Source organism: Elaeis guineensis, chromosome 1 (assembly GCF_000442705.2).
Source record: "Elaeis guineensis isolate ETL-2024a chromosome 1, EG11, whole genome shotgun sequence".
Taxonomy (NCBI): domain Eukaryota; kingdom Viridiplantae; phylum Streptophyta; class Magnoliopsida; order Arecales; family Arecaceae; genus Elaeis; species Elaeis guineensis.
In genome coordinates this window covers 28,334,286-28,406,374 of record NC_025993.2, presented here as the reverse complement: position 1 = coordinate 28,406,374, position 72,089 = coordinate 28,334,286, and the positions used below count along the sequence as shown (strand labels likewise).

The window sequence follows — 72,089 nt, the reverse complement described above, 5'->3', positions numbered from 1 at the left end:
CATCGTAAATAATTTCATCGTAAAAATCTTATTTTCTTGTAGTGGATCCTCATACCTGCGGTATATGACAGCCCAATCCTTGATACTGATAATGTCATATGGCCGCTGCCATGCTGCTTCCATTCTCTGATCCTGCACTACAGTGTACCAGTGATAATGAATGCGATATTGATAATCTTTGAAATACGAGCATAGATGATCATCCACAGCTCGCTGCATGTAATTATGCTCGAAATCAATAATATCAAATATAGTCTGCCAATAACAAATATTATAAGAATACAGTGCTAATTAAATATTTTATTAAATATTATTTTATTTATAAGTGGCTATAGAAGACCTTCCTTTGAGTTGGTGTAACGTGATGCCAAGCGAAGAGGATCATAGAAGAATAGCTGCGGCATATGTGCCCAGCTCCGTCTGTCATAGCTCGCACCATCCCTTAATGGGCATGATGAAGCCGGGCGAAATCTCAATACAGAGATGCTGTTCCTTGTGCTCACATCTCCAATGCTTCAGGGTGAGGTTCTTCGACGGACCTTACCCTTGCTAATAATTTCCATTAAAAAAAAATTTTTCTTTAAAAATTTTTTCGTCTAAAAAAATTTAACCAAAAAATTCCATAAAAAATTATTTTGCAATGAAAAAGAATTTTTTGTCGTTAATATGGATAACTGTGCATTGAAATTTTCAAAAAAGGATAACTCTACATTAAAATGTTCCATCGCTAATTTATCCAAAAAGGATAACTCTGCATTGAAATTTTTCTACAAAAATTTCGATAGAGTTTCCTCTAAAATATGGATGTTTCCCATATTAAATTGTAATAAGCAAAAGCATACAAAATAGCACATAAAATATTTAAATTATAACAAACAAAAGCAATGTGCATTAAACAATAAGGACTAAATAGTAACACAGAAAATTTTATGCAATAAATTCTACAACAAGGACTAAACTATAAATAATTGAGGACTGAGATCAAATATTACAATTTGCAGGGCCTAAAATACAAAAGTGCAACATAACCTAATTAAGCAAATCGGGTTCAAATTTTGGGTTGAAACCCAAAATCCAAAACCTGTTAAAGGATCTTCTTCCACACCCCACAGCACCCATTTGGCCCTAAAAATGGGCTAGGCCCCATGGGCCAAGCCAACCTAGCCTATTCAGCCTGTGGGCCAACCCCTCCTATCAATGCCCCCCCTCACATTTTTCAAAAATATTTTTTTTAAAATAATATTTTATCATTATTTTAAAAGCTTAATTATTTTTATTATAAAAAATAATTTATTTTAAATATTTTTAAATATTTTTAAATATTTTATTTTATTTTATTTATCATTATTATTTTTAATACTTATTATTATTTTTATTAATAAATTATTAATTTTTAAAAATAATTTTTTATTTTTTTCTTTTTTCTCCTTCCCTCGTACGCCACAACCACCCCCAAAACCTCGGTCGCTCCACCCCCGACCCCCCCACCATCTGCCCCTGGCCCGCCGGTCGTCAAATCTTTGGCACCATCTCTGGCCCCCTAGTCATCCATGCCACCCCCTGCACCAGCCCCTGGTCCTTCGGCTAGCCTCCGTGCGACCAGCCCCCCCTTCCTTCCCCCTCGGGCCCCGACGCCCATCCGTAGGAACACAAAACCCCCCTCGTCCGCCACCCCTCGGCCACCCTCATTGCTCCCCAACCCGTCACCACTACCCCCCACAATGCCCCTCTGCCCCACCCCGCTCGTGCGGGGTGTCGGGCCCGCTCCGCTTGCGTCAACCCCCCCCCCCAGCACCCCTCCACCCCACCTTGTGGGTCCACGCCCATCACCACCACCCCTCACCCCCACCCCACTCCTGCCAAACAACCCCCCTCCCTCTCCTTCCTCCCTGCACGAGCACCCCCCCCCCCACTCCTTCATTCCCCGCGGAGCCAACAAAAAATAGAGTTTACCTTTAAAAGTCAGCAACAGCAGTGACGACGGAGAGGAAGCTCGAGAGGGCGGGCTCACTCGCCGGCCAGTGGAAGCTCGGGAGGGGGGGAGAGAGAGGTAGAGAGGGGGTTTCGCAGGAACCAAGAGAGGCAGGTGATTTTTGAGAGAGGGTTTTACAGTCTAATCGAATCTTTATTGAACTTTTAGTGACGCAAGATGATTTCCATCGCTAAAAACTATTATTAGCGATGAATATTCCATTTCCATCACTAATAATTTACATCAAATTTTTTTCCTCTAAAAATTTTTCCTTCTAAAAAAATTTAACCAAAAAAATTTCATAAAAATTAATTTACAATGAAAAATAAAATTTTCGTCACTAATAAATGTTATTAGCGACGCAAAATATTTTCCATCGCTAATAATTTTTGCAAAAAAAATTCCTCTAAAAATTTTTTTGTTTAAAATTTTTTTTTGATTTTTCATTAATTATTTATGATGAAAATTTTCTTCAAAAATAATTTAATATTTGTGACAAAAGATACATTTTTGTCGTAAGTATGAAATTATTTACAACGAAAAATTTTCATCGCAAATAATCAGCCATTTTTTTTTAAAATTTTGATTTTTCATCAATTAGTTGTGATGAAAATTTTTCGTCAAAAATAAATATTTATAATGAAAAATATATTTCCATCATAAGTACGAAATTATTTGCGATAAAAAATTTTCATCATAAATAATCAACTATTTATTTTTTTAAAATTTTTAATTTTTCATCGATTATTTGCGATTGAAATTTTTCATCGTAAATAAACCGTATTTGCGATAAAAATATATTTTCATTAGAAATAATATATTATTTATAATGAAAATATATTTTCATCATAAATATAGTTTATTTGTGATAAAAATTTTTCATCATAAATAATTTTATCACAAAAATCTTATTTTCTTGTAGTGATCTTGACAATTTGATCATTCTCCCGTTGTTCCATACCAATGCCCAGCACTTTGGATTTGTCATGTGCAACCCAGACATCAATTCAAAGGAGTATAATATAAATTTGAGAGCACCAATATGATTTCTGCTTGCCCCACAAAAGATGAGGGTGTCGTCGGCAAATTGGAGGTTATGAAGGAGACGAGGATTTCTTGTTACCAATTCCTTCAATTAAATGATGGCTTGCAGCAGTTTTGATGACCCATTCCAAGGCATCTGCCACTAAAATGAAAAGCTCTGGAGATAGGGGATCGTCCTGCCTTAACCCTTTGCGACGACGGGAACAGTTTACCCAGGGATCTGTTAATTAGGATCGAAGATTTTGCAGTAGAGATAATATCTAAAATCCAATTGCACCACCTATTGCCAAAGCCTCTGGCTTTCAACAAGTCTAAGAGGAAAGACCATGAAACACTGTCAAAAGCTTTTTCGAAATCCAATTTGTAGACAGTGCCCTTCTGTTTTGCCTTGTGAGCTTGTGAGACCATCTCCTTGGCAACAGCAAAGCTTTCTGCAAGCGTTCTACCATGCATGAAAGCAGATTGTGTGGGAGCTATTAGCTTGTCGAGCTTTCCCGCCAGCCTCATTGAAAGAGTCTTGGAAATAATCTTGACTACACCATGCAAGAGACTAATGGGACGGTAATCTTTCACCATGCATGCCCGATCTTTCTTTGGTACAAGGGCAATGTATGAATAATTCATCCTGTCAAGAGTTATCTGATGGTTGTAAAGGCTGTGCATTATCTTCATATCAGATCAGGTTGGATGGTATCCCAGCATTCCTTGTAGAAGGCAAAAGAGAATCCGTTAGGTCCCGGAGATTTCTGGGAGGCCAGAGAGAAAACTGCTGTTTTAACTTCATCTACTGAGAAGGGAGATTCTAGATCTTGGAGATGGGGGGGTTCTTCAGGATATAGCGTCTTCCAGTCTGCTTGGATCCAGGGTTCTTGCGAACAACCGAAGAGTCCCATGAAATATTCACGGAAATGGTTGTGGATCTGTTTTTGGTCAGATACAATTATCCCCTGGCAATTCAATTCAGTAAGGAGGTTTTTTCGTCTTCTGTTGCAGGCCCAAGCATGAAAAAACTGTGTATTGCGATCCCCATTTCTAAGCCATTGAACACGCGCCCACTGCCTCCACAAAATTTCCTCTTGTTGTAGTAGCTGCTCAAGATCTTCCTTTTATGAGATTCTTCTTGAGATGTATGTTTCCAACTTCAGTAGAATTCCAGGTGCTAAGTTTTGATCTAAGATTTCGAAGCTTCTGAACCATAATAGTACTAGAGTTTTGAGAGCTTACTTCCTGTTCCCACCATGTTTGAATTTTTTCCTTAGCCCCTGCAATCGTCAGCCAGAAATTCTCGAAGCGGAATGGTTTGTAAAGAGAGTGTCTACCTTGGAAGGGAGGGTTTGATTGTAGGAGAAGAGGAGTATGATCTGATGTTGTCCGTGTTACAGTGGATAGAACCGCCTGTGGGAATTTCTGGAACCACTCTATGGAGATGAAGCAGCGATCAAGGTTAGCGAGTGACGGGTTATCTCTGTAGTTCGACCAGCTGAACCGTCTGTTGGTTAGTTTAAGCTCCATCAAGTGGCGAGAGTAAACAAAATTGTTGAAGAGCGAAGAGGGCTTCTGAGTGTTTACGGTTTCCTTGCGATCTGAGCAAAAACGGGCAGCGTTGAACCCACAGCAGTGGGCAATCGTCCCTCAGTTTATCCAGTTCAGCAAATAGCATTCGTCTGTCCTGTTGATTATATGGGCCATAAATGTTTGTGAGTATCCAGGTGAAGTTTGAATTTTTGTTGGTTAATTTGACAGACAGAGAGAAACATCCCGTGTGAATAAGACTGCCTTCAAGAAGGTCATGGTCCCAACTCGTCAGCAATCCCCTGCAGATCCACACGCATCCTTTGCTATCCACGCTTGCACACTAAGCCCACAAATGGAGGATTGTAATCGGTTGTTCATATGACTCTGCTTGGTCTCCTGAAGACAAACCACTTGATATTTAGACTGCTTGATGGTGGCTCTAATAGCACGTCTTTTATTCGGTCTACCTGTGCCTCTTGTGTTCCGGCTTAAAAGCATTTGAAAAGTTGGGTCAACGGAGTGGAGAAAATTTTTTCCTTGGAACAAGAGGTCAAGCACCTAGGTTGTTCATTACTGTCAATTACCAGTATTTTTTTGCTGAGGTTTCCTGGTTCTCTCTCATTCCAAGACAAATGTTGCCAATTATTAGATGATGGAAACCAGAAAACTTGCATTGCATCACAAGCAGCATACATCAAAGGATCAGACGACAGTAGCTTGGATAAATTAGAACAGGTTGCATTTTCTCATGGCTAACAAGTTGGGCATGCTAATTTTCAATTTGATTTGAATAGAACCCGATACAATGCAAACCCAACCCAAATCTAGGTTAGGGAGTAAAATGAAGTCTCAAGATTTTTCTTCTTTAGAAGGAGGGTTGCAAATGTTTTCTGACCAACCTTGACCTGACTTGATCCCGGCCTAATTAGACCCAACCCTGTTCATATTTTAAGATTAGTGGGTTCGTTGAGTTCAAAAATATGACCTAATTTAAAATCCATGTTGGGTCTGAATTTTGTATTCTCAACTTGTATTTTCAACTTGATACAAACTAAACCAACTAATATATTATTAGGGTTCTAAATTAAATCAATAAAAATTGCTTAGTTCCCCAAAACTTGAATCCAATCCAGCCTGACCTAAATATCCAAAGCATATATATAAACCTCTTTCTCCTTCTCTCTAAATGTCTTTCCTAATTTATTAAATGAACTTTCATGTAAAATGCTTCCTCTCATTTCATCTCAACAGCAACATCTTGTTTCATCTATTTTCATTTAATTATATTTAAACATTTATATTTTATTATTTATTTTGATAAATTTTTATTTATAATTCCATCAAGTATATCAATATATATTTAAAAGTCATAGTTTGTGAACTTAATAATGATCAATTACGTGGATGAAATTAAATTTTTTTAGTAATAATTCAAATTTAAATTGATTTTTTAGTTATAATTAATTTTTTTGGTGATTTATATTTAATTATCTGTTTTGAGATGATAATTATCAACTATTAAGCATATAAGGCAAAGTATGCATTTTCATGATACATTACATAGATACACACTTATCAATTGTAGTACTACATGATACATGAGGATGAAAATGTATGTATGCATACACATACATACATATATATATACACACACATACAAACATACATACATACATACATATATATATATGTGTGTGTAGGTATGAATGTGTGTATATATATATATATATATATATATATATATATATATATATATATACTAGCTTATAACCCGTGCTATGCACAGGATGTAATTTTTTTTAAAAAAATATTTTATTTTATTAATTTATTAATATCTAGTCTATATATATTTCAAAAATAATTAAAATAATAAAAAATATATTTTATGTATATTATGGATTATAAATTATTTTATTTTTTTTTTTAAATTTGGAGTTCTTTATGGTCCTCTTGCCGTCTAGCTTCTCCTAAAATCCTCATCTTTTTTCCGAATGAACATTCGTTCTTCTCTAGTTTGCTCTTCTTCTTCAAAGCTCACTCTTTCTTCTCCTTTGTTACTGCCATAATTGAGCTCAAGAGGCTCTTGAAAAATCGAAACCTCATCCAAATCGAGTATATTGACATCCACTCGCACATTCATAATCTAGACCTTGAGCCAGTTTGGCCTCGATAAAATCATGTCTCACCAAATTTTTTGGTTAAATTCTTTGATTAGGAGCCCGTGTGCTTTTATTTTTTTTTTTTAATAATTATTTTATGCAAATTTTCGAGAACTTCACCCCCTTTCTCTCTTCAATGTAGATGGTCGGCCCCCCCCCCCCCTTCTTCCCAGTCTTAGGTTCCTTTTATTTTTAATCCGACCATCATTCAAGAGGCATGTCAATTCTCGAGAACTTCACCCCTTTTCTTTCTTTGACGTGGATATGGTCACCTCCCACTGATTTCAAATGGGCTTCACGCGTGCTAGTGATATAGATTTTGGTGCAGCTTCGAGGGTAGGTTAGATAACTCGTAGTGCATCGAATGCGAGAATTAATGATGATTGGAGAAGCGAATATTTTATCAATAGAACTCTTCATAGTAGAGCACAAAGAATCACGTGCACATGTCTCAAACAAAGGCTGGCCAAAATCCTCATCGAGTGCGGAGGAGATGGCTTCATCGAGGTTGGGCATGTGGACAATATCGGCAACGATGGACTAGAAAAGGGACGGTCATACTCCGTCATAGCTGTGGGGGTGGAGATGCTGGGAAGAGAGAGAGTGGAGGCCATGAAGGCATTGAGAGATCACGACGGTCAAGAGGATTGAGTCAGACGCTGGGGGAGGGAGACAAAGCTCCAGTACATATACGATCGACCTGGGTGCATTTTTTTCACCCAACCCCTGCTGTTCTCCTCCGTCGTAGGCGGCTGTGCGAGGGGAGGCACCGGCTCTCATCATCGATTTTTTTTTTTTTTGAGAGTCCTTCTCGAGTGTCTCTTTCTTCCAAATGGAAGGCCACCCCACATCAGATTCCATGATGGAAGTCAGATTCCTCGTCTCAAGGCTCCATATCCACCAGCCAAGCAAAATCATCCGAAAGCCATCCCAACATTGGTCTTTCATTTCCTCCTTCCCCTCTCTGATTTCGAAATGATGGCTTCAGAATTTATGGGAGCAAAAGGAAAAAAAAAAGTGCTGTTGTTCCGCACAGCTCCCTCCCCTGTTTTGAAAACTCTCCATGGCACAAAACTTCCCATCCACGTGTCAAGCAAAGATGCTCCAACGCGAAAGCTCTATTTTAATATATATATATATATATATATATATATATATATATATATATATATATATATATAAAAGTTAGATCAATTTTGTAAGTATATTCTCAATATATAAATCGAAAGATTAAAAAAATTGAAAAATCAAAAAAGTTTGAAAAATAAAAAGTATGTCTTCACTCGAGCTGTCCTTTGAGGAAAAAAAAACGTGAGTGTTAACGTCAGTCTAAGAACTATTGAACATGGGTGCGATAGTCCTCTTTTCACACTGAATCTACTGTTTCTTTGTAACCCCCCACTCCTGACCGGAAAAATCTATTGATTTCAAAAATAAATGTTTAGCCGACCAAGTTTGGGCTGAGTGTTTGGGCAGGATGTATAAGAATAAAAGAAAAGACGGATATGTGTAACAAGGAAGTGAACGTACCGGATTAGATTGACCCCTTACCATTAAATTAAAGGGGTTTTCCTATTATTTGATCGGAGAGTTTCTGGGTATTGAATGATTCTTCTCCGCGGGGGACTTCTCCTCAATTTCTGCCTATCCCAAGTCTTGCCAAAGCCCAGGTTCGTAGACCTGCCATGCCAATCCCTTTTGGCATAGCAGGCCTCCCAATGGGAGGCCCATACGATGGGCTATTAGCTCAGTGGTAGAGCGCGCCCCCTCTTGGGATATTCAAATGAAAATCTTCCTTTCGCGAAGGTCTACTATGCTCCCTCACAATCTCTAGCATCCATTCCATTCCTGGATATCACGACTATTGATTCACTGGGCAACGCTAAACCACCCTCTTCTTCGTCAAGACCAGCCTTCGGCTCCCTACAGCTTGCCAGGAACTGGGTATGAATCCTATCTCTCGATATCATAGTGTCATCTACTGGTATTTATAATACCTCGGGAGCTAATGAAACTATTTTAGTAAAATTCAACTATCTCAATTCCTGAGCGATCGCACCAAAACTTCGAGTTCCTTTTGGATTTCCTTCTCGATTTGTTTCATCATTGTAAATCGATTTTGTGATAATTTTTTTATTGATTCAAGGAAAAGTTGTGCATTGATCCTAAAAATAGTAATCATACGTAGAAAGATATCTATGTATATTTTTTCAATGAATAATTCCATAAAATAATTTAATTTACGTATAAATTGGATTTTTTTTTTTGAAATATCTGCAAAATATGTTTCTGTGATTCCTACGATATATATATATATATAAAAGATGTATGTATACATACGTGCATGTGCATATGTATAGGCTTTATTACTTTGAACAACCAAATCTCAGCCATCGAGGTGGCAGCCTAGTGGAACGGGCCACTTGCTTCCAACCAAGTGACCCAGGTTCGAGTCACGGTGGATGCCGAGCTCCGATTAAATACTAGGGCACGAATGATCAGGAGAATCGTATCTTGGTGGCCTGGACACATGGACACAGGGTCTGAAAGTGACATCTGAATATTCTTGTGGAGGTCGGGGCCCGCCCAATGGAGGGTCGTCCCCCTCTAATCCCTTTTTTCTTACCAAAAAAAAAAACAACCAAACCCCGAAGGTCTCATCTCTTGAAATCTTAAATGAAAACCTTCAGCCTTGGCCCAAAGATAGAAGTAGCTCCGCTTCATAAATGGTCCTTGCCAAAGCCTCGGAGCCTATTCGGCTCCTCAAGTCCAGATAGCTTCTGTGCTGGGCCTACAAGTTTCAGTCTCACGTCCACCCAACCCAACGTTCCCCAACAGCCTGCCAAACGCATTGGTTGGCCCAAGTGGAGTCTGGGCTGCCCAGCTAAACTTCGAACCGTATATTTGGTTTATACATCCACATACTACATAGTCCATGTAGCAATTATTTGTAAAGCCATTGCACTCACGTGTTATTAAATTATTTGTAGCAATTATTTGTAATTATTCAGCAATTACTACGTACATAGACCGCTCTGATCCAAGATCGCCTTCTCCAGCCTGAGACTGCCAGGTCCCTCAACCAACAGCATCACCACCATTTGCACCCTTTACATCCAGATGAATCCATGATCTTCCTACCAAAAAAAGAAAAAAAAAAAAAAGATGAATCCATGAAGAGCTATACTTCAGTAACTTGGATAAATCGATCAAAAACGTCACTTATATGTCTTTCACCAAGCACTTCATTTCATTAATTCATAAGGCCAGTTCTAAGGGTGTGATGATGACACACTTTAAGTTTTTGAGCAACTTTTTTATTTTTTTAGTAAGCTTTGAGCAACCTTTTTTGCCACAAGCAAAATGAAGTTATTTAGATTTTAGCTACAAGACCAAGTTCATCCATATCCATGTTTTGGCTAAACGGACTAGAGATATTCTCAATCTTGTGAAGCTGGTGACCATTCTATTTTTTTTCTTATTTTTTTCATCATTTTTGACTTTCCCGGGTTAATTTTCTTATTTTATAGGACTCATATGAAATATATAATATTTGATCCAATAAAATGATAGAAATATGAAAGTGAAAGTGTCGTTCGTCTTTGATGAATTTTTTGGGGCAATTGCCCATCTAGGAATTTTTTGGCCCATTAAAATCATATATTGGGCCCTACCTTCCTTGTTCTGTACTTGGCTTACGGACAATATATTGATGTAACATGACATGGGACATGCTGAGCAGCTCAAGGCCGAGATAAAGGGGTGGCAAGCTTTATCTTTTAATCTATTTGTTTTAACCATTTGTGGATCAGATTACGTTACCTATTTTATAAAATGATCAAGTTCAGATCTAGATTCCTATCTGTTTAATATGTAAATCAGGCACTAACTATCAATTTTTGATCTATCTTGCGTCCGGCCCAACCTAGATCCAGTCCAACCTAATCCGATTGCCACTCCTATCAAGATAAGAAATAAAATTTAGGAGATTGAGGGGTCTGGTGCAACTGTATGGTGATGTCTTGGTAAGATGATAGTATCTTAGGCTCTAAGCAGTATACAGAAACGCAATCTTTTCTGTTATACATTCTTCTCACACAGTTGGGTGCATATATTTGTCATCAGTAAGAAAGGATCTTTGAATCTATGAACCCTTCTTTGGCAAGTAAGATGCACATGAAATCTATCATGCATGTATTGGTGGGTATGATTCCCATCCAAATAAAGTCTCATATTATTTACATGCGTCACTTGATCACACTCCATATTTGATTGGTACAGTAATCCATTTTATCCCTCGATAGAGCAAGGACAAACGCAAGGAGGATGTGGCAATATGGAAGGGGGTGGAAATTAGCGAGTCCATGGACCAATGGAACATGGAACATGATGAAAGCACGCAGCCAGTCATCCACGCCGAGGAGTCTCTGGCATAATTATTGCTACAGATGATCTTCCAAGAAGTAGTTATCACCTTTTTGCCTTTTGTTTTGTACTCCACAGTGGTGGTTTTACCATCAGTTTGCTAAGAAAAATATTATTATTATCATGATTAGGATCCTAGTGTATCTGATCTAGCTCTCACATTTATATAATGATCTTAATTACTGTCACACTCCCGACCCGAAATTTGAATCGAAGGTCATGGCAACCGCCGCATACTTATAGAATACTTTTTCCATAAGCATGCAAGGCATCTCATCATGATATCTTCACAAACAGTTAAATAAATTTTTTTTTTCTTCATTCAATAATCAAACCTTAATTCAAATAACAAATCAAAACTTAGTGTTCAAAAGAAAGTAACTGTCTGACAAAGTCAACACTAAAACAAAACTAAAAGTCTTGAATCAATTCTGAGAAAAATCCTAAATCAATGAGTTAACTCCATCTCTAATCGCTCTCCCAACCGAAATCCCACATCATGCTAATTTTCTGGATCTGTAAGAAAAACATAAAACTTATCATGAGCTAAATAGCCCAGTAAGCAGTGTATACCTTTAACTGAATAATCAAGCAAATAATACTGTGCATAACAATTCAATATGTAATTTCATGAAATCATATTCATACTGTCAATCATATTTAGAAGTCAATTCGTCATAATTTTCAATTATGCTTTTCTTCTTAATTTCATCAATTTCTTAAATTCTTCTTACCAACCATGACTATGACCACATTATCCCTGTGGCAGGGTCATAATACCGCGTATCTGCTTGCGGTGGGCTGCGAATCATCTGGCAGCCAAGTCCTTTGGAACCGCTGGTCTAACTGGCGGTTTTATCGCTGGTCTATCTGGCGACATGTCGCTGGTCTCACTGGCGACATAAATCCTCAGGACAGTCAATTGCCAACGTATATGCCCCCATTGGCGGGGTCCTCAACACAGTCAGGTTGTCAATTTCATATTATCTTCCAATTCATATATTATTTTCAAGAATAATAAAATTAATTGATATTCGAGTCAAATCAATTATAACATTCTTTGAGATCATATATCATCATAATAATTGCTCCACAAATAACTTCAATCATAAATAATTTTCTACAATTAATTTTCATCATAAATAATTTTCAACAATTATTTCAATAAATAATTACAATCGCAAGCATGCGTAAATTTATTTAATTCATAATTTATCAGATAAATTCAGTAAAAGTAAACACTACTTACCTCAAACGTATTCCAATAAATCCACATAATTCTATAAATTTTCTTTCAAAAATTCTGTTCGTAGATCATATCGCGATATCCCATGATCAAACATCCACAATCCTATACAGAATCAATTTCAATAATTAGAAAGAATACGAATACCATATTTCAACGGTTTAGATTGGGTCCGATCATCTAATTTTATCTAATCAAAATTTAATTAGGACCTAAATGATCCAAAGTTTGACTATCAGATCAAATCAGATTCGAAGTGATAGGATCGAGGTTTCTTCATCGATTTCATAAAATCAAGTGGAGAGAGAGAATCAGAGGAGAGAGAATTCATGAGGTATAATTCGAATTGATCAAGTGACACAATCCAACATTACGATTGGTCCAATATCTCAATTGGTAAAATCAATCATGATCAAATCAAATCACGGCTAGATCGAAATCATGGATGATCAAATCTAAAGATTCATGGTCTGATTAAGGTGGATGCCAATACGTTGTCTGACAATCATGGATCAAGGTTCTTCATTAGAATCAGATCAGACTTATTAAAAGAAATTTCTTGATTCACTAACCTTTTTTTAGAGAGAGAATCAATCAAGAGAGAAAATATTTTAGAGAGAAAAAATTCTAGAGAGAGAAAATTTTAGAGAGAGAAAATTCATCTTGAATTCTTCAGACAATATGATTCAACAAATTCTGATCGATCAGATCAAATCATGCTAAAATTATCATGTGGACAATTCAATAAGATCATGAGAAATAAAATCTAAAAATACTTGATCTGATCAAAGTGGATGTCGGTGTACCGTCCGACGATCACGGATCAAAAATCCATCACGAGGATTATTTAAATTCATCATCATTCTTCTTAAAATTCTAGAAATCTTAAGAGAGATAATCTAGAGAGAGAATTCTAGAGAGAGAAAGTAGAGAGAGAAAGTCCAATTCTAGAGAGAGAAAATACTAGTTCAGGCTGAAGAGAGAGAGGGAAGAGAGAGAAACTCTCTTTCTCATATTTTATTATTTATATCATTATTTATTAATTAATTTAATGATTTTTCTTTTCTTTTCTTTTCTCTCTCTCTTTTTTTTTTCTTTTTTTTTTTCTTCATGGAAGAGAGAGGAGAGAAAATCCTATTTATTATTATTATTTTATTTTTCTTTTTTTTTTCCTTTTCCTTTTTCTTTTCTTTTTCTTATTTTTCTTTTCTTTTTTTTCTTTTCTTTTCCTTCTTCTTCTTTTCTTTTTCTTTTTTTCTTTTCCTTCTTCTTCTTCTTCTTCTTCCTGCGCCGGAACAGAGGACTCTTGGTCCTCAGGCTTTGAACGGCCATTCGGGCCGCTACTGCCACGGCGGAGGCCGGCGGCCGACGGGCCATCTCCTCCGGTCACGGAGGAAACATGGCCGGCGATCAAATCCGATCGCCGGCGCCGGAGATTCACGAAAAAATAAGCCCAAAAAAAAACAGGGGTCTTTCCCGACCCAAAAATCGGCGACGTTCATCGCCGGCCACCGCGCACAACGCACGGGGGAAAGAGGAAGGAAGAGGGGAAAAAGAGAAGAACTTACCTCGACCTCTTGGAACTTCGTCAGCGGGCAATCACGACGGAATTCACAACGGTGTCCGTGGCTCTTCTTCGGGAAAAACGGAGAGAAAGAGAGAGGGAGGAGGCCGTTCTTCGGTCTCAAGGGGAAAGGGTCTACTTATAGAGGACCCTAGGACTCCGAGGGGTCCTAGGAGTCCTGATTCCGTCCGGATTTCATCGGAGAAGGAGACTCCCATCGGGAGTCTTCTTCCCGATTTTGAATTCCCCTGTTTTTCTTTTTTTTTTTTAGTTTGGGCTGGCGGGCTATCACATTCTTCACCCCTAAAAAGAAATTTCGTCCTCGAAATTTTCATACCTGTAGTCTCGAAGAGCTGGGGATATTTTTGCTTGAGTCTTCATAGTTTCTTACTTGAATCTCATCCTCAAATATTTCAAAATTCTAATTCTTAATACAAATTCATTCTTAAATCATTTCATAAGGAAAAAGTCAATACATTAATATCAATCTGATACGGAACCATTCATTTTCTTATTCATCAAGATCAACATCTCAAAGATTTTCAATATTTCAAAATTTCAAAATTATGATCTCATTTCCTGTAAAAATCATATTCAATATCTCATGACTCAAATTAAAATCAAATCTATCTCTTGTGAATAGAAGAGGATCAATGTCTCTATTCTTGCATAAGAACTTCATTCATCGTCATCATTCATTTTATTTCAAAATATTAATCACTCTTAATTTCAACCCATTATAAGATAGGAAATCATACTTCTATGAGTCATATGATGACATCCTAACCAATCAAAATTCAAAAATATTTTCTCTTATTCGTACTTTCATAGGTTAAATATTTATCATTTCAATCTCATTCTCGAACTTTTGATATTTTATTTCTCGATGCAACTTCATCATTAAGTCATTTCATAAAGATTGAATCAATATCACTATTTCTAGTCATCGAAATTTTCTTACTCAGACCCTCAAACTCTTAAATATTCTAATTTTTGAAGCAAATTTTATCATTAAGTCATTTCATAATAAAAATCAATAACTCAAAAATTGATCTAAATCAAAACTATATTTTTCTTATAATCAAAATCAATATCTCTATTCTAAGTAAGTATATCAATTTTCTTTATCTAAACATTAACAACTCTTAATTAATCGATTCATTATCAAATTATGAATAACTCCAATCTATCTTTTGTAGAACAATCGTCAATATCAATAGATAACCTCAATCTTTTTCATTCAGTCTGAGAAATAATAATGATCAAAAGAGTTCTAACTTCAAATTTCATTATACTCTAGAGATAATTATTTGAGTATACTAATCTAAGATCAAAATCATCATTCGATAAATGATCTCAAATTCTTCCTAATAAATAAAGAATTATAAAATTTAATTCTAGGATAGAAAAAATTTATCTCTAAATATTCTAAATCTAAAATCAAAAATCAAAGGTCCACTCATCCTAGAATTAGGATGCTAATTATTTTTGTAGCATAGTAGGTGGAAGCTCTACTTTTAAAAATCACATTAGGATATCCAAAAATAATTTAAAATTTTAAAATATTATTCTTTCTAATATCAATAAATTTCTTGTATCAAACCATATCATCTATCATAATTCTTTAACTCAAAGGGTCAACATTCCTGACTTACTCAAAGTAGTCCAGATTACCATGCTTCCGCTGCGCACTCTGATCTAACAATCAAAATTTCTTAGTTTCACCAAAAAAAATTTTGATCAAATTATTTCTTTATCTTATCAATAGAAAAGATCTAAAATTTTAAATTTCAATTAAAGTCAAAAATTAACTTTCGATTCTCATTCATACTTTTACTGGTGTACAATAATCTTGATTAACCCTTGAGTCCAATATCATATTTAAACCATCATATAGATTTACTATAATCAATATGAATCAAATCTTAATTCTCATATCACTTCAATTCGATAATTTTCAAACCAAAAATCTTTATAAGTCAAATCAACGAGAAAAATCCTTCGATGCTCCACCAAATTTGGACATAATCTGAATATATATGAATTTTAAATCATTAATATTTTTTTTTTCTAAAATTTCTATCATCAGGATCTTCAATATCTATTAAATATCCTTTCATAACAATCATACAAGCTTCAAAAAAATTAAATCTCCATTTAATAGTAGATTCAAATAGGGACCTCATTAACAAAAGCAAAGGAACTCCATATCAATTCCTAAATCCAAAATTTTTCTAAATTGTAAATTCACATGGATCTCTTAATCTGAGATAAATATAAATCAGATCTTTTATCTTAATCTAAAGATATCAATTTTTCATTAACAACCTCAACAATAATATCAAAAAATCTCTTGATCAACTTAGATACGAAATCTTTAAATTGAAATTTCATACATATCAGGTAGTCTCCAAGAGATATAATAAGATCTATTTTCTAGATCTAAGGATGATGATTCAAAGATTCCGGTACGATGAATATTCTACAACCTCATAATCGATTTCATCAATAAAAAATAGGCTTCTTTGCAATATCTCCAAATATACATTCATCATAATATGCCACTTTATATATATGATCCACATACCAAGTTCAATTTCAATAAATATTCCAATCAAGCATCATAAAAAAAAAACTTTCTTAGCCCATTCTGGAACAACATTTTATTATCAAATCTTTATCTTGCCAATAATAGTCAACTTCTCAACTAAAAGTAATATCATAGTATTATTCTCACATCGAATTTGAACTTACGATTCACTTGAATAACCAATGATCAAATTAATAACCATAATACACAATACAATTTTATATCAATCCTTTTGTGATTACTTTCGATCAAGATCTAACTAATCATATCATGATCAATAGATCATCCATCATATTTCAAATTCTATATGTTATAATCTATTGTGATCCTTTCATACATAATCTCAATGTTTAATCAAAATTTATAAATATTTCTCCTACTATAATCATCAAAGATCTACACTATAATGTCCCTGGTGTCTATCCACTTACACCCATTCTATATCTGATTCTATGTTTCATAATTCATCCACTTATGCTCTGATACCATATTAATTGTCACGCCCCCGACCCGAGATTTGAATCGAGGGTCATGGCAACCGCCGCATACTTATAGAATACTTTTTCCATAAGCATGCAAGGCATCTCATCATGATATCTTCACAAACAGTTAAATAAATTTTTTTTTTCTTCATTCAATAATCAAACCTTAATTCAAATAACAAATCAAAACTTAGTGTTCAAAAGAAAGTAACTGTCTGACAAAGTCAACACTAAAACAAAACTAAAAGTCTTGAATCAATTCTAAGAAAAATCCTAAATCAATGAGTTAACTCCATCTCTAATCGCTCTCCCAACCGAAATCCCACATCATGCTAATTTTCTGGATCTGTAAGAAAAACATAAAACTTATCATGAGCTAAATAGCCCAGTAAGCAGTGTATACCTTTAACTGAATAATCAAGCAAATAATACTGTGCATAACAATTCAATATGTAATTTCATGAAATCATATTCATACTGTCAATCATATTTAAAAGTCAATTCGTCATAATTTTCAATTATGCTTTTCTTCTTAATTTCATCAATTTCTTAAATTCTTCTTACCAACCATGACTATGACCACATTATCCCTGTGGCAGGGTCATAATACCGCGTATCTGCTTGCGGTGGGCTGCGAATCATCTGGCAGCCAAGTCCTTTGGAACCGCTGGTCTAACTGGCGGTTTTATCGCTGGTCTATCTGGCGACATGTCGCTGGTCTCACTGGCGACATAAATCCTCAGGACAGTCAATTGCCAACGTATATGCCCCCATTGGCGGGGTCCTCAACACAGTCAGGTTGTCAATTTTATATTATCTTCCAATTCATATATTATTTTCAAGAATAATAAAATTAATTGATATTCGAGTCAAATCAATTATAACATTCTTTGAGATCATATATCATCATAATAATTGCTCCACAAATAACTTCAATCATAAATAATTTTCTACAATTAATTTTCATCATAAATAATTTTCAACAATTATTTCAATAAATAATTACAATCGCAAGCATGCGTAAATTTATTTAATTCATAATTTACCAGATAAATTCAGTAAAAGTAAACACTACTTACCTCAAACGTATTCCAATAAATCCACATAATTCTATAAATTTTCTTTCAAAAATTCTGTTCGTAGATCATATCGCGATATCCCATGATCAAACATCCACAATCCTATACAGAATCAATTTCAATAATTAGAAAGAATACGAATACCATATTTCAACGGTTTAGATTGGGTCCGATCATCTAATTTTATCTAATCAAAATCTAATTAGGACCTAAATGATCCAAAGTTTGACTATCAGATCAAATCAGATTCGAAGTGATAGGATCGAGGTTTCTTCATCGATTTCATAAAATCAAGTAGAGAGAGAGAATCAGAGGAGAGAGAATTCATGAGGTATAATTCGAATTGATCAAGTGACACAATCCAACATTACGATTGGTCCAATATCTCAATTGGTAAAATCAATCATGATCAAATCAAATCATGGCTAGATCGAAATCATGGATGATCAAATCTAAAGATTCATGATCTGATTAAGGTGGATGCCAATACGTTGTCTGACAATCATGGATCAGGGTTCTTCATTAGAATCAGATCAGACTTATTAAAAGAAATTTCTTCATTCACTAACTTTTTTTTAGAGAGAGAATCAATCAAGAGAAAAAATATTTTAGAGAGAGAAAATTTTAGAGAGAGAAAATTTTAGAGAGAGAAAACTCATCTTGAATTCTTCAGACAATATGATTCAACAAATTCTGATCGATCAGATCAAATCATGCTAAAATTATCATGTGGACAATTCAATAAGATCATGAGAAATAAAATCTAAAAATACTTGATTTGATCAAAGTGGATGTCGGTGTACCGTCCGACGATCACGGATCAAAAATCCATCACGAGGATTATTTAAATTCATCATCATTCTTCTCAAAATTCTAGAAATCTTAGGAGAGATAATCTAGAGAGAGAATTCTAGAGAGAGAAAGTAGAGAGAGAAAGTCCAATTCTAGAGAGAGAAAATACTAGTTCAGGCTGAAGAGAGAGAGGGAAGAGAGAGAAACTCTCTTTCTCATATTTTATTATTTATATCATTATTTATTAATTAATTTAATGTTTTTTCTTTTCTTTTCTTTTCTCTCTCTTTTTTTTTCTTTTTTTTTTTTCTTCATGGAAGAGAGAGGAGAGAAAATCCTATTTATTATTATTATTTTATTTTTCTTTTTTTTTTCCTTTTCCTTTTTCTTTTCTTTTTCTTCTTTTTCTTTTCTTTTTTTTTCTTTTCTTTTCCTTCTTCTTCTTTTCTTTTTCTTTTTTTCTTTTCCTTCTTCTTCTTCTTCTTCTTCCTGCGCCGGAACAGAGGACTCTTGGTCCTCAGGCTTTGAACGGCCATTCGGGCCGCTACTGCCACGGCGGAGGCCGGCGGCCGACGGGCCATCTCCTCCGGTCACGGAGGAAACATGGCCGGCGATCAAATCCGATCGCCGGCGCCGGAGATTCACGAAAAAATAAGCCCAAAAAAAAACAGGGGTCTTTCCCGACCCAAAAATCGGCGACGTTCATCGTCGGCCACCGCGCACAACGCACGGGGGAAAGAGGAAGGAAGAGGGGAAAAAGAGAAGAACTTACCTCTTGGGACTTCGTCGGCGGGCAATCACGACGGAATTCACAACGGTGTCCGTGGCTCTTCTTCGGGAAAAACGGAGAGAAAGAGAGAGGGAGGAGGCCGTTCTTCGGTCTCAAGGGGAAGGGGTCTACTTATAGAGGACCCTAGGACTCCGAGGGGTCCTAGGAGTCCTGATTCCGTCCGAATTTCGTCGGAGAAGGAGACTCCCATCGGGAGTCTTCTTCCCGATTTTGAATTCCCCTGTTTTTCTTTTTTTTTTTTTTTCGTTTGGGCTGGCGGGCTATCACAATTACAGTCTGGATCATAAAAGCAAATTGAGTTAATCTTGTATAACTTTATATTCAAGTGATTTGCTATCCAACCCCACCAAAGAAGCTAGAAGATTCAACACATGACTTCATGTCGACAGCAAATGTCAAGAACACCCGGCTTTCAAACTAAGTAAAGGAAGTCCTGAAGCCTAATTTCAAATATTGTTGATTTTTTGGTTTGAAGGCTCATGAATGCAACAATATCCAGCCAAAATTTTAAATATGGTAGCGTCCAAACAAGGGCGCAACCTGAATAAAAATAAAGGCTACCAACTTTGCGGTGTTTTTCACAAACCAACAACATCCTTCACCCGTCTTACTCAACCAGCCTATAGACCTCGGTCAGTCCAATCATATATTTTTGCCCATCTATTTATTGATAAATCAAAAATATGAAATCAAATCAGAATAAATATATCTATAAAAATTAAAAAATTAAAATTATCGATAATTCATAAAAAAAATATCTACCACGGCTGCCCACAAACTCGTCCTAATATGATTAGCTATATACGCCTTTATCCAATCTACAGTATTATTAATTTTTCATAGATAAATATTATTTTATAAGAATGTAGAATCGCATCTACTTGGGAACAGTCTCAGTCGGCAACAATCACTAAAGTAGGTGAGCCAGTTTCCACCCGACCTTTGGATACTAACAATATTTAATATAAAAACACGCACAGTTGCCTGCCATGACGCGCTAAATCTTCTTTCCAGCTAATAAAACAAAAAGATAAAAAAATTAACAGCCATTTTCACGAATCTTTACATATAAAAAAGGACAGCGAAGAAAAGAACAAAAAAAGCAAAAGAAAAATTCCCATCTAAAGATACGTGGAAGGATCAGATACTAGGCATTGCAGCACTCGCCACGTACCCATATGATGACATTACACGTGAACTCGCCCGGGTGCAAGGGAGCGCGTCTAGCACGTGTAGTGCATCGCATCAGCTTCATCGCTTTGGTGAGGTATAAAGCAAACGCAGCCATGGGACCGTCGCTCCTCGCTTCACGAGAGCATCCTCTGGTGGGTCCCACGATCGCTACACGATCAATACCGCGGGCCCCACACGGGGAACCGCGGCTGTCGAGGTTTCCGCGTCCAGCGATCCGCGTCGCTTTCGCTTCCGTTTCTTCCACCCCGCCAGCCCTCTGCCCTCGAAAGCTTCCAGCTTGCTGAAAGAGTTCCAACTTCCAACCCCCACCAGCTCAACCCTTCAACCTAAAAAAAAAAAATGCTATTCCCAATAATACCCTTTATCATATTGACTATAATACCCTTATGAGGGTTCTAGGTACTGCCTGCGCTTACAAATTTTATGACATAAATAACCTTAATTTTGGAGTCGATGTTTTACGGTAGGTATAGTTTTTTTGCTTTTTAAGCCTCACATGATTAATGTGTGAAAACAAAAGACAAAATATATCAAAAAAATCATCATGATTTCTCATAGGCTCCTCTCCCTCCCTCTCTCCCCTTTTCCTTTTTTTTTTTTTTCTTCTTTAAATTTTTGTTGGAATTGGAATGGGAGGTGGTCTGGCCAAATCAGACCAGAGAAAGACAACTTAGGTCGCTAATATAAACTTTAAATAATGTACCAAACGATTTGGCACCTCCTTAAAAGCCTAATCTTTCACCGGATGCCTTGCACGTGCCAAGATCTCTTAGATGTCCATCTAATTTCTTCTTTAATAATTAATATATACTAAAATAATAGTTGTTACCTGTAAATTTTATAACTCTTTTAAATATAGATTTCAAATCACTAGACACATCCCACTTTTTTATGTAAATATTAGCCTAAAAAATAATTATATCTTTTTAATTATTATTAACTATTACACTCGTCCATATTGTTGTCATGACTACTCTATCATGAAATAAAAACCACGTATAGTTGAGCTAGATAAAAATAATTATTATTTTTATTTTTTTATGAAAAAAAACTAGGGAGCATCATCCTACTTCATTAAAGGTAAATTTTATTTGTTATTGTAGGAAATAATTATTTTGTATGGACTGATTTTTTGAGGATGTAAGTGTTAAACATTGACTTAGAGAATTTTGTGGCTATCGCAGCTGATGGCATGGCTGTTTGATGATCATAGCTTAGGATATATTAAATTGGCAACATCTCTTTCTAGGGGTCAAATAATGTGAAAATGAAGTCTTGTGGAAAATATGATCGCGGAGATTTTCGGTTGGCTAAATCTCAATGACAGTTGAGCTAGAGCTTTCAAGGGTCACTTATTTGAAAGATGGGAAAATAATAATAAGTCAATTTTGATTTCTCAGCACTTGTCCTTATTTGAAGGTGGTGCCACCCACTTAGGGCTGTCGATTATTTGAGCATCTTCCCACATTTGGATGATGCTGAAACAGTGGAAAGCACTTTTTGTTAGTGTTCTAATGAGCTATCCATGTCCCTCCTCATCTCTATGACGGCTTGTATGCAGCCCCTTTTTGTTTAGTGGTCTGATGAGCTATCTATGGTCCCTCTTCATCTTTATGATGCCTTGTGTACAGCCCTTTCCTTTGGTGGTCTTTTGAGTTATCTATGGTCATTCTTCATCTTGATGATGGCTTGTATGGTTTTAAATCAAATCAGCCTACACTCACAATCTGGGAAAACTTTTTCCAAACACTTACATTCCCATTCATAAGTTTTAACCTCCCAGAAGAAAAAGGGTTTGTAAACCTCTTCATCTTGACGGATTTTTAGGTGGGTTTAGGGAGGAAATACACTTTGTCAGTCAGTAGAAGCCCAAGGTTTACAAACCCTGAGCTCTTGTATATTTCAATTGATTATTAATAACTAACATTCTACTTCATCTTAGATAACATGGAAGGGTGAAATTTTTTTAACTATATTTATTGATTCTTAATAGGACATGAAACCATCTTTCTAATAAGTCCGCTAGTAAGCCTTACACTTGTCTACCAATAGAAACCCAAGTTTAGAAGCACCGAGCTGATGGCTATTATTTCAATGGGCTGCCAATGGCCAAGATTCTAGTTCATCTCGGATGATGCCGAAGGATTTAAAATTTTCTTAAATATACTTATTGGTCCTTAACAATTAAAATAAAAAATAATTGTTCACACTGCCCTATCTAAAAAAATTCAAAAAATTCAACTAAATTAGAGGATTGCAATTCGTAACTATCCATATCATGCTCCCGTATACATTGTACATGTTAAATAAAGCATGAAAGCGTTGGTATGTAAACTCTCTCTTTCTCTCTCCCTTTTTTTTTTTTTTTTTGATAAAATTAGATTTATTAAACCAATCTGGAATAAAAACATTTGTGAGAATCGACAAGTAAAATATTAATAAATTCAGTAGGAGCATTTAGCAATGTAGAACCGGTACAGGTACCTACATATGTCACCATTCAATCTCCAACACTGTTTACCCCTCTATAAACATATACAACTTCAAAAAATAATAGAGCTGTCATCATTTTTCCAACAATTCTACCGAAATGGGTGAAAATCAATCCTAAATGGTACAAACCCAGATAACTATCTTACAATTGTCAATAAATCATCTTCATGAATAAATTGACTTGCCTTAAGAATTATAGAAGTATACGACACAGCTTCTCATGCAACAGGAAGTTGTGCCATAAGAGCATACTATCAAACAATTTAACTGCACCTGCTGCAACTAAAGCTTTATTAATCTTCTTATAGTAAAATTAACTCCATCCCATTCACCTCTATCTAGAATAATAACATCAAAGTTAATCTTAAAAAATTTAGGAGGTAGTGGCTTCGAAATAAAATAAATTTTTTGAGAGGATGTAGAACTTGCAAACAAAGAGCGATAATTTTCCTCAACCATCTAGATATTCTTCGAGATGGTAATATTAATATATTCATGAGCCTGGATTGAAGTTCTCACTAAAATCGTTCTAGGTACCGAACAATATTTTGGCAAATTTGACCATTCCTAGCCATCCAAATTTGATATGCTACATGAGTCAGTAAAATAGCCTCAGATTGCTGGCAATCTTTATTTGATCTTTCTCCGATTATATGAAGTGTTGACGCATATTTTCATTTCGAGATCAGATCAGCTGGAGTTGGACGGCAACGGCGGCAGGACCTGCAAAAAAAATTTCTAATCAGAGATAACTTTGGCGGAGATCCTCCAACGCTCAAGTCAGAAATCTGACAACAGAAGGAAAGGAGTGAGCGTGTTTGGAGAGAGGAGATCGCATACCTAGAGGATCCCTCTTAGTCTTTTATTTATGGGCGGTGGTTGAAGAGCTATGAGAAAGAGGATTAGGTGGTTAGGTTTGCTTTGCTAGGCGAGATATGTCAGTTATCCTTTCCTTAGCTGAAAAAAATTATTATCTTTTATTCTTATTCATTTTTCTATGATCCTCATTGAGTATCCTCGAAGATCGTGTCTATCTTTCTAACCTTCTCAAGTTGGGTGAGTAACATTTCCTCATAATATATAGGGGCCACATTCATTAATGACATGAGTTGACAACCAGTTATTTTGAGAATGCACGGTCCTTCTTTAACTCTTGATTATTTTCATATTTTAATGGGATAATGTGACAGAACCAGATCTCAAGCCAAGCCTGATATGGCTTTACGTCCTCATATGCCTTACATCTTCGGTTCGTACAAAATTATCCCCAACACTAGCCCTCCTAATCCCGAGTCCGAATTATAATTAGGTCAGACAAAGGGAGTATTTCTAGTTGGCCGAAGACGTGCCAAGATCATCTTTTTAGCCAAGGCGATGTGTTTGCAACTCCCAATAAGGTGAAGAGTCATATCATCCTGGTGATTTGTAACATTTTAGTTCATCGAAATCTTCATCGACTCCACTTATTGAAAAGCAGGGGATCTTCTATACAGTGGGGTTGATTTTTGAGGATCCTCATAGGTTAGCCTTGTTTCTTGTATGATTGTCTTCGCTAGCTACTCTCGCTAAAGAATGAGGGGCCTCGGCTCTACTTGCTAAAGAGCAAAGGATCTTGAATCTTCGTCAGCTCTGCTCGCTTAAGAATGAGGGGTCTTGAATTTTCATTGGCTTTACTCACTTAAAAATGAGGGGACTTGGCTCTGCCTTCATCGGCTCTACTCGGTTAAGAGCGAGGAGCCATGGATCTTCATCGGCTCTGAGCTCATTAGCGATGTTCGCTAAAAATCGAAGGGTCATTCTTCATAGGCACTGTTCGTTGAAGAGCGAAGGATCATTCTTCGTTGGCGCTGTTCACTGAAGAGTGAAAGGCCATTAGTACTGGTTGCTAAAAAGTGAAGGGCCATTCTTTATTGGCGTTGTCCACTAAGAAGTGAAGGACCATTAGTGCTGTTCACTGAAAAGCGAAGGGCCATTGGTGCTGTTCACTGAAAAGCGAAGGGCCATTCTTCGTGGGTGCTGTTCGCTGAAGAGCGAAGGGCCATTGGCACTGTTTGTTGAAAAAGCGAAGGGTCATTGGTGCTGTTCGCTGAAAAGCGAAGGGCCATTCTTTGTGGGTGCTGTTCGCTAAAGAGCGAAGAGCTGTTGGTGCTGTTTACTGAAAAGCGAAGGACCATTAGAGGTCCTCATGGGTTAGCCCTCATCATGGTCTGACTTTTGCCTTGGTTCAGTTTTGGCTTAGAGACCTATGGTTCTATAAGAAAAAAAGAAGAAAACAGAATAATGGATGAGGATTTGAGGACCTTTTACCGTGAGGGACTTTGTTTGAGAATCCTTTGGTTTTACTTAGGTTTTTATTTCCCTTGATTCGATGCACTCTTCACCTCGACTTGACCTTGATTTTGACCTCAGCTTGGTCTTAATTTTGACCTCGATTTGGCCTTAATTTTGACCTCGATTTGGCCTTGATTCTGACCTCGACTTCGGTCTTGATTCTAGCCTCACCTTCGGCCTTGATTCTGACCTCAGCTTCGGCCTTCATTTTAACTTCGATTTGGATTTGGGCTTGATAGCTTGGCCTCGATTTTGGTGTCCTATGGTTCTACAAGAAGGAAGAAGAAGAAGAGTGGATGAGAGCTTAAGAGCCTCTTACCATGAGTTTTCTGTTTGAAAACCTCTGGGTTCTGTTTGACCCCTTATTATTTGCCTCTATTTGAGCTTGATCTTTGCCTTAGATTGGCCTTGTTTTTGCTTCAGTTTGGTCTTAATTTGCAACTTGGATTACTTTGATTTCGACTTCAGATGAGACTCTCTCTTCTTCTTCTTCTTTCTCTCTCTCTTCTTTCTTCTTCTTCTTCTTTTGTCAACTTGGCCTCGACGAGCGAAAATCACATAGCTATCGATCTGGCCTCTGTGTCGTTGGAAGAGTGCGTGGTCATACGGAGCTGCTCGCAGGGTTGCCGATCTGGCCTCGACGTCAGTAGGAGTGCACGTGTGCGGAGGGGGCATGGAGCCACTCATAGGCAACTTCGGCCATACAAGGTGTGTGCGTAGGCATGCAAGACTTCGAGACCACCGCAGGCAGCTTCAGCCCTGCTGGAAGCTCAGGCCCTACTGGAAGCTCAGGGAGCACACGGGGAAGCTTCAAATTTGCGGCTCTGGTGAGGATCGGCATAGGCAGATATGCGCATGGGAGCTTTTGGTGGCATCGCAAGCGGCTTCGGCCATGTTGGAGGTGTGCGTGGGCTTCGGCGCCACGGATGACTTCGATCGCACTGGGAGCGACCACACGGGAGGCTTCGATGCTGGTAAGAACGGCATGCATGCAGAAGCATAGGGTTGGACCCGCTTCGGCAATGCTCGTGGGGGACCTCGAAGAAGGTAAAGGATAGATGCGCGCGTCGGAGACTTCGGCTGCGTTAGGAGTGCACATACTTCGTTGCATGGGGGACGTCGGTCGTGCTGGGAGCGCATGAAGCTTGGTGGGGCAGGTGACATCGGTCGCATTGGGAGTGCACAGAGTGGCTTGGTGGCGCCACGGGCTGCTTCAGCCATGCGAGAGGCTCCGATGTTGCTCGATGGAGGCGAGGCACGCGAGAAGCTTCGGCACTAGCAAAGCACGTCATGCACACAAGGAGTGTGGGGTCCGCCTGTGATCTACGTCGGGAGTACATGGGGAGGCTTCGGAGCCTCCGATCCTGGCCCCAATGTCGACAGGAGTTCACATGCTACGGATGCGCACATGGAGGGCTCCAAGGGCCTCCAATCTTACCGGATACATGTGTGATGGTGTGGGGGGCTTCGTGGCCCCCACTTTGGTGGCTTTGGGGGCGTCGATCTGGTGGGTATGCATGTGGAAAAGGTGTCGAGCTCCATCGAAAAGGCCTTGGGGGCACCGATCCGATAGGGCTTGGTGTCGAAGATGCGTGCATGCATAGAAGGGAGGCCGATGACCATCGATGCCCTTTTTTCCTTTTTCCTCGTACTCTCTCTCTCTCTTTCCTCTTTCTTTTCTTCTTTCTTTCTCTCCCTTTTTTTTCTCTTTTTTTTTTTGTGGCCATGGGCCTTATATGGACGGTCTCAGTGCCCCATCTAAGGTCAGGCGTATACGGCTTCGGCACTGGGAGGCCTCTGCACACAAGACAATGTGGATGAAGAGCTTTCACTAGGTATTGGGTTTGCTCTTGTTCATGAGGCTCTCAAACTGGCTCTTGTACAGCACATTGAAGGTATTGTTAATGAGCTTGTAGAGGAAGATCTTCCTCCTAATTTTTGACCCTACCCAGAATTCAAAAATACGGACGAGAAAATAAAAATCTAACATGACTAAGAAATTTTCATAGTTTTATTCCTTATCTAGATCCTGCGTCCTGATTTGGATCATTCTTTTGGGATATTGTGATCCCTTTCCTCATCTAGATCTTCCTTTTCGATTGAGATTTTTTCCTCATTCGAAGCCCCCCAGTTTGAGCCTGGCTAGAATGGCTCGAAGGACGTTAGCCGATGTCAGCCAGTTCATGGATGGTTAAACCATCTAGCTGATTTGGAGATAGATGATCGGATCTCATTAGCCTTAGAGTAATACGATGCAGCTCCTCTTGTTGAATGCTCACATCTTTCCATAAATAGGTCTGAGGATCTTTTTTTTAGTGCCAATCTGTTGATGCAGATTTTCGTCTCGAGATCGGATGAGCTGAAGTTGAGTGGCGACGGTGGCAGGACCTGTAAGAAAAATTTCTAACTAAAGATAGCTTCAGTGGGGGCCCTCCAACACTCAAGTCAGAAATTCAGCAACAGAAGAGAAGGAGCGAGTATGTTCAGAAAGAGGAGATCACATATCTGGAAGGTCTCTCTTAGCCATTTATTTATGGGCGGTGGTTGAAGAGCCATAAAAGAAAGGAGGATTAGGTGGTTAGGCTTGCCTTGTTGGGCAAAATACATCTGTTATCCTTTCCTTAGCTGAAAAAATTTATTATTTTTTATTTCTTATCCATTTCTTATGATCCTCGTTGAGTATCCTCGAAGATCATGCCTAACATGAGTTGACAACCAGCTGTTTTGAGAATGGACAGCCTTTCTTTTACTTCTGATTATTCCTATATTTTAATGAGAAGATGTGATGGAACCAGATCTTAGGCCAAGTCTGATATGGCTTCATATCGTCGTATACTTTATGTCTTCGGCTAGTATAAAATTACCCCCAACACGAAAGAAATGTCCATTTTCTCTGATTACATTGTTGCTGTGGAAGACAAGAATTTTGGTTGAACAATTTGACTGTGCTGTTCTACGTACGATCAGATGTAGAACAGACATGTAATGCAAGCACATGTGACAGTGATTGCTGGAGTGCATAGATGCAAGTATTGCAGCAAGTATTGATCGGAAAATATGGCCGCTAGACATTCACTAGAAATAATCACATATTCAACGGAATCTGGATGTAGCGACAAAAGAGTCAACGTTGAAGGGAGTGTTGAAGTCTTAATCGACTCTGACACGCATTGGAGGGGATGGGTTGATAAGGAGCTGGTCGGTGAGGGAGTTCCTCACATGGAGTTGTCATCAACTTCACAACCTGGGGAGTGTTGATGGTTCGTAATTTGTGCAAAATGGAAGCCACTCTGTTTTGAGTTGGAGCAAAAGTGGGTTTAGAATTTTGGTAGGCTGAGAAGAATTTTATTTTGCATAAGCAACCGTGTCCTTGTTTGAGTTTGAAGAATGAGTCCTTGTGACTTGTTGAGAGGTGGAGTGCTGTAGCTCTTGGTGTGTGAGCTGCTGGATTCTATGAGGCGTTCTTGGAGGAAAAGCCAAGAACTTTGGTCCAACTTTCGATCATGCCATTCTATATATTATCAGATTGTTTGTAGATTTTCTACAAATACAACTAGGACATGCTACATATCATAGGCAACTTAATGGCCGGGTTAGATCTTAGTGATTCAAGATCTATGCAGCCTGAGTAATTATATGGTTGATTGGTTTCGATGAGCAAAGTCTCGTCACTAAGAAAAAGAATGTTCACGAAAGATGATCCTATTTTGGGATAAATCAGAATAGGTTGCATTTTTTCATTGCCAACAAGTTGGACATGCTAATTTTCAATTTGATTTGGATAGCACCCGACACAATGCAAACCTAACTCAAATCTAGCTTAGGAAGTAAACTATAAAATTTTCTTATTTCTCATTATAAAATGAGGTCTCAAGATTTTTCTTCGGTAGAAGGAGTGTTGCAAATGGTTTTTTGACCAACCTTGACCTGGCTCAATCCTGACCTGATTAGACCCAACCCTATTCATATTTTAAGATTTATGGGTTGGTCAAGTCAAAAATATGACATAATATAAAATCCATATCGGGTTTGAATCCTGTATTTTCAAGTTGATGCAATCTAAACTGACAGATATATTATTAGGGTTCTAAATTAAATTAATAAAAACTGCTTAGCTCCCCAAACCTTGAATCCAATCTAGTCTGACCTAAAAATTCAAAGCATATAAACCTCTTTCTCCTTCTCTCTAAATGTCTTTCCTAATCTATTAAATGAACTTTCATTTAAAATACTTCCTCTCTTTTCATCGCAATAGCAACATCTCCTTTCATCTGTTTTCATTTAATTATATTTAAATATTCATATTTTATCATTTATTTTGGTAATTTTTATTTACAATTCTATCAAATATATATTTTAAAAGTCATGGTTTGTAAACTTAATAATGATCAATTACGTGGAGGAAATTAAAAGTTTTTTAGTAAAAATTTCAAATTTAAGCCGGCTTTTTGTTATAATTAAATTTTTTTGATGATTTATATTTAATTACCTTTTTTGAGATAATAATTATCAATTATTATGTTTTAGTTATAAAACAACAATTAGATGCCTGATTGAAATAACAAATTTGACTTACTTGGTAAAGATCATAACCCAAACATTTGGATTGGATCCAAATAATACTTGACATCAACCCAACCCTAATGACCTATTAAATCTAAAATCTTTCCATTGACCTGACTCAACATGACTTGATCAATAACAAGTTGGATTTGAGTCCAAAACCACAATTAGAACATGAAATTAGAAGTCCCAAGAGGTATCCCAAGAGAACATATAGTACGAGGCATACACAAGTAGAACCTTTTGAGATTTAAATAACGAGATTATAATATTACAATAACCATTATAATAATGTTGGTCTCACTCTTTTACATCTAATATATATATATATATATATATATATATATATATATATATATATTAAAATGGAGGTTTTCCCTTGACAAAGCTTCTATTTGCCATATGTACACACCAGCATTTACTCTCATCCACCACGTGTAAGCAAATCCTTTGTAAAAATCACTTTTTTTTTGTACAAATATAGAGGGATAGCCGACTACGAGAGCTTCCATGGTAGCGAGGAGATGAAGAGTAGGCCAGAGAAGGGAACCCATTAGAAAAATAGGGAGAAGAGGGTTGGGTGCGAGGAGGTGAGGTGAAGGATGAAGGAGAAAAGGTTGGGGACGACAGCAAGGGTGAGGGAGGTAAGAGAAGGAAAGAAGACAGTGAGAGAGTGAGGAGAGAGCCAGGAGGAGAAGGGAAGATCGGAGGTGTGGAAGGAGTGGCGGGATCTAGGGTTAGGGTTTTGGTGAGGGACCTTAGGGTATTGAAGATGGCCATTGAGGAACATCACAGAGAGGACAAAGAGGTGTCGCAGGGTTTTTCTACATGCAGGTTATTGACATGTGTTGGCTTCGTAAGCTCTTCCTCTTCATCCATAAAGTGGTCGAGGGATACCTTCTGTGAGTTATACGGCAAAAGAGGGCGTAGGCACCATGAAAGTTGTCAGTATGGCAGAGGGCAAAGAGCAAGACGGCCAGCAAAGGTGGCAAAGAGGGTGCGATGGCGGGAAGGCGACAAGAAGGTGGAGGGCAGTAAGGAGGCCATCAGTGAGAGGGAGAGAGAGGAGGAGGCAGAGGAGGGTGAGGAAGGAGAGGAGCCAAGAGATAGAGGGCAGGGGCGCCAAGGAGGGTCTCGCAGTGACCAACAAAGGTGGCAAAGAGGTAGAGGGTGGTAGGGAGGCCGTTGGTGGGGTAGAGAGAGAGGAGGAGGCGAAGGAGGGTGAGGAGGGAGAGCAGCCACGATGGGCAGGGGGAGGGCAGTGGTAGGGGAGGGGGTCGGAGATGATACAAGGGGAAGAGGGGTGCCTATTCTCTCTCTTTTACTTGGAAAAATTTTAAACTGTGCATTGATTTGGTATATGAACATTTCAGATTAGATGTTCCTTGGGACTCACCATAGACAAAGATGTACTAGAAGAGCTTCTTTTTCATTATATTCATATCCTTAGAACAGAAAGGGTATTCAATACAGAGATCGCAGGGAGGTAATCTCATATTTCCCACAACATACACCTTATAGATTTTTCCAATGCCTTATATACTAGATTGTATATTTCAAGATCTTAAATAGTGGTCAACAACAGAGATGAAGATATGTTAGAGCTAAAGTGATGCACCAATACCATATAGAGGAGACTAAAGAATATTGTACTGGGTCAAGATGATATGAACTCTTCAGAAACTTGTTTCATGCTTGTCAGTAGAGTGTAAAAATCGATATACTGAAACCAAAATGATGAAAGAAATTATAAAATATTCATTGAAAAGAAAAATAAATATCCAAAACATTATAAGAAAAAGAACAGAGTTGAGGCCCCGACCATGGATGTGTGAGTGAATGTCGAAACGTTTGATCTAAATGAGATCCTGGCTCTATAGGAGCCTCTTGAGCTCCATCATAGTAGCAGATAGGGAGAAGAGAGAGCAAGCTTGGAGGCGAAAAGCCTGGGTGAGGGTCTCACTCTTGGACATCTCGAAGAAGAAGAGTTGGGAGTCAGAGATGATGGTGAAGGGGATCTCTTCTGGTTAAAGGACTTAGCAAGGCCCATGGCAATGGCAGTCTTATCGGTATTGAGCTGGCTAGTAAGGAGGATGGCACATTAAGATTCTAATCAAATCGATAATCATATATTAATTTGAGCTAGCATGTATTATGCACGTATCTTAAAATGAGTGTGGAATGAAAAACAAAAAATAAAGATGGGACTTAAGAGCCTCAATTTTTTTTTGGGCATATTTTCAAGAAATAGAAATCAAATTATATTTGTTTGCTTCAAAAGGATTTCTATTTTTTCTTTTTTGGGTTGCATTTGATCTTTTGTTTTCATAATTATCTTTAAAGTTATTATATTTATTTATCAAAAAAGAAGCCATCTTAAATACTAAGAAATAATTTTAATCAATATCAACTTAAATATTATTCTATTAATATTTATTTTATTAATGTCACCTTTAAAAAATTATCAAATATCATTATTTTTTTCTTTTAAAACCAATATTAATAGATTAGGAATTAGAACTAGAAAATGTTAATATTGAATTAGAAAATATTTTAAACTTATCAGATTTGGTCAGGCTATGGATAAACATATTATGATATTTTATAACAATAATTAAGATTAATGCATTAATATGATGAAAATTATGTTGCATTACCAATTTCATTTCGTATTCATAAAATATCAATAATATTTTTTAAAAAAATTTAGACTTATTTTACATGAAAAAATTATGCACATGCTGTGAGTAAGTAAATAAATCAACCATCATGGATATATATATATTTTTTAAAAAAAATAGATAAAAAAAAGGCAAACATAGACAGGTGTGAATCTGAATGAGTCCAACACCGATCATTTGAATTCAAATATTTTTTTAATTTTTTAATAATAATATATAAAAATATTAAAAAAATTTTAAATTAGAAATAATATCTATTGTCCGAAAAAAATAAAAGTTCGGAAAAGAATCATAGTTGGGAAATTCAAATTTAAAAAAAAAATATCTTATAATTCACACCATGCACTCAACATATTTTTTATTTTTTAATTATTTTTCAAAAATATATAAAATAGATATTAATAAATTAATAAAATAAAATATTTTTTTAAAAAAAATCATGTTCCATGGATGGTACGAACGGGGTTATAAGCTAATTATATATAATATCAAAGCAAAATATTACATAAAAGAATAAAAAAATATAATGGATCATTGGTGTTATAATTGCAACTTGTTCTTTGCATCTATATTATTTTTTTAAATAAAATAATATTTTTATAAAAACTAATTTATCCGGCTGCCACCACGCGGTTTTCATTGATAATGTTCTATTTATAAATCTTGTTGTTGTTCCTTTCCACTTGCGACATACTTAGTGTGGGGTTTGCATCAATAAAGTAATTTTTTTTTTCAATTTTATATTATTTTCTCTCTAAAAGTATTTTATGTCACTTTCAAAATAACTTCTATCAAATAAAACAGTGATTAAGAAAATAGTACTATTATCTTAAATATTATTATTTTAATTTGTCATGGCAGCTATTATAACAACACAAATTTCAAATCCTATGGTCAAAGTCACTTTTCCTAAAGCAGTCAGTACCTTCAGACAAGTGTCAAGGGCACTACCAAAAAAAAAAAAAAGAGGGCAATTGTCAAGGGTGGTTGAGTCATTCCATGAAAGGGTATTATTGTCATCAAATTAAAGACCGCGTTAAAAAAGACCCAAAATAAAATTATTAACGTTCTTTACATGTATTTAAGGCCACTCTGGATTTAGTGGGGTGGAAGGCCGGGGGTCCTCTCTTTCCCTTTTGCTATTTCGGGCATTATCCTTTCATCCTCCGCTGCCAAGGAAGCATCCCATCTCCTCCCTTCCCTCCTCAAAAACCCAACCCAATGTCCGACAAGAGTCTAATCTGAACCCATAATATTAAAAAAAAAGAAAAGAAAAGGAGAGGCCCTCCAGTCCTCCATTGGGTGTCTCTTCTTCTGGGATTCCATAGGGGTCTGTGCTTTTATTGGGACAACCCGGAGAGCGAGCGAGAGAACCCGGAGAGCGAGCGAGAGAGAGAGAGGGGCAGTGAGTTCGGAGAGGCATGGCATTCTCTCGATCACCTTTTCTCCTCCTACCAGCTCTTCTCGTCCTCTTCCTTTCCTTCTCCATCTCCTGCGCTTCTTCCCGGCTTCACAGCACACGGATACCAGGTATTCTTTCTTTCTTTTGCCAGTTTATTTCTTGTGTTCTTTCCTGGTTTTAGGTTCAGTTTTGTTATTGTTCGCAGAAAAACTTTTTTTTTTTTAGAAAAGATTCGATTTTTATGCGTCTTTTGAGAATATTTGGGTTGGCGTATGTTATCTATGTGGAAGTTATCATATTTTTATGAAAAATATGGGAACCATTTTCTGGTGGATTCTCGTGCATTACTTTAGGCGTTTGTGCTTGTTTTTGGAAGGCCAAGAGCGAGGCATGGCATTCTGGGGAGATCCCCTGTTCCTCTTTTCTTTCTCTATCTCCTAGTCTTCTTCTTAGCTCCAGAACACACCCATACCGATGGGTCTTTCTCTCTTTGTTACCTCATCTCGCCTTCTTTCCCGGTTAGGAATTAGGTATCACTTTCATGCGCAAACCTCCTATGTTTTCTTCTTCCGTAGAAAAAGACGCGTTTTTAACGCTTTTTTAGACCTTTAAGATTGCCATTTCTTTATCTTCTTCCTGGTTATGTTCTTACCTGTTTTATGATTTTGGGCATTTTTCTTGTGGGCAGAAACCTTGTTTTGGGGAAAAAAATACTATCTTTATTCGCTACTGATTTTATTTTTTCTTCTTTCTTTTTCTTTCGGGTGGGGGTTTTTTTCACTTTTTTTTTTTCTTGGGGTGTCTGGAAGAAATTCTTTTTGTTTGGAAAAAGAATTTTTGGGAATTTCAAAGGGCTCTTCGCTATGTTGGACGGAGTCACGGGACAGAGAGTGTGTGTGTTTGGAGAAACATGACATTCTCTCGATCACCGGCTTCTTTCCTACCATCCACCCACCCTTCTCATTTCCCTGTCCTTGTCGATCTCTCACTCTTATTTTGAGCTCCATAAGTCAGCTCTATCAGGTGCTCTTGCTTTTTTCTACCCATCTCCTTTTTTTCTGTCTTCTTACCTGATTGTAAGGTTCGTGGTATTGTTCTTGTGTGCAGAGACTCCGTTTCTCTTTTATCTTTTTAATGTTCTCCTGTATGTGCTTACTGAGATTTCCTTTTTGTAGGCTATGTTAATGCGATAGATAAATTCATATTTTTATGTAAACAAAAAAGGGAGTTTTGTATGAAGTTTGATTGCTTGTAGGTGGAAGAGGGGAAGATGGCTTGGTTATATGGAGAAGGTTTCTTGCTGAGAATTCATCATCTGTTGAGCTTTCCAACAGCTCTTTCATTTTGGCTGCGGAGAGGACGGATAGGAAGGATCCTTTGGACGGATACAAACATTACACTGGTGGTTGGAATATCAGTAATAAACACTACTGGGCTGTAAGCTCTTCCACCTCTTCTTTCTGGATTTTCTTGTTTTTATCTAAACAATTTATAAATCTCTTTCTCTCTCTCTCTTTTTTTTTTTTTTAATTTTTTTCTTGGCAGTCAGTCGGTTTTACAGCAGTTCCTTTGTTTGCTCTTGCCTTGGTCTGGTTCGTGGGATTTGGTTTTGTTTTATTGCTCATTTGTTGCTGCTATTGCTGCTGCCGACGCCGGAGTTATTCCTATTCTCGCACGGCATATGCTCTCTCGCTTATTTTGCTCATACTATTTACCTGTGCTGCAATGTAAGTTACGTCCCACTATATTTATTTTCAGATTGTTTTTGTGGCCCAATTGGTTCTTTCCTTTTTGATGGTGTTTATAAATGATGCCCAGTATTGGATGCATTGTCCTGTACACTGGTCAGGGGAAGTTCCACTCCAGCACTTCAAATACTCTGGATTATGTTGTGGGTCAGGCCAACATAACGGTTGACAATCTTAGGAATTTCTCAGAGAGTTTGGCAGCAGCTAAGAAGATTTCGGTGGATCAAGTACTCCTGCCTGCTGATATGCGGGGTAAAATTGATGCCATCCAAACTAAGCTCAACTCATCAGCTAATGATCTGGCTTCTAAGACAAAGGACAATTCTAGGAAGATTCAGCGTGTGTTGGATATAGTGTATGATTAAGGACTCCATATATCCTTTATTCAAATTATGTAAAGCGTTATAATTGCGAACATTTCATGATGGTCAGTTTTGACAATACTTGCTGTGTACTGCAGGAGATTGGATTTGATTATAGTTGCTGCAGTGATGCTCCTTTTGGCATTTCTTGGATTCTGTGAGCATATATATATATATATAGCTTCTAAATCTTGAGAAACTTACTAGTAGTTTATTTGTTATTGCACTTGATAAATTGCTCATATTATTTTATATTATGTCTGCAGTATTCTCTATACTTGGATTGCAATTCCTTGTCTCCATGTAAGAAAGATGTTTTCACCACCATCCATTTCTCTCTTCTTCATGCATGTGCACTTTATCTTCTTCTAATTTATTTTGCGACTGATAAATTTTACAGCTTAGTGATTGCTGGATGGATTCTTGTAGCGGGCACATTTATCTTGTGTGGAGTTTTTCTTCTTCTGCATAAGTAAGTTCTTCTAGTACTATATTATTATTATGTTCTGCTGCTTTACTTAATCTCACAATTTAGATACAACTTGATCATATGTAATTATGTTAGTAAATATGAAATATTAGAATTTGTCAATTTCTTCTAGCTTATTGCTAGAAAAATTGGAAGCTTAGTCAATATATAATAAATTGCTTTAAGCTGGAGAATGTTGTTTGGTTTACAGGAAGAAAGATAGTTAATATTGTGTGCCCTTGATGAATTGTGGCTATGCTGTTTCATAGGCTCTTTTTTGGTTTTTTTTTATAAGTTTACTAAGCAATATTAGATCCATATCCTTACAACTAAAACTATTATTGCACCCATAGTTGTGTTATTTAACTAATGATATCATGTAGGCTGAGAGTTCCCAGGCCCCCATTTGTACATTATTTTACATGTCTAGATTTTTCATCTAGCAAGGGCCTTAAGGTAACAGATGCCATGTTTTACATACCTTTCTCCTGTTATTGGTCTCCAAGAGAGCAATTACCCAACAAAGAATTAGTGTTTAAGAAGTTAATGTAAGGAGCTCTTCTTTTCAAGATTTTGTTTACTCTCTTCCAAACATTCCAGAAGATTTTGGTGCTAATAATGTTGTTAGATTGTTTGACAGCATTAGTGCCCTCTTCTGTTCAAATTATGGCGAGATGGATTTCGACCCAATTGCCCTCCCTTGTATCATAGATTAGATGCATTGAGAGAAGGGAGACTTTAAGAAATGTTGAGCAGTGAGCCATGGTCTTATAACCCTTTTTTATGAATATGCAGCTTTGTAGGCTTGTCTATTCTTCTACCTTAGTAGTAGGGATCTTTCATTTTGGTGGGGGGGGGGGGGGGGGGCGGCGGGCGCACCTGCTTTAAGAGGTTCTTATTAAATTTTTTTTAGAGACTCACTTCCCCATACTTGCACCTGACTTGCTTCCATCAACTAAGAACTATACAATTATTGCTCAGAAATTATGCAAGGTTTTGACCTAAAATTCCCAGGCTGTCCAATCTCTTTTTTTTTTTTCAATCTTCTCTTTTAAACAAATTTAGTAGGTTCAGTAGCTGAAACAATTTCTTCTTTAACATATGAAGCATGGACCTGGATATGGGATATGGACACGAGACAATATGGATACAATCTTACAAAAAATTTTGAAAAAAGTAAGATACAATATAGAGCAATTTTAAATCTTGAAAATGGGGATATCTCGAAATGTACCCGAGAGGCATTTGACTAATATCAGTATCCGAGACGTATTTGATGTAGGCATGACATGCGATCTTAAGTTTTTGTGCTTCCTAGCCTTCTCTTCAACATTTCTCTATGAATGAGCTATATAAGTATGAGCTATATAAACATATTAGTAATTCTCTCAAGTCTTAACACATGAGCCCGTGTACCAAGCAGTTTATCTAATTTTGGAAAGTGAACCTATAAAGGTGTCTCCAAGTGTGCTAATTTTTTCAAAAATGTGATTGATTTACCCATCGGATGAGGCTTGTTACAAATGGCACTTGTGCTAGTGAAATGCCAACATGGTAAAATTTTACATAACCCTGATATGATACATGCCCCTCTGTGCTTGTGCCAGTGAATGTTGAACCAGCCCACCAGCACAAACTGATATGAGCCGACAAGCCTCCACAGCTTTGCATGTGGTTGTGTATGTGGCTAACATGGCTTAACATGATATGTGTTGCGGTTAAGGGCTTGTGGCTTGGGTGGGTCGGTCTCCACTCTTGCACAAAGTTATTAAAGGTGCAAGGCACATCGAGGCGTAAAGGGTGCCAGGAGCCTAGGAGCAAGGCGCAAGCGAGCGTCTGGGCAAGGCGATGCGTACATTTATAAAAAATAAGATGAAATATGCATAATATGTAAAATTATATATTTTCAAACTATAATCAAAATATCATTAATATTAAAATGCAAACTCATTCAAGTTTCAATATAAAACACAGCATACGAACATTCAAGCAAAATATTGTTCACAATAAGCACACAATAACAAAATAAAAATCACGCCAACGTAAGTATATAACTAAGTGATCTAAAATCCTAGTTAAAAGTTCTAGTTAATCTTGCAATAAACAAGTAGCAGATGTAATCTCCTAATAGTCCTCATCATCATCATCAATAATAAGATCATCTTCTTCTTCTTCATCAGACTTATGATCTTCAATATCTTGCTCTTCTTCCGAGTCCTCTAACTCCTCATTTGCAAGTTCTAATCTTGATGCTCTAGGCCTTGAGAATAAATCTCTCCCTCTTGATGAAGAAGTATTTGCACTAATTCTTGTGTGATAGGCAGGCTCATCAACTCCAGCAATCCTAGGAATAGCATTCCAAGTCAAATCATCATCATCATACATCAACTCAACATCATCATCAGAACCTCCATCTATTCTTCCCACCAACCGCTCTTTACAATTATCAATGTTCTTCAAAGAAATAGGGTCAACGGTATCACGCTTATTATATCGGTGCCTCAAGGCTTTATTGTATTTCACAAATACCAAATCATTCAAGCGTTGTTGAGCAAGCCTATTCCTCTTTTGACTATAAAGCTGCAAGAATAAAAATATAAAATAATAAATAAAATTATTTGATAATATAACTACATCCAATCTAGAACCTCTTAAAGCTATCGCACAATAATAGAGTTACTTAGTACTTATATGTGAAAACACACTTCAATTTTTTTCAAACTGCTAGCACTACAAGTGAGGCTAAAAACTCATTGCAAATTTTTGCAAGTTTGGAGTTGAAGATCCATATGCAACCCACCACTCAGCTATTGATTAAACAAGTATCAAAGTGCTTTTAGATTACGAATATAAACAAGCATACAACTAAATCTATAAAAAAAAATAAACTAATTTATTTATCCGGTGATTTTGTCTTCCTTTGCCTAACAGCCATGGGTATTTCAAAAAGGTCTTGAGCATTTCTATACTTGTTCAACTCATCTGTAATTTTATCTTGCACTTCAACACTTGGAACTAGCCTTTGTATACACTTGTATAGGTCATCCATCATCTCTTCATCTTGCTCAATATTGGAGTTTTTATAAAAGAACTCAGGGTTCAAATAATGGATAGCTGCGTGCAAAGGACGATGTAGTTGACATTCCCACCAAGCATCAATAATTTTAAAGATCTCTTTGTACCTCTTTTCTCTATCACGAAAAGATTTGGTGATAGTTTCTTTTGTCCAATCCACAGCCTCATAGATATATCCCATGGGAGGTTTCTTCTCTCCATCCACTAATTGAAGGACACGAATAAGAAGGCTAGACAACTTAAGGATATAAACAATGTTAGTCCAAAATATAGGCATTAAAATAGTACTAACTACTCTCTTGGCAGTTGACTCTTTTGCCCAAAGTTTAGAGTTTCACTCTTCAGAATTGAACATCTTCCTTAAGTTGTTCTTCTGATTATGTATTGATTGAAGAGTGATGAAGGCAGTTGTAAATCTAGTTTTAGCTGGTCTAAGCAGCTCTCTTTGCTGTGTGAAACTCCTCATCAAGTTCACAATGCCCGTTTTGCTTTAGATGTACCCATTCAAAAAATTGCCCTCTTCAATATTTTTTAATTGCTGGAATTTCAGCAATATCCTCCAACATCAAGTCAATACAATGGGCAGCACACGGTGACCAATATAAATTTGGCCTCTTTGCCTCCAACAATTTTATTGTTCAAAATTCACAAATTTGAATATTAAATTATAATTGTACTAAATAATTTCTTAAAACTTAAAGATGGAAAAGTTTATTCAAATTGAATTCTACCTGCAGCTATATAATTAGAGGCATTGTCGGTCACCACTTGAATGACATTTGCTTCTCCAATTTGCTCCACCATGTCATCAAGCAATTTGAATAAGGGATTTCCACTCTTCATAGTATGGGAATCATCAACAGATTTGATGAATACCGATCCTTTAGGAGAGTTCACTAAAAAGTTGATTATGTCCTTCTTTGCAATCTCATCCTTCTAATCGTCTGACATAATCGAGCATCCATACCTTGCCCCCTCTTCTTGGTAGCCCTTCATCAAATCTTTAGTATGCTCAATGATCGTTGTTGTAGGTGGTCAAAAATAAACCTAACTCACTACATGTAGATAGGATGAGTCGGTATCATATCCACGGAGATCAGAGGGCTGAGATGCAATTAACTAAACAAAAGAGAGATTGATTCTTAAAAGTTGATAATATTTCAATTAAAACTAACTAATTTAAATCAAAGATGAAATTTAGAGAAATAGATAACGAAAAAGATGTCTTTAGGTTTTCAGATGATCACAAACATAGATTTTGATATTTGTTCTAATCTAAGCAATTAAATTCATAATCAATTAGGAGTTTTGCAAATAAATCCCAAGCATAGGTGATCTTGTCGAGCACGAACCATATCCTGTCAAGATCATGGTTCGTCCCACAAGTATAGGCTATCAAACGATTAGATTTGCACAGATCCTAACAGGTTATGTAAATATCAAATCCTAAAATAAATTATCTTTGCTGAGCATGGACTATATCCTGTCACGATCATATTCCATCCCACCTATAGGTAACTTATTCAGGAATCAGGCATAAAAGAAATTAAATAGAACTCGAAAACATTCTATTAATTGCATAAAATAGAAAACAAATACAAAATTATGTAAGGACATCTGTACTCTCCTCAGACTGCACCTTAGCCAGACATGGCTTCTGGATACATCTTCTGAAAATTTAGTACTTTGTCACAGCACTTTCTCTTCCTGAAGCAATCTTCTTCTTCTCCACTCTCCCTCTTTTTTAAATCCTAAAACAAAAATCTAATTAAAAAAATAAGAAAAAGGGCTTCTGTGCTGCTACTGCCTGCCGCTGCTTGCTGTTGTCTCCTCACTATTTAGTTCCCCGTAGTCTATTGTTTTTATAACCAAAAATTGGATTGAAATCAGATAGAAATCGGATTCTTATTGGTGTTCAAAGTCCTCAACCCATGCCAGCCATCATATGGAGATCAAACGGTCAAAATCCAGCCTCAAAACAACCCAGATCAAGTCGGCAGCCTTCCCAATTGTTGGATCGATCCCCAGATTAAATTATAACCATTGGATCGTGCACAGGATCGTCCCAAACTCCTTTCAATCGACAACTACTATGGACCGTCCGATCAAGCCCTTGATGGATGTCAGTCGTTCGATAGCGCACAAGAGAGAGCCATCCACCCGTCCGTCGCGATTAAGACCATGGGACACTGTTGCCCTGGACCGCTTGTAGACCCGGTGCGGTGGGGCTTATGCACCGGTTGCTGACCAGCCCTTTTTCGGTAGACCGCTGTGGACCGCTTTGTTGGTTTTGGGCATGGACCGTGCGATTCAGTTGGGTCGGTCGGTTGGTTTTTATATTTTTAATTTTTTTTCTTTTCTTTTGGCTTCAGGTCTTCATTTGGGGTTCGAATTGAGTCCGATTTGCTTCAAATTTTTTCTTTTGAATCTACAAATTGAGCTCTTTATATTGGCGACCATCTTTTTTGCAAAACACAAGTAAAAGTATCAATTTTTAAGAAATAAAAATCAATTAATATATGTTTTGATTCTTTTATTAGGATATTTATTGTACTTATCACACCCTCCAACTTGAGTTTTGCTCGTCCTCGAGTAAAGAAAGGAATTAGTGTTAGATACCATTTAGCTTAGAGTTTTGAGTTTCACCTGGCAATTTAAAAAAAAAAGACCATTGATATTTAGTATAGCATGAGTGAGGTATGTCATTGGGGTATTAATACTAATTAATATAAAAAAGTCAAGAACATTAAATTTTTTCTAATTTTTTTTAAATTATTTTTGCTTTTATCTCTAAATCATCTACTTTCATATGGACAGGTGTAGTATTACTTTTGTCTTTCATTTATTGATTTTTTTTAATATTTTTTTAATGTTGTACTGCTATTAAGTGTCTTAATCCCTTAAGCTTTCTGTTTGATCGATGTAGTGAGTTTTTAGCTAATGACTGCCAAATCAGTTGGCTTTAGAGTACTAGGTATAAAATATTTCTCGAGTTTATTTGCTCGAATCAAACAGGTTACGAGTTAAGACTAGTTTTACAATAAAACTTCTTTGTCCTTCACACTTTTTGATGTGAAACTCAATGCTTGTTTAGACAAAGAGGTCCGGTTACTCAGTGTAAAGTTCTTGAATTTTTTTTTTTATGAAAAAACGTATAGTTATCCTATATGAGTCTATAGGAAGTAAACTCTTCTTTGATGCTAGTAAGAGGAATTAGAAGTGTTCAAAAAAAAAATATTTCTGTTCTAAACTTAACTATTCATTGAATTTTTTTAATACTTAATTCCTCAGTGTCTCACAAACTCTCTAATCTGTGCATCAAGTTTCTTCAAAAAAAAAAAAAAAAAAAAAGCTTGATTTCACTCGAATCGTAACCTAATCAGAGATCTAAACGCAAAATACTAATTTATTCGAGAATTTTATTATTTTTTTAATTACCCTTACCCTCTACTTGATTTTTATTATCCTCAATGGAGTAAGAAAAAATAAAATAGAGACAGATAAATAAAACAAAGAGAGATACCATCTGGACTAAGTAAACTCATTTATTGGCAGGTGCTTCTATACAGAGTGGTTTATTATTCTTAAATAAATGAAAATCACTAAAGCAAAGGTTAGAGAAAATAAAAAGTTTGGGTTGTCTTCTAAAAAGCGCTAAATTTAACGTCTTCAGCTAGATTTTTATTAAGATTAATCCTAAGAAATTGGGTGCCTCTCAACAAGTGCTAAGTTAACCGTCTTCAGCCGGACACTAATAGAGTGCTCATCCTATTCTTGTCCGAATGTTATGTGATTTGGGATCTACCTCAAAATACTTCCTACATGGGACCATTGCATGACTAATTCCCTTGACAGCTAACAACCCTTTCTCTATAATTAGATCTAAGTACAACTTAAGTTCTAGTCGGGATTCTAAAGGATCTAGATCTATGTACTCAATGTGTTGAGGGAGTGTTTCTGGATCTCCTTTTGTTAGCTCTTCCTTTTCAGGCAAAGGTTCGATTAGTGTCATGAGGGGTTCAACTAGTAGTTCTGGTCTTGGCTGAGTGTAACGGTCATTAAGGGTGGATATCTCATTATTATTTTTAGCTTTGGGTATCTCCTCCAGTTCCTTAGATCTGGATGTTCTCAAATGATCAAATTGGTCTTCTTGTTTGGGCTCTGGATCATATTGGGCTCTAGGGTCAAACTCAAGTTGGCTTGGTATTTTATCCTCTTCTTGTTCACTGGCTGCTGTAGCTGATTGGTCTAATTGTTTTAATAACTGGCCAGTGGTTTGCATGAAATTACTAAGAGTATTTGTTATGTCTAAGGTTGATTGTGCGAAGAGCTCTAAACTCTTTTCTAATGTGTTGACTCTTTCCTCAAGATCTAAATCTAGTTGATTGTTCAATGCTTGATTAGGCCTTAGATAGGGCTGATCAAAAAGGTGGACTCCTAATGTTGCATCTTGTGATCATGTAAAATTGGAATGATTTCTCTATCCTGGGTTATAGGTTGGTGCATAGGGTTCATTCTTATATCTTTTATTGAATGCACTCTCTTGTGTGAACCTATTTTGGATTGGTCTCATAAAAAAAGGATACTCCAACATAACATGATCTGATGCATCGCATGCAATACACATGGGTGCAGGCACATAGTTTAATTGAGTATGTCTTTTGAATTCTAGGGCTTCAACTCTATGGGTCAAAGTTGCAATTAAATCTTCTTTAGACTCCCTTGTATAACTGTATGCATTTTCAATTCTAGTGATGTAGGATACATGTTAATCGTTTGAAGGCCAATTGTAAAATTGTTAGCTAAAGATCTAATTCTAGACAGTTGGATAGAGCTAATCGGGTAACACATGTCATGCAGGATTTTAGGTTGTTTGATGGAATCTATTTCTCCCTCAGTGACGTTATAGGCTTGTAGGCTTTAGATTGTGTCTGGCCAATTGTTGTTTTGTCCTAGTACGATTTTTTTTTAAATTTAATTTTTTTTATTATTTTTTTATATATGTGAGAGAAAGAGAGAAGAAAGAGAAGAGTTCTAGAGATGAGAGTCCTAAGGAGCCATAGAGCTACAGACGATAGATGAGAGTGTTTTAGTTAGATTTAACTTTTAAAAGCAAGTAAGTTATCAAATAAATTAAAACTCTACTTAGGGTTATCCTAATTCTAGACAGCTCCTAACTGTCAAGGTTACCTTCGAGTCCTCCAAGTCAGAAGCTAACCAACCAACTGGTCAGGTAAGTGTAAGGTTGGTGGGGGTCTCTCCGTTGCTTTTCTTAGATGTCAATTAAAATTGGCCAGGTAAGTGAACGGAACCAATTAAATAATCACCTTCCTTCAGAATGTAGTTCCTAAATCACTTTCCTAGATACTAGTTAACTTGACTAACCCTAATCTGGTCCAACTCTTAGGGTTTCTTGTCCTAGTGAGCTCGAGAGTCTTTAGGGGCCAACGTCCAATTGATTTTTGGTTAAGGTTCAGTTCAATGTAAAATGCAGGATTGTGGTTTGTGGATGAAGAAGGGTGATGAAATTCCCTCCTCATCTTGTTTAGGGTTTGTGCCTTTAAGATGTTTTATGAGAATGCAGATGCAAATAAACAAGATGTCCACACATGTTAAGTTCTTTTATTGTGTTTTAAGTTTCTCTATATTAGTTAAGTATTAAGATGTGTATATTTTATTTCTTTTTTCTATTAAGTTATTTAAAGTAAGAAAAATAAAAGGTAAGTTTTAATTTAGTTAATTAAATTTAAGAAAATTTAAAGAAACTAACTAGAAAGTAATTTATGCTACGATTAAAAGGCAACTACGTAACCTACAAATAAAGCAAAAAATCAAATCTACTTTCAGGACAGTAAATTATTCTAAGCTATAAAAAGTAGTAAATCTCTAGGAATAATAAGTAGAAAATTTTTTATGCATGCAAATAAAATAATCTAGCTAGAAAGCAGTAAAGCAATATAAGATGAAAATAAACACTAAATTATGATTATTATTATTATTATTTGGTGTACTTTTTTTGCTTAGTCAACACAATCGTGTCAATGATCTCGACAACGGTGCCAAAATTTGATTGCTGTCGTAGGCGGTCAAAAATAAACCTAACTCACTATATGTAGATAGGATGAGTCGGGATCGTATCCATAGGGATCAGAGGGTTGAGATGCAATTAACTAAATAAAAGAGAAAAGTTGGTAATATTTTAATTAAAATTAATTTAAATCAAAAATAAAATCGAGAGAAATAGATAACGAAAAAGATGTCTTTAAGTTTTCAAAGGATCACAAATATAGATTTTGATATTTGTTCTAATCTAAGCAATTAAATTCATAATCAATTAGAAGTCTTGCAAACAAATCCCAAGCATAGGCTATCTTGCCGACCACGAACCATATCCTATCAATATCATGGCCCGTCCCACAAGTATAGGCTATCAAACGATTAGATTTGCACAGATCCTAACAGATTATGTAAATATCAAATTCTAAAATAAATTATTTTTACTGAGCATGGACTATATCCTGTCATGATCATACTCCATCCCACCTATAGGTAACTTATTTAGGAATCAAGCATAAAAGAAATTAAATAGAACTCGAAAGCATTCTATTAATTGTATAAAATAGAAAACAAATACAAAATTATATAAGGACATCTTTACTCCCCTCAGACTGCACTTTAGCCAGACATGGCTCCTGGATACATCTTCTGAAAATTTAGTACTCTGTCACAGTACCTCTTCTTGAGGCAATCTTCTTCTCCACCCTCCCTCTCAAATCCTAAAACAAAAATCTAAAAGAAAAAGGGCTTCTGTGCTGCTACTGCTGCCTGCTGTTGATTGCTGTTGCCTCTCTGTTTAATTCCCCACAGTTTGCTATTTTTATAGCCAAAAATTGGGTTGAAATCGAATAGAAATCAGATTCTTATTGGTGTTCAAAGTCTTTGACCCATGCCAGCCGTTAGATGGAGATCAAACGGCCAAAATCCAGCCTCAAAACAACCCAGTTCAAGTTGGCAGCCTTCCCAACCGTTGGATCGATCCCCAGATTAAATTACAACTGTTGGATTGCGCACAGGATCGTCCCACACTCCTTTTAGTCGGCAACTACTATGGACCGTCCGATCAAGCCCTTGATGGATGTCAGCCATTCGATAACGCACAAGAGAGAGCCACCTGCCTGTGTGTTGTGATAAAGATCAGGGGGACACTGTTCCCCAGGACTGCCTATAGACCTAGTGTGGCGGGGTCTATGCATTGGTTGTGGAGCAGCCCCTATTTCAGTAGACCGTCGTGGATCGCTTTGCTGATTTTGTGCGTGGATCGTGCTGTTCAGTTGGGCCGGCCGGCTGGTTTTTTTATTTTTAATTTTCTTTTCTTTTGGCTTCAGGTCTTTATTTGGGGTCTGAATTGAGTCCGATTTACTCCAAATTTTTTTCTTTTGAATCTACAAATCGAGCTCTTTGCATTGGCGACCATTTTTTTTTGCAAAACACAAGTAAAGTATCAATTCGTAAGAAATAAAAATCAATTAATATATGTTTTGATGCTTTTATTGGGATACTTATTGTACTTATTATTCAACTTTTTTTTTTTAACAAAGGGACCCTAACCTCATGATTAACTTGGAGGTTTCATGTCAGGACCAAATTGTCTAATTGCTTCAATTGCAACAGCAAAGCTTGGATAATTCACGGCATTAAATGGAATGCCGGCATCATACATCCACCTAGCCAACTTTCTACAAATCTTGTCTCTTAATACTTTTTTACAAACTTCATTAATAGTAGTTTGCTTCTCTTTGCCTTCTTTTCTACTATGAACAATCATTTCTGCATTAGGAGTAAAATACAAATCTATAGGATTCTTCTCTTTTGATTTTTTTGAGCTAGATTCCTTGTTACTAGTCATAGAACTTCCGCTTGTACCACCACTTCTTTTACTACGAAGACCAACCATTTGAATTTCATCTTCTTCATCAACACCATAGTCTTCCATATCATCAAAATCAAGCAACAAATTATCTTGTTTCTTTTCCTTTGCTTTCCTTAACATATAATCTTTAATCTCTTTACGAATATGTGGTGGATATTTTTGGCAACCTCTGGCATTTCGAAACCCTTCAACTATATGTTGTTTTGCCCAATAAATCCCTCCTTTAGTCATTTTTCCATAAAAATTACAAATAATATCATTTTTGTTTTTGCCCATTGGGTTAGCCAAATGTTCATGCTTCCACGCTAGATCTTTTTTAGATGACCCATGGCTTTTGGAATCCATTTTAACCTCCTAAAATAGGTGCCAAACAATGACAACGAAATCAGCCCTCCAAAAAAAAATTCTATTACATACACTGTGGGTTGGTTATGTAACCTAAAAAAAAAACCCAAAAAAAAAAAAAGAGAAGGGAAAATGTAACCCAAAAAAAAAGTGTTGCTGTGTTACAAAATCAGAAAAAAAAGCCCAAAAAAGTTACTGTAGATGACCAAAAAAAAAAAAGAAGGAACGTCACCAACAAAAAAAGAAAAGAGGGAACGATGAGCAGTGCAAAAAAAGGTTACTGTAGATGACAAAAAAAAAAGAACGTCGCTAAAAAAAAAAGGAACGATGAGAAGAGGAAAGAAGAGAAAGAAAGAAAACAAAGAAAAAAAGTGGAGCCGTACTGTTTGGTGGTGGCTCTGACGAGTGGGGTCGTTGGTTGACGGCCGTGGGTCTTTGATCGGCGACCATGGGTCCTCGGTTGCGTCAATCAACGAGTGGGTTCTTTTCTCTGACGGTTGAGGCGGTGCTCCGATAGCTGTGGGTCTTCGATCGGCGATCGTGGGTCCTCGATTGCATCAATCGACGAGTGGGCTCTCTTCTTTGATGGCTGGGGTGGTGCTTCGATTGTTGTCGGTCTTCGATCAGCGACCATGGACTGTCCTCTTTTTCGTCATCTCACTCTTTTTTTCTCCTTTGCGTCAAAGTCGAAGGGTCTGTCTGACTTCCCAAAAAGCCTCTGTCGCCTTTTTTTTTTCCTCCTGAGTAAAGCGGTTGAAGCGCGCCTTAGGTGCGCCTTTGGAGCTTGGGTCAGGTGCGTGCCTTAAGCACCTAGGCGGCGCCTCAGCCACCTCGCCTCGCCTGAGGGGGTAAGAGTCGTGGGGACCCTCGCCCCGAGCCTCTTGCTTTAGGCGCGCCTTTAACAACTTTGCTCTTGCATACGTGAGGTATTGTCCGTTTCGACTTCTAGCTGCTATGGTACTAGGCCTTACGGTTTTACCCTTCGAAAGGCGCCTCACGGGAGAGAGAAGGTCCCATCTCATGTAAGCCAGAGTTTTTCTTGACTCACAATCAATGTGGGACTAATGACGTCCTTCCTTCCATACCACCACAGCCTTCAATCAAGGGGGACTTCGGGTAAGGTTTTGGGAGCTGCGCCATAGTCTGTCCGGGGCACATTGGCCCTCCTAGGGCCAATGCTGCGGTCAAGGGCTCGTGGCTCAGGTGGGATGGTCTTTGCTTTCACGTGCGTATGTGGGGTATTTATCTGCTTCGGCCTCTAGATGCTATGGCATGGAGTCTCACAGTTTTGCCTCTCCAAAAGCACTTTACAGGAGAGAGAAGATCACATCCCATAAAAGATAGAGTCTCTCTTGACTCACCACCAATGTGGGACTAATGATGTTCTTCCTCCCACATCACAATAGTATGTATGGTATAAGCTGTCACTGGCATGAGCTTAGCTTCTGGTAAAACGTATATTCTTGAATTTACTTCTAGAAATGACCGACTCTATCCTACAAGGCATCCTACCGCTGGTCCGCATTCCACCATTTCTAAGTGGAGATACTTTATTGCAGCATTTCTTGAGATAACATAGGTTGGATTAGTAACTTTTTTGAGTTAAAAGCTTTGTCATGAGTCCCCCATGGCTTTTTCATTGGAGCATACTTGGAGCTTCTAAACTCTAGGCCGAAATCAAAAATGTGGTTTTGGAATAATAGCAATTTGAAACTCAGTTTCAGACATTTTCAGCTAACAATGGCATAGAATTCCTTTCCACATAATCTCATTGAAAAAATAATCTAGAGAAGTTAACCAGTTGTTCTGTTTGAGGCATGAAATTCTCTTCTACCCTTCTGCTTGGGTAAATAGAGTCTTTATCCAGTCATAATTAAGGGATATATGTCGGATAGGCTGCTCTTTCATTACTTGGACTTGCCCTTAACCCTTCAGATTTTGTTGTTTCCAACATAACCTTGGACTATATTATTATGCATGAATACAAAAGCTTTTTTATCAAAAAAGTTACAAATATGACATTGTGTACTAAATTGTCCAAAACTCCAAAACATTTCTTTGTTTAATAATTTATACAGAGGAATTTGAAATATGCGCTGATATCTACATAAAATAAAACTCGGTGTAAATGCATAAAAGCTGCAGCACATTTATATATGTTAAGTTTAGTACGTATTGATGTTTAGGGTACGAAATTTTTAGATGAATTTTTTGGGCCTTTTTAAAATAACTGGATTCAGTTGGATGCATTTCACATATTCTTTTGTGTTTTTTTGCCTTGATTAATGTTCCAAAAGACTTCATTATTTGTGTTATAGAGCATCATTAGAAAATTGATTGTGGAAAGCATCTATTATAATTCCTTAACAACTTGTATTCTTCTGCAAACGTTCTACAAAATATTCTAATATTCCCTTTTATATAAATGTGAAACATATTCTTTTAACTTAATTGAATATTCACTATTTTAGTAATATCTTTTATGTGATTATTTCCTTACTCTGTGTATGAAGAATATTGTGCTTGTTGATTCTATGACATGACAACACTATTTTTTTTTCTTTTTTGAATGAAATAAATCGATTGCATACAAAACAAACATCTATGAAGAGCTCAAAAAGTTGATGTAAAAAGTCATGAGCTTAACCTTTAAGTGAGCTTTTATTTTTTTAGGTGTCACCACATGTAACATTTAATAAGTCAGTTTTGGATGTGGGAAATAATTTGCTAAATAAGTTTCAACTTGAGCAGTGTCAGAGTTTTTGGTGGTTTTGACCATACTTGCGACAGTTTTTGCCAAAGAACAATTAAAATATTTTTAATTAATATTACAATAAACAAACAAATGAAACTAGAAAATACTAGAAATCGTGTTGGAGTATGTTGATTATTTGGTCCATATTTTGAGTTGTTTTATGCTGAAACTATTTATAAATGTCGTAAATATTAAATATATCAAAATAGCCTGCTTTCAGAATACAGTGTATCTTCCAGTTTGATGAACATCCATCAGTCTTATTGTCTTTTAAGAGTATGAACATGCAAGTTATGAACTTTTGTTCTCTATAAAAAACATGAGAAGGAATAAAGTATTATATTTTCCATAAAAGATAAGAAGACTGTATTTAAAAGTTTCATGATAGGTTGACAATATTTGCCCAGAAAAGTGACTGTTATAGATGAGTTCTCTAGGAGAAGGATTAGGACGTCAGTATTTGTTTGAGTTCTGAGACTTGACACCGTATAGAGGAGATCTGAACCCAAGACTTGTGAAGATGAGTGTAAACCTTGTGAATTTGCACTTTGAGTGATTGAATCTACTCCAGAAAATTCCACTTTGCTTTCAACTTAAAAATTTTCAAACTCCGTTACCTGGACACTTACATCTGGATCCAAAATTCTGTGTTGGATATGTGTCTTAGTTGGATATGCATTAGATACTTGGATACTTGTGAGGTTCTATAGTTGCCACTTTTGATGATTGGTGGAGAGTTGAACTCCTCTAACGATAAGTTGACCCTCCATTTTCATGTTAGAAATGAGTATTCTTTCTTCCTTGTGATTGGTCATGGATATATGTACCAAAATAACTTTACAAAATATTATTCACTAATATTCATAAATTTATTGGGAAGTGTGAATGAGAAACATGTAAATTGAAAGACCCTAGCAAACAATATTTTCTTATTGCTTATTTTTTAATGTTTAAACAGACGACATTAAAGGCTTAGATATATATAGTTTAGTCAAAATTATGATTTATCCTATGTATCCTTGTATCTCCTTTTTCTCTCTTGCTGAATTAAACACTTGGTTACATGTTAGAATCCAACTCTCGTTTCCTTGCATGACTCCTAGAGCATAAAGTTTCTTTAAAACGTTAAAAATTTTACCTTCCTCTTGAATTTCTCTTCCTGTTCTTTTCTCATTGATGAACTATCTAGTGCATCTCAAGTTAAGTTCTCATTGCGAACAATTTTTTATATTTATACTAGGGGAAAGAAATGGTCTCTGGTGACATGGGAGTCACAAATCCAACTCAGGCAACGGTCTGTGCTAGAGATCTGAGTCCATGTATTGTTTCCCTTTCTATACCTGTTAACAAATAACTATCATTGTCAGAAAATAGGAAGGAACTTTACTTTCCTTCCATCAACGATTCTGTCATCTAAATATTTTCTTGTTTTCTAAACGTTTCGCTCTTGCAATTTCTTCTATTTCTATTCCTAGGTCTTTGCAAGAGGCATTAAATAAGTTATGTTGGAAGAAACAGAGATAATTTATAAGACTGAGCTTAGAGGGTGTTACAGCTTTTAGATGGGAGTGTATCTGTCAATATGTTGAGAGATACATGGCTTGATTTGTTGTCAAAGGCTGCACTTAGAAAATATATTGTTGATTACGTCGGGATATTTTGTCTTGAATGAAACCCAATTCTATGAGTTGTAATTTTAATAGTGTTCAGTCTTAAATGTTTCTAGCTTTGGTTTGATCAAGAACTCTTGCTCAGACATCTGCTTGAAGCTTATGCATATACCACCATCTAGATTTTTCTCCACTCAAAGAGGGAAGGTCTTGTGTCTCTGCTTAGGATGCTTTTTTGTATGGTATGCAAGTCTTATCATGCTTGGTTTGACAATTTAGTTGAGTGATTTAGTTGTTTAGGCTTCCTAAGGGCTTATTTTCTCATTGTTCATGTACACATTGTTCTTATAGGTGACGACTGAGGGGTAGGTGCTTTGAGCAATTGTTTTAGGGAAAGTTTAAATGGAACACTTGGCACAGGTTTGCTAATTTTGGTGAATGGTGGTATTGCATCCTTATGATTATTTCATGAGGAGGTATATACTGGATCTTTTTAAGTACATGTTACTTTTGAATGCTGACTGGAAGATACGACATGGATAACCAATTAGAAATCCAAAAACATGAATCAATATTGTTGAGATGCAAGTATCCATAGATATAGACAGATTGGTGAGATGATTTATGTTCACCGAATGTGACCTTAGGTGTTGTCAGCTACTTTCTGTAGATTGCTTGAGCTCCTCATCTAACTTGTGGTATGTTAAGGAGGCTGTTGTCATGCAATATGGCATAATGCTCCAAGTCATCTTAAGATTTGGGCCTACACAAATGCGATTCATTTTTTTTTTTTTTTTGGTTTTCAGTGGGTGGGTGGGGGGTGTTAAGGTTGTTGATGTGGCTCTAGTCATAATTATATTTGATCACAGTCTGGTTTTGTGGCATCTTCCTTTTTTGATGTGATAACTATACATCCATTTACATTAAAATTAACCCAATTCTATTTAAAAGGATGAGACACTGATGAATATCATTCTTTTATTTGAGACAACATCACTGGAAATGAGATCATTGCCCTTTCTGGATAGTCTAGGTTCAACTCCTAGATGTTGAACTTGCTTACTAAGGCACATGATGCATTTGGAGTGTTTGCATTCAAGTTGGGTGAGCGACATCTTTGCTCTAACTTGAGGGGGTTTTGATGATTCAGCATGATTTATGTTAGCAATTTCTCGACATGAATCTAATTTAGACTGCAAGATCTGCTTTTATGTAATTTGTTAGTAGTTAAGAAAAATACACCTTGTTATGCATGTAATAAAGCCAATTAGGCCTTTTCTACGAGCCACAAGGCATTATGGTGCAGCCTAATTATTGGCTGGACCCGAACATAAATAAATGTAATGATGCATGCCAGTGTTGCATGAACACAGACATGAGAATTAGATCTCATTGTGTCTGTGTCTGACTAAGCAAGAGGAGAAAAATAGATGCAGAGATATGTTGGAAAAAATAATTTTAACTAAAATATATTTAGGTATCTTATAAGACAGAATATTAAAAGATATTATTTGTTAAGGTCTTCCAATATGTATGATTTCCAAACTTCTCAATTAGCTTAAACATTTTAGGAAAATGACAATTTCTAAAATAATTTGTAACATATGCATTCTTAACAAATTCTAAAAAGAACAAATCCTCACTTTGAACACTATTACAGTGGGTCAAACTAATTGGAGGGGTCGACTCTACTACTTTCTGAATTCTGAAACTAATAATCTAAATTTTGATAGGTATCTATCCAACTTGGATACCCATCCAAAATGGATTCTAGCAGCTGGACATGAGTGTTCAGGTAACATAGGCTATAAGCCATGCAGCACCATCTTTTTTCATGTCATTTCTCATTTCTTCCTCACTCTCTCTTTCTACACACATCTCCACTCATCTCTCTTTATTTGTTTGTTGCCATTTCTTATTCTTTAAACACCTCTATAGGATTTTTCCTGTCATTCTCATGGTAATTAAAAAAAAAAAATGTAGAAGGATGTTCTTTGCCATAGCTGGTTTATCATAAATAACAAAGAACATGTAACCACGTCATTTTGCTATTTTTTTTTTCTTTTAGATGATTGGAGGTGTGCAAATAGCTAAAGAAGTTAGTTATGTGGGTCATTCATGTGCTTTATTCAGCAACGGTTCCGTTGGTAGAAGATGCTTAATTGTTATTTCAAAGTAGCAATGTATTTAGAATATCAAATGATCGGAAGGGAATAGTGAAAAAAGATTAAAAACACAACTATTTGGACAACTAAGCAGGGAAGACTCGCCATGATATTTCTTGGGATGATTCAAAACATTGTTTTGCTTGTAATAATCTCAGTTTGTTTAAGAACATTTTGGAGCCAGAAGAACTAGTATATTCTAATTAATTACTGGGTCATAGAATGGGATGTGAAAAGAAGTGGATTGATCTATGGTTGGCCATACCTCCCCAACCATCCAGTTCAGGGTGTATCAAACCAAATGGATTAGGAGCTGGGGTCGTTCACCTTGTTGGCTTGGTAAACATGCTAAACCCTCTCCAAAAACCCTAGCTCCCCTCTTGGTCCGTAGTCCAAGAGTAGCTTGGTTCGAGAGAAGCCCAAGTTGGTTTGATTAAATAGGCTGCCCCTCCCAATCCCAAAGCACCCCGAAACACTTAGAAACCCCTCCTCTGGCCTCTTCACCTCCTTCAGCTTCTCTCTATTCCCCTCCGACTCCCTCTCCCTCCATGCAGACACTTCGAAACCCTTGACTCTCTCCTGCCTCCACTCACAGCTGTCGATGCCCTCCTCCTTCCGGCCTTTCTCTTTACTCATCCTTTCCCCTGGAAGACTGTCCATCCCTGGCTATGGATCGATTCAAGCCTCCAAGCGAGCTCCCCACGCTCTCCCTCCCTCCCTCCTCCTTTTTCATCCCCCACTCCCTCCCTCTCCTTGGTTCTGATACGCTGCAGTTTGACACAATACGAACCAATATCTTACCGTACTGATTGCTAGCCGACATGCCTATCAGTACCAGTGTTGCCCCATCCGTGGATTGATCATTTGGTTGTATCAAGTCGCAATCATGGGGTTTAGTAGCTTGTCATGTTTTAAGGTGTAGTTGTCTTAATTTCTCGTACATTTGGTGACATCATAAATGTTGGGTATGACAGTTGTCTTCAAGTTAATCCAAATACTTGTGGTAGTTTTGAAAATCGATGTTATTAGGTTTTGTGCAAATCTGTATAATAAAACTTGTCTTAATGTTGTTTCAATCCTTTATAGCAATAGCAATTCATTTTGTGTTTATTGGAGTAAATGTCTAGCATGTCCTATTATTTTTTGACCTTTTGTCATGCTGTCTGTCAGTCTGAAGGTTGATTAATAAAATGCATGAGGCTACAAGTTGACCCGAACTAGATTTATTTTTCTACCCATGGACTTCAAATCTCTTTTATTCTGGAAATAGTTACAGGTCTCTTAAGCGATCTTGAGTTTTAGAGTTTAGACTGCTCCATTTGTTACCACTTTTTTGCCAAGCCCCTGACATCGACTATTTTATTTGATAACAATATGCTGATATCATATATTAAAAAGAATCAAGACATGCTGTAGCACACAGGAAGCATCCTTTACAAAGTGCTTTATTGGCTAAGTGTTCCATTTCTCAAAATTTCATCAGATCCATCCTCTTCTTCGTTGACTCTGGCTGCATATCCATTCTTCCTGTTCCAAACACTTGTTGACCTATAGTTTACAAATAAATTAATTGTGTGCAATGAACTACTTGGGCTATTGATCATTAGAGAAGCAAATGCTATGCCCTAAATTTGTCATAAATAATACTGATGGTGTAACTTTTTGATTTCATCAGTGTGGTTGCAGACACTTGCGTTGCAATGAATGATTGGGTTGATCACCCTCATGCACATACAGCTTTGGATGATATTCTTCCTTGTGTTGATTCTGCCACTGCTAACGAATCACTGTACCGAGGCAGGGAAGTCACTTACCAGCTGGTAAATGTTGTGAATCAAGTCATCAACAATATTTCCAATATTGACTTCCCTCCTGCTGCCAAACCTTTATATTATAACCAATCCGGACCATTAATGCCCCCACTTTGCAACCCATACACAGCTGACCTGAGTAACCGTACATGCACCGCCGGAGAAGTCAGCCTGAACAATGCATCACAGGTAAATTAGCTGATGGTTATTATATTGCAGAATCATTTATAAGGAAAGAAACCCTAAATATTCGATCAGAAGTGGAGGTAACCAGCAAGTCACACCATCAGAGTGTGTAGATATAAACTGAATGCACTGTAATTAACTTTATTGGTAATGCAGGTATGGAGGGGATACATATGCCAGGCTGCTGTTGTCTCTGGGAGTGAGATATGTACCACCACTGGCCGGGTTACTCCAAGCATCTACAACCAAATGGCAGCAGCTGTCCGTGTGAGCCAAGGCATATACCTTTATGGGCCATTCCTCGCTGATCTAGAAGACTGCACTTTTGTACGACAAACATTTACTGAAATTTATAGCAACCACTGCCCTGGTCTGGAGCTGCGCAGCAAATGGATCTACATTGGGCTCGTGATGGTATCGACTGCTGTGATGCTGTCCTTGATCTTCTGGGTCATCTATGCCAGAGAAAGGCGTCACCGCAAGTATAACAAGCAGTTTATTCATTCAGGTCAGCCACCTCTGCCTCTACAAGACAAAGGACCATAGGATCATGTCAATCTTATAGCAATCTAAGTAGGTTCCTCATCCACTCGAGTTGAGTTGCGATGATGTGCATAGTTGGTGATATTTTATATAATATTTTGTCGAGTGCTCTTAATATAGGTTTGAGGATTCTCCTACTTGAGCTAGATGGGTAGCTTATGTAGTTTGCTTATCCTGACTGTCTTATTTGTTTTTTGGTTATGCCTCCAGATACTACTTGTTAAATACAATTAGCGTGATTCTTTGTGAATGTGTCTGTGCTTGATCAAGTATTCCAGGTTCAGCTCATGAAATTTTGGTGATGTTGAGATCTCTTCAGAGCTTTCCTACTGTAAAAAATGCTTCCTGGTCAAAATGTTTAAAATCTAAATTAGGATGTGGAGGGAAAACTATAAATGTTGTCAAAGCTTAATGTCTTATTTAATCATTTTTAAGGAATATTTGGCACTGTAAGGGTTTGTTTGGATATCTGGGTCCAAATTTCATGGAATTAATGGATTGGATCGATGCAATCAACTAAATCAGGTTGGATTAGGCCTATTTTTATAAATACTCAAAGATCCAATGTAGGGGGCATCCAAATCCCATGGGGAGGAGCAAATGATCAGCTGAGGCCCTTTTTTTTTCTTCCTTATGCAATTCGGACTAGTCTACTCTAATGGTTCTCTGGATTTTAGAATTAGAAGTCTAATCTGATCTGATTTAGTTTATAGTTTCGGACTAGTCTACTCTAATGGTTCTCTGGATTTTAGAATTAGAAGTCTAATCTGATCTGATTTAGTTTATAGTTTTGGCCCAATCCACGAATTCTGTAGGAGTTTAGGCACAGGCAATCAAACCAACCTCAAGGGGAAATTATATATATATATATATTGTTGGAATGACTACCTTATAAAGCCCTTGAGTTGGTTCAATCAGTCATGTCACTCGCGAAAAAATATTGAAGATGTCCTGGCATTGGAGTCTCCCACGGTACTGAATCTTATATGCTCGGGAAGATAAGAAGCAATCAGGTCAGTAGCTCAGTTGGTCTCTCAGAAAACACATTGCGCTGTACATGAGGTTACCATTGTATGGTTCAGGGTAATGTGGATGGTCAGATAGGTAGCTAAGAAGCATCAATGGCATCAAGACATTGGTCATCTTTTCTAATTTCTTAATGTTTAGTGGGTGCACAGAAGTATTGGTTCTCAAAATACTGTCTTCAGGTTGCTATCACCATTCATTAGTGCTTCGATTTCTGTTACCACTGTTGATTGCTTGCAACCGTTGGCTGATTCCAGCTATCAACAAATTGGACAGAGCATTACATCTGAGGTCGAATAATCTAAATTTGCTACCATTTGAAACTTGCGATTACTGATTAGTGGTTAATGATGGGTGATTTGAAACATTCTGTCGAACCTTTCTGACTTTGTAATCTCTGGTTCCGGTACCGCAGAGATGACCAACCTCTGGCCCAAAATGCAGGCAGGTCAGTTTTAATGGCCAAGTCTGAGAACAAAATCGAGTAGCCATGAGATTATGCCCAACCAAATTTAAAGGCTTTTGATTGAAGGGGGTTCTATTTCTATTCCGATTTCAGAATAGAAATATCACAATTCTCCAAAATCTAATTTTTATTTTTTTTTATTATTCAAATTTTATTTCAATTCTGATTTCAGTTATGAACCAACATGTTAAGGTATAAAGTCATTTTAATTTCTATTTCAATCTATTCTAACTCTAATTCTGATTCTGATTTCAATCGTGCTCTGAGTCCAATTCTAGTCATGGACCAGACATGCTCCCATGTGATAGGTTACATTGGTCCCGCTGCACTACTTGTTTGTTTTTATGCTTTCAGAGTCGTGAAAGCAGCATCAGTGGCCAAGCAACCTTATCCAGTGAGATGCACGAAATTAGTTCTTGCAAATATCTAAACCACACTTGACTTGACTAAAATGTCAGATAGAAAGATTGACGACGCCATTAAGTTTGCCGATTTGCCAAGTAAAATGAGCTATTGGGGGGCAATCAACTTAATATTATTGCAGTCTCAAGTTGACAAAAAGTCGCCGTTCATGTAGATCAATGTCAAGAGCCTCTCCTTTTGTTGCTTTCTCACATCTCTAAACCAGTGAGATGCATGAAATTAGTTCTTGCAAATATCTAAACCACACTTGACTTGACTAAAATGTCAGATAGAAAGATTGACGACGCCACTAATTTTGCCGATTTGCCAAGTAAAATGAGCTATTGGGGGGCAATCAACTTAATATTATTGCAGTCTCAAGTTGACAAAAAGTCGCCATTCATGTAGATCAATGTCAAGAACCTCTCCTTTTGTTGCTTTGGCCATGTGCAATGGATTATGATCAAATTGTCGCTATGTGAAGCAACACCACACATCGTATTGAATGCTGAAGACCACTATCCATTGGTTGGGTAACAATAGTGTGGGGCTCATGCTGGCATAGATCCGGCCTTCGAATTGGAGCAACTGGTGGTGTTTGAGGTTCTGGGTTAGTGCGCCATGTGCTCCAGCAGCCGCTTGGATTTAGATGACCCTAGAATTTAATAAGCACTCCTTGAAAGAGAGGGGCTGTGGATTCTAACTCTTTTTCAGCTGATAGTCTAGCGGAAACATAGTGATAGCAACAAGCGAAGTACCTTTTTCTTACTTTTCCTTCTACCACAATTTATCTTATTTAGGGCAGATTGTATTCAATCCATGATCTGATAAAAAGAAAAAAATAATTTTCTCAATTTGCTCAATTCGAATCTCTTGAAAAAAATTAAAAAAATAAAAAAATAAATAAAATAAAATCTATATTTTCTTTCTTTAATTAATAAATAAGAAATTGAGATATATAGTTATTTATACTCGTGGGTCTGTTTTTACATAACTCGGATTAAATTCCTCTTATAATTAAAAGAGTTTATAGCTTTTTCAAAATAGGCATAACTAGTGGACATAATTATGAAAAACTACAACTCTATAGGATGTAGATCTCAATTTCTTTATCGATTTTGTCTACAACTGTACCACCTATAGTTCTTTTTGGATTAGAAGATATGCTTGGTGCTGACCTCTCTTTTCCGTCAAGAGATGGGTGTACCAAACAAACTTGTTCACTAGTGGAGAGGTATATGTTCGTATGGTCGAATCTAGTCATTGTACGGATATGCTACCAGCATTGGATTAGCCAAAAAAGAAAATAAGAAGGATTATAATAATAGTATGGGTTTAGATATCTTAACCTTCAAAGACTTTCGATGCTATCATATCTTCTCAGAAGAGGAAGAAGTAAACTAAAATTCTATAGGAAACTAAAGCATGGAATTTAAAGAGTAAAAGCAACGATAACTTAAAAATAAAGATAAAAGTCAAAAATCTGATTGACTGGCTAATTGAAAGGTAAGGGACTTATTTCTTGGATTATATTCCAATATTTATACAGAAGACAACTAATATGGTAATTGCAATAGCCATATTTGGTTTCCACCTCTTCTGATAGTTTTAACCACCAAGGCTACCACTTCCTGCCTTCTCATGCTCTTATTAACTGCCCAGTCCAACAATTGTTCGCTTACTTTTGTACTTGTGTCATTATCCTTATAATCAGGTAATGACTATTCAAGATAGACAATCAGACCAATTCAACTTGAGTGTTTGACCTTTCTGATAGCTACTCAGTTTGATGTTTTCTTCACTCGGCCTAGTAGATGCCATATCTTCCTTTCTAGTGAGATTGAATGGTATCAAATCTTTGCCTAAAGCTTCCTTAGGGTTCCCTTTTAGATCCTATCTTAGAGCCATTACATATTTAGTGATCCTTGGGTATCAAGAAGAAGTGTAAATTGTTAGCCACTCCTTGGCTTCTGCTCCATAAAAGGCCTCACCCTAGGTTGATAGCTCTCACCCTTTTTAGCCTACGCATCATGCACTCAATCTTGCACACTTCGTATATCGGCTTGCACGTTTAGTGTTTCATCCTGCACCTCTTTTGGTGTATCATCTTTTAGAAAATAATCAGTCTGCATGTATTATAAATATCTAATTAAAGTCTTTCTTGAAAAGAAAATTTCTGCTTTGACTAGCTCATTTTGAGAGCTCATGTAATAGAATTTGGCCTTGATCGCTCGGTGCACTGCACCAGTTAAAGGGGACGAGGCTTCATACTATAGAGCTCAAAAAGTTATTCAATTTTGAAAGAAACACCTCAATTGGATGTTATACGATCAAGTTATGGCTTCCAAAATTTGGCATATGGTTCAGCTTCTTGATACAGCAGATCTTGCTCTTGAACTTTATCTAGTCTCCACAATGGTAGCCAAAATTATCTACACCAAGTCTGATGAACCTTCTAGATCATTGCATCCCTTATTTAAGAGATTTAGCTTTTACTAAATTTGAATTGAAGATTGAAAAAATATCATCTTTCTGCCTTCTAGCTGAACTACTTAGCTTTGCTTGGAAGTTTACTCTTTTAGTCGATCCAGAAAGACTCAATCATCCATTACCTTATTTTTAGCCTTTCTTGCTCCACCGACGGACCAACTATAGCTAGCAGCACCGATTTCTAGACTTGATTTACTTAGATCTTCGCAATCCACTCGCACCATTTCTATATTTGGATTCTGTGCTAAGGCTGCTCCTTGCCATCTTTTCTCTTGATAATGTTGACGATGATTCCCTACCATCTCAATCCTAGCCAATAAATTGATGGAGCCAAAGGGGGAGAGCTTGGTCTTTCATGAGTGAGAACAACTCATATTATCATAAATACAAACTTATCGCAAGTATTAACAAGTTGCTTCACCCACGTGATAGTCACACAATTTATGTTTTCTTGCATTTTGGATGATCAGGTCATAAACTCCTTCCCATCCTTTACAGATCGATATTTTCTCTATTGCTTATAGAAGACAATATCTTGATCCCAAAGATACAAGGTCCTAGATGACCTAAAATATATCTAAAGGAATTACTTTAGATGTCATCTCTTTATTATACATTTCAATAATTGTGAATGTAAAAGTACATAGCTTAGCGAACTTCAGCTCGATGTCCTTTTGAATCTAACCAAGAGGATAGAGATGTGGATAAGACTATGACACCCTAAATTCAAGATGTAATATAGCTATGCTACCAACGGATGCAACCTATGATAATACAAAGCCAACATTCATAATCTTGAATAGAATAAAAGATCCATGTTGACTTAAGGATTGATTTTGATGAATGTAAAATATTTGAGTATAAATTTTGGTACCAACGAGTTGTTGAAGTGCATGTTAAGAAAGTTTCTGGAAGTTAAAATCATTCGCATATGTATTATGTGAATGCCAATGAATGGAGCCAAAGAAAGCATATTTGAGAAGCCACATCATGAAAAATTAAGTTGAGAAAGTCAAAAGCTGACTTCAAGCATCAAAGAGTCGACTCTAGTATGTAATTTTTAAGTGGCATAGTCTACAAGTCGACCCCTATAGAGTATGAGTCGACTCTCTCAGATAAGACAGATAGTTAAATTTTTCAACTTGGAGCTTAAATCGATCCTAATTCATCTCCAATCGACCCATGACCAACTTCGAGTCAACTTTTAAAAGGTGAGCCAACTTTCTTAAGAAAAATAAGAAGTCAGATTTTTTAGATGGGATCTCGAGTCGATCCCAACTTATCTCGAGTCAACTCCAAGTCAGCTCGAGTCGGCTGCTATGTAATCCGAGTGGACTCAATTACAGCTGACAACTCCAGTGACTAGTTTTGTAGAAGCTCCAAAAATATATAGAATAGATCTAACACCTAGTTTTTAATCTTTAATAGCTAGAAACTAAGTTTTGGATATTTTACGATGGTTTAAAGGCTACCAAACATGTAGAAGAGAAAGAGAAAGAGAAAAATAAAGAGAAAATCTTAAGACCATTAAGTGTGCAATTAAGAGAAAGCTACAACTTTCCAACTACCAAATTCTTGAAGTTTTCAAATAGTTTTCAGAAGAAGAAAAGAGCATTTATTTAAAGCTTCTTTGGCAAATCTCACACAAGCCTCAACGACTTTTGGCTTTGCTCTTTAGAAACTTATTTTTATTGTGCTTTAACATTATTTCTTCATCCTACTGTATTAAAATTTCAATTGGGATTGAAACTTTAGAAAAGATCTATCCAAGTCTTGAATTAGAGTATACTTGTATATAAGCCACCACCCACTCCTCCCTCTCCTATTCGGCCAAGAAAAGGAAGAAAAAATAATAAGAAGAAGAAGAGAAGAAGAAGAAGAAAAGAAAAAGAAAAAAAGAGCGAGAGAAGAGTTTTTTCTCTCTTATCTCTCTCGTCTCTTATGTCTCTCTCTATCCTCTCTCTTTTTTTCTTTCTTTATCTGATCCACAAACCTGAATATGAACTTGAGATGATTTTTTTAAAGAGATCTAAAATCATTTTAATATCCATGTGCTTGTCAAAATGATTATCCCGACCACATTAAGTATCTTTGAAACCTACTATTGAGGAATCTTGTTGATCTATCTTAGTTTTGATCCAATTCGTGCTATACGATTTTTTGATTGAGTCATTTAGATCTGACTCTTGGCTAGGAGGCTTTGAATTGCCCTGATGCTTGGACAATTTGTCAGACTGACCATCCAATTTATAGTTTTTTTTTCTTATGATTATATTTATCGAATAAAAATTAATTATATTTTTAATATATTAAATAGGTTCGATAAATTCATCCAGTGAAATTTGAAGGACTAGAATGGAAGAGACAAATAATCTTGATACTTCTTATTTATTTTCAAATGATTATTTTATCATAAAAAAATTATTTTGTATCTTCATAAAATAAAGATCGAGCATATATATTATAAAACTCATGATTTATCATAAAATAATGATTTCATAAATATTTTAGTATGAATGATTTTGTTATGAAAAATGAACTTCATATTTATGAAATTTATGTTTTATCATGAAAAGAATAATTTCATAATTATTTTATTATTAAAAATTATTTATGGACCATGAGTTTTATAAAATTATGTAGCATCATGTTTATGCATTATTTAAGAATATATGATTTAATGAAATATGATTTAAGAATGTTTCTTTTAAGAAATATGATCAAAGACTCTTAGATAACTATATATGATCCTACTAGCAGATCATAGTAGTTGGCATACAATTCTGCCAGTGGATAATCGTAGTTAGTACATGATCCTACTAACGAATAATATTAGTTAATACACGATCCTGCTAATAGATAATAGTAGTTGATATTTTGACGATTATGGTTTTGTCATGGACATAATAGTGATCTTAGCATTTAGTCGGAAAAAATTATTACGAATTATGATATGACAAAATGATAAATAATTTATAACTTTATCTATACATAATTATTGAATTTATTTATTCTATGCATTAAAAGCTATGTTTATGTAAATTGCATAATTTATGTATAAGCAAGAGTATCATTGATTTATGACATATTGTTATCATAAAAATTTTATATTCTAATGATAGTCATTTTCTCTAAATGATTTATTGATGCATATATAAACTTATGCTTGATCCAATAAGATAGTGTAAAGTTTACTTTGAGCTGGTATAGCTCATATCTTTTTTTTTTCTTTTTTTGTCTATATGAAAAAGGTTAGGAATGAAGGATGATTTAAGCTTGAGGATCCATGCTAACGTGTTTGAGGATTTTACAACTGAATCTTAGTTTATTAGATAATTATAAACTTGTAGCCAACTATTGATGAATTTTGAGATATGGGTTTGGCATTTGATTTTGAATTTAGATACTCTAAACCAATTTTGATTTAATTACTTGATGAGTGATAGAATTGAACCTTTTATTATTATATTTATGATAGATTTTAGCTGGTTATGATTTATAGGCTTTGTATTATTGAGGATGATATCCCTCGATAGCATGGCCATGTTGTGTCTTGGACTTGGGGCTGGATATTTTATGGTATTAGAGTAATAGATTTGATCATGGATAGAAAATTAAACTTAAGTTTATAATTGATAGAGTTAGGCATAAGATGGATATAGAGGAAAATCTGGTTTAAAATTGAGTTACGCAACAAAAGTATGGTGAAAAATTAGATGAGTCTTATTTGTAGTTAGAAAATGAAGGTAAGCCAAGTTTCGAGGGTGAAATATCTTTTTTAGAGGGGTAAAATGTGATGGCTTGGTTCAATTGGATCAACCTATTAGAAATCAGCCCACGTCCCATCTGAATCCCCCCCCCCCTAAAAAAAAGCTTGGAAGAAGACTCCCATTCTTCAATTAAATTTGGAAAGAGCTAGAGTCCTAGGGCAAAGAGGACCCTAGGGCTCTTTACAAATAGGCTCCATATCCCCTTTTGGCCCTCGGGAGTCTTCTTCTCCTCCGATTAAATCTAGGAAGACCTGGAGTCCTAGGGTAAAGAGGACCTTAGGACTCTCTACAAATAGCTCCCATTCCTCTTTTTGGCCCTCCACTGGTGAACATCGAGCCTCTTTCTTCCCTCTTTTCTCCTGTTGAATCTATAGACTACCCTCATTGTACCTATCCAAAATTATCGTCGGAGCTCGAGGTAAGCCCTTGTCCTCTTTTTCTCCTTCGTTCGCATTTTCTTTTGGCCTTGGGTGCTGCCATCGACCATCAGCTTGGCCGAAAATCATTCAAGTTTTACTTTTGCTATTTTTTGATCTTGATTTCTTCCTTTTTCAGCTATCGACGTTGCTACCACTTGACACCGGACCCTCGATCGGGTTGTCCGCCCTTCTCTTAACCCTATATGGCAAATCCACGATCGCCAGTGAATGGTCGATGGCCAAAAAAAATAAAGAAAAGCTCTCGAATGCCCTATTTTTTGAGGCCTTTTCCATGACTTTTCATCGATTGATTCACGCCGCCGGCTGTCTCCTACCCCACCACTATAGGCCATCGCTATTAGACTTTCGATTGTGCCATCGCACCTGCCAAAGCACTAGCCACCACCCACTCCTCCCTCCTTTGTTCGGCCAAGAAAAGGAAGAAAAAAGAAGAAGAAGAGAAGAAAAAGAAAAGAAAAAGGAAAAAAAAAGAGAGAGAAGATTTTTCTCTCTCTTATCTCTCTCTTCTTTATTGTCTTTCTCTATCCTCTCCCTCTTTTTTTCCCTCTATTTAATCTACAAATCTGAGTATGAACTTTAGATTATTTTTTTTCAAAAAGATTCAAAATTGCTTTGATATTTATGTACTTATCGAATTGATTACCCCAACCATATTGAGTATCTTTGAAATCCACTATTGATAAATCTTGCTGATTGATCTCAGTCTTGATCCAATCCATGCTTCGTGATTTCTTGATTGAGTCGCTTAGATTTGATGCTTGGCTAGGAGGCCCTGGATTATCCTCGTGCCTGAACAACCTATCGAACTGACCATCCAATCTACAGTCTTCTTTTTTTATAATTAAATTTATCAAATAAAAATTAATTTTATTTTTAATATGTTAAATAGGTTCGATAAATTCATCTAACAAAATTTAAAGGATGAGAACAGAAGAGGTAAGTAACCCTGACACTTCTTATTTATTTTTGAATTATGATTATTTTATCATAAAAAGAATTATTCTGTATCTTCATAAAATAAAGATTAAGTATATGTATTATGAAACTTATGATTTATCGTAAAATAATGATTTCATGAATATTTTAATATGAATGACTTGTTTATAAGAAATAAACTCCATATTTATGAAATTTATATTTTATCATAAAAAGAATAATTTTATAATTATTTTATTATTAAAAATTATTTATGGATCATGAGCTCTATTAAATTATCTAGCATCATATTTATGCATGATTTAAGAAAATATGATTCGATGAAATATGATTTAAGAATATTTATTTTAAAAAATATAATAAAAGGCTTTCAGATAGCTATGTATGATCTTGCCAATGGATAATAATAGTTGGCATACGATCCTGCTAGCAGATAATAGTAGTTGATACATAATCCTGTCAATAGGTGATAGTAGTTGATACACGATCCTATTAACAGATAATAGTAGTTAGTATTTTAATGATTATGGCCTTGTCATAGGTATAATTGTGATCTTAGTATTCAGTCTGAGAGAATTTTTAAGAATTATGATATGATAAAATGACAGATGATTTATGACTTTATCTATAAAGTTAACATGATTTATGAATTTGTTTATACTACACATTGAAAACTATGTTTATATAAATTGCATGATTTGTGCATATACAAGAGCATCATTGATTTATGACATATTGTTATTATGAAAGTTTTATATTCTAATGATAGTCATCTTCTTTAAATTATTTATTGATATATGTATAAACTTATGGTTGATTTGGTAAGATAGTATAAGGTTTACTTACTGAGTTGGTATAGCTCATATCTTTTTTTTTCTATACAGATGAATAAGGTTAAGGATGAAGGATGATCTAGACTTGAGGGTCTGTGCTAGCGAGTTTGAAGATTTTACAATCGTGTGAATCTTAGTTTATTAGATAATTATAAACTTGTAGTCAACTATTGATGAATTTTGAGATATGAGTTTGGCATTTGATTTTGAATTTAGATGCTTAGAATCAATCTTGATTTAATTAGTTGATGAATGATAGAATTGAACCTTTTATTATTATATTTATGATGGATTTTAACTGTTTATGATTAATAAGCTTCATATTATCGACGATGGTATCTCTTGGTAGTATGATCGTGTTATATTTTAGATTTGGAGTGTAACATTTTATAGTATCAGAGTAATAGATTTGATCATGGATGAAAAATTAAACTTGGGTCTATATTGATAGGGTTAGGCATAAAATGAGTATAGAGGAAGATATGGTTTAAAATTGAGTTATGTAGCAAAAGTATGGTGGAAAATTTGATGAGTCTTATTTGTAGTTAGAAAATGAAGGTAAGCTGAGTTTCGAGGATGAAACTTTTTTTAGATGGATAGAATGTGATGGCTTGGTCTAATTGGACCAACCCATTGGAAATCAACCCATATCCCACCCAAAATCAAAAAAAAATGCCTGAAAGAATTAGGAGCCTTCTTCTCCTTCTCCAATTAAATCTATGAAGAGCCAAAGTCCTAAGGCAAAGAGGACCCTAGGGCTCTCTACAAATAGCTCTCACATCCCCTTTTGGCCCTCAGGAGTTTTCTTCTCCTTCTCCAATTAAATCCGAGAAGAGCCGGAGTCCTAAGGCAAAGAGGATCTTAGGGCTCTCTACAAATAGCCTCCACGTTCCCTTTTGGCCCTCCACCAATGAACATCGAGCCCCTTTCTTCATTCTTTTCTCTTGTTGAAGCATTGGACTACCCTTATTGTGCCTGCCTAAAATCATCATCGGAGACATTGCTGTAGCCTGAGGTAAGCCTCTATCCTCTTCCTCTCCTTCTTCTCCATCTTCTTTTGGCCTTGGGCATCGCCGTTGGTCATTGGCTTGGTCGAAAATCATTCAACTTCCACTTTTCATATTTTTCGACCTTGATTTCTTCTTTTTTCGGTTGCCAATGCTGTTGCCACTTGACATCGGACCCTCGATCGGGTTGTCCGACCTCCCCTCAACCCTACACGGCAAATTCATGACCGTCGATGAATGATCAATGGCCAAAAAATGAAGAAAAGCCCCTAGATGCCTTATTTTTCGAGGCCTTTTCCATGATATTTCGTTGGTCAATCCTTGCCGTCGGCTGTCTCCTGCCCCACCACTGTCGGCCGTCGCTATCGAACCTCTGGCTGTGCCACCTTGCCGTCGGCTGTCTCCTGCCCCACCACTGTCGGCCGTCGCTATCGGATGCACCTGCCAGAGCACCTACCACCACCCACTCCTTCCTTCCTTGTTTGGCCAAGAAAAGGAAGAAAGAAGAAGAAGAAGAGAAGAACAAAAGAAAAAAAAAAGAGAAAGAGAGAGAAGAATTTTCTCTTTTATCTCTCTCCTCTCTTATGTCTCTCTCTATCCTCTCCTTTTTTTTCTCTCTCTATCTAATCCATTGACATGAGTATGAACTTGAGATGATTTTTTTCCAAAGAGATCTAAAATTGTTTGGATATCCATGCACTTGTCAAACTATTTTCTCCAATCATGTCAAGTATTTTTGAAATCCATTATTGATGAATCCCATTGATTGATCTTAGTCTTGATCCAATCCATGCTTCATGATTTTTTGATCGAGTCACTTAGACCTAATCTTTAGCTAGGTGGCCTTGAATTGCCCTGGTGCTCAGATAATCTGTCAGACCGACCATCCAATTTATGATTAAATTTATCGAATAAAAATTAATTATATTTTTAATATATTAAATAGGTTCAATAAACTCATTCAGTGAAGTTTGAAGGGCTAGGACGGAAGAGATAAGTAACTTCGACACTTCTTATTTATTTTTAAATTATAATTATTTTATCATAAAAAAATTATTTTATATTTCATAAAATAAAGATCAAGTATATATATTATGAAACTTATGATTTATCATAAAATAATAATTTCATGAATATTTTAATATGAATGACTTATTTATAAGAAATAAACTCCATATTTATAAAATTTATACTTTATCACAAAAAGAATGATTTCATAATTGTTTTATTGTTAAAAATTATTTATGGACCATGAGCTCTATAAAATTATCTAGCATCATATTTATGCATGATTTAAAAAAATATGATTCGATAAAATATGATTTCAGAATGCTTATTTTAAGAAATATGATAAAATACTTTCAAACAGCTATGTATAAGCTTGTCAGTAGATAATAATAGTTGGCATTCGATCCTACTAGTAGATAATAGTAGTTGGTACATGATCTTATCAATGGGTGATAGTAGTTTATACACGATCCTGTTAATGGATAATAGTAGTTAATTTTTTAATGATTATGATCTTGTTATGGTAAAATTGTGATCTTAGTATTTAGTCTGAGAGAATTTTTAAGAATTGTGATATGATAAAATGACAGATGATTTATGACTTTATCTATAAAGTTAACATAATTTATGAAGTTATTTATGCTATGCATTGACAATTATGTTTATATAAATTGTATGATTATACATATACAAAAGCATCATTGATTTATGACATATTGTTATTATGAAAGTTTTATATTCTAATGATAGTCATCTTCTCTAAGTTATTTATTGATGTATGTATAAGCTTGTGCTTGATCTAATAAGATAGTATAAGATTTACTTACTAAGCTGGTATAGCTCATATCTTTTTTTTTTCTTTTTTCATCAAGATGTATAAGATTAGCAATGAAGGGTGATCCAGACTTGAGGGTCTACACTAGTAAGCTTGGAGATTTTACCATCAAATTTTAGTCTATTGGATAATTATAGACTTATAGTCAACTATTGATGAATTTTAAGACATAGGTTTGGCATTTGAGTTTGGATTTAGATGCTTTAAATCAGTCTTAATTTAATTACTTAATAGATGATGGAATTAAATTTTTTATTATATTTATTATGGATTTTAGCTGGTTATGATAGATAGGCTTCGTGTTATCGAAGGTGGTACCTCTCGGTAGTATGACCATGTTATATCTTTGATTTAAGGTGTGATAAATATTACTGCTTAATCCTCCTAAGACCTTTACAGATATAAAGTACCAAAGCTCTGATACTAACTTGATCCAATTTGGAAGAAGAAAGTAATTCCCTTAACCTGCTCAGCTTGAATTTTTAAGAAAATTTAGAAAAACAGAAAAAATGGTAGAAGTGGGATTTAGGTTCCCTTTTCTTTTAATAGTAAATAATAAACTAAGATACTTAGCTTTTATTTACACTAATGATGGGTTGCTCCGGATTCTTTTATTAGTTAAAAAAGAACATAATTTTTCCAAAATAGATACGATTTGTAGAAATAATCATAAAAAATAAAATTTTATAAGAGATAGATCTCAACTTTTGTATTGACTTTACCTCCAACCATTTAATGATATGTTTGATTAAAATTTTCTCCTTAAAGAAAATTTTTAATTTGATCAGTCAATTTCAGGATCCAAATAATGAAATTTAGCTCTGATCATTTAGAACACTACATTCTTTAGGAGACACATCGTATAGCTCAAAAGGTTATCTAATTTCTAAAAGAGACACCTCAATCGGCCAAGTTATTATCTCTGGAATTTGGAATGCAATTCAGCTTGTGATACAGTGAATCTTGTTTCTAGATATATCCAGTCCTTTCCATAGTGGCCAAAATAGTGCATATGAAGTTGGTGATCCTTATAAGTCAATCCAACCCCAACAACCAAGCCACCTAAATCTCTAGTACAACCACCTGAGAATGCAAGCAGGTTATGCTAGCACCAAGTACTAAATCGTGATCTGAACTCTAGTTTAATTGGCCATGGATGCTGCAGAAATGAACTCAACCAGAAAGTGTAGTTTAGCTTAGTTAACCCTGTTTGATATGTAAACTTATGGGGTCAGATATGGTTCAGATACTACATCCAAAACAAATTTATTTTAGCTTTGAATCAAGCCAGACTTGGACCCAGTTTTGACCTGCTTGCAGCCTTCATACAATCTACTTGGTGTCAGGTAGTTGCTTGATGGCTGGTCAGTATTGAACAAAGTGGAGCTTCTATTAGCCATAAATAGAATGCTTGAGTGCAAGTTCACTTTGTTGCATCTCACCACCTTACCAAACCAAACTTCCCTGCGCTTGGCTTTACGCCGACAAAACATAAGTAATGACAATCATCTTTAATGTGGGTGGTAATTGGTTCAATTGGTAAAATCACTAGGAG

General features: G+C 36.2%; 1 protein-coding gene across 2 annotated transcripts; it reads left to right on the top strand.

Annotated features, from left to right (window-relative positions):
- The first annotated feature begins 34,027 nt into the window (after positions 1–34,027).
- Positions 34,028–57,571, top strand: LOC105034783 (uncharacterized). 2 transcript variants are annotated; one of them, XM_073251663.1, is made up of 10 exons: positions 34,028–34,450; positions 35,578–35,759; positions 35,868–36,049; positions 36,141–36,425; positions 36,531–36,589; positions 36,699–36,735; positions 36,833–36,904; positions 52,247–52,300; positions 56,457–56,781; positions 56,935–57,571. In XM_073251663.1, the coding sequence occupies exons 1-10, from the start codon at positions 34,342–34,344 to the stop codon at positions 57,322–57,324; spliced, it is 1,695 nt and encodes a 564-aa protein (XP_073107764.1). In that variant the 5' UTR covers positions 34,028–34,341; the 3' UTR covers positions 57,325–57,571. The 2 variants fall into 2 exon arrangements, with proteins under 2 accessions (XP_073107764.1, XP_010908363.1); XM_010910061.4 differs by lacking the exon at positions 52,247–52,300 and having other exon boundaries at positions 34,030–34,450.
- Positions 57,572–72,089: the final 14,518 nt, after the last annotated feature.

Excerpts from the sequence above, each read along its gene's own strand:
- LOC105034783 (XM_073251663.1), top strand. The coding sequence starts at position 34,342 with ATGGCATTCTCTCGATCACCTTTTCTCCTCCTACCAGCTCTTCTCGTC. Across the intron at positions 36,590-36,698 it reads TTTGGCATTTCTTGGATTCT|TATTCTCTATACTTGGATTG; the intron begins GTGAGCATATAT and ends TTATGTCTGCAG. Across the intron at positions 56,782-56,934 it reads GCCTGAACAATGCATCACAG|GTATGGAGGGGATACATATG; the intron begins GTAAATTAGCTG and ends TTGGTAATGCAG.